Genomic DNA, 72,089 nt, shown 5'->3' on the forward strand with positions numbered 1-72,089 from the left:
TCCTAGACCTATTGTTCTTTTTGTTTCAGTTATAAATGGGACTGTTTTCTTAATATCATTTTCTACAACTTTATTATTATATAACCAATTTTTATATTAATTTTGTATCTTGTAACTTTACTGAATTCATTCATACATTCTAATAGATTTTCGGTGACATTTTCATGGTTTTCTATATGTAGTATCATGTCATCTGCAAATACTAACATTTTAACTTTTTTCTCACCAATTTGGATATCTTTTATTTATTTTTCTTATCTGGTTGCTGTGGCTATGACTTCCAATACTGTGTTGAATAAAAGTGGTAAGAGTGGATTTATCTATTTTGTTCCTGATCTTACAGAAAAAGATCAGGTTTTTTTTGGTTTTCATCATTGAATATGATGTTAGCTGTGGGTTTTTCATATATGGCCTTTATTATATTTGAGGTATGTTCCCTCCAAAAATTATAAACAACGAATTTTGTCAAATGCTTTTTCTGCATATATTGAGATATTTTTTCCTTCTTCTTGTTAATGTGATTCATCACACTGATTTGTGAGTATTTAACTACCTCTCATCCTTCAAAAAAATCCTGCTTGGTCATGGTGAATGATTTTTTTTAATGTATTATTGAATTCTGTTTGCTAATATTTTTTTGAGGATTTTTTGCATCTATGCTTATTAGAGATATTGGTCTATAGTGTTTTTTGTTTATAGTGTCTTTAGGTTTTGGTATCAGAGAAATGCTGGCCTCATAGAATGAATATTCAATTTTCCTTCCTCTTCTATTTTCTAAAATAGTTTAAGAATAATATATATTAACTCTTCTCTAAATGTTTGGTAGAATTCAATAGTAAAATTGTTCCTCAACTTTTGTTTATTGGGAATTTTTAATTACTGATTTAATTTCACTATTAGTAATTACTGGTAATCTGTTCAGATTTTCTATATCACCTTGATTCACTTTGGAAATTGTATATTTCTAGGAATGTATCCATTTTTTGGTAGTCCAATTCATTGGCATATGATTTTTATAATATTGTCTTATAATCCTTCATATTTTGTGGTGTTTGTTATTTCTCATCATTCATTTCTGATTTCATCTATTTGAGTTCTCTTTTTTCCTTGATTTCTCTGGTTTATTTATTTATTAACTTTGTCAAAGAATCAGCTCTTAGTTTTTGTTTTTTCTATTGTCTGTGTTTTTGTTTTTTGTTTTTATGACATCTCTATTTTATTTACTTTTGCTCTAATCTTTTTCTTTCTTTCCTTCTACTAGCTTTGAGCTTTGTTTTTCTTTTTCTAGCTCTTTCAGGTGAAAGATTAGGTTATTTGAGATTTTTCTTATTTTTTGAGGTAGGTCTGTATTGCTACAAATGTCCCCTAGAACTCCACTTTCTGTATCCCAAAGATTTTGAGTGCTGTATTTTTATTTTCGTTTGTCTCCATATATTTTTTTATTTCCTTTTTGATTTCTTGGTTGACCCATTCATTGTTTAGATGCATGTGCTTAGCTTATATGTACATGTATATTTTCTAGATTCTTTCTTATAATTGATTTCTAGTTTTAAAGTATTTTGGTCAGAAAGGATACTTAATGTGGTTTCAGTCTTCTTCGAATCCTGTTTTGTAGCCTAGCATGTAATATATCCTGGAGAATCAGACATTTCCACTTGAATAGAGGATTTTTTTTTTTTACTGTTTTGAGATATATCTGTTAGGTTCATCTGGTCTAACGTGTTGCTCAAATCATCTATTTCCTTGTTTTTTGTCTTTAGTGATATAAGTGAGGTCTTAAAGTCTCCTATTATTATATTGCTGTTATTTTCTTCCTGTGTCTGTTAATAATTGTTTTATGTATTATGTATTTTGGTGCTCCTGTGTTGGATGCATAGATATTTACAATTATTTTGTCTACTTGTTGGCTCATTCCTTTTCATTACATAGTGCCCTTCTTTGTCTCTTTTCACAGTCCTTCTTCTAAAGTCTATTTGGTCTGATAAAAGTATTGGTATCCCAGCTTTCTTCAATTCCATTTGCATGATTTATTTATTTTTCTAGCCCTTCACTTTCAGTTTGCATGTATCTTTAGGTCTGAAGAGTCTATTGTGGTTAACATACAGATGAGTCTTGGTTTTTTATACCTTTAGTCCCTCATGTCTTTTGATTCAATTACTTGGTAACTTACATTTAAAGTGATTATCAATAGGTATGTACTTATTGCCATTTAGTAACTTGTTTTCCAGTTGTTTGTGTAGTTCTCTCTCCCTTTTTTCCTCCTCTTGGTCTCTTTCATTGTGGTTTGACAGCTTTCTTTAGTCTTACGCTTTGTTTCCTCCCCTCCCCGCCTTTTTATGTATCTATTACAGGTTTCTAATTTGTAGTTACCATTAGGTTTATATATCACATGTGCACAGCTGTCTGTATTAAGTTAATGGTTGCTTAAGTTTGAACACATTCTAAAGCACTAAAGTTTTATGCTCCCCTCTCCATATTTTATGTATGGAATGTCATATTTTACATTTGTTTATTTTGTGTATGTCTTAACTGGTTTTTGTAGATATGTGATTTTCCTACTTTTATGTTTTAATCTCCATACTGACTTTATATGTGATTAATCTACCACCTTTATTATATGTTTGTAGTTACCTGTGAAATTTTTTCCTTTCACCCTTTCATAATTTTCTTACTTTTATGGCCTTTCTTTGCACTCAGAGTTCCCTTTAACATTTCTCATAAGGCCAGTTTAGTGGTGATGAACAGTTTTAACTTTTGGTAAAGCCTTTTTTTTTTTTTTTTAAGATTATTTATTTATTTATTTGACAGACAGAGATCACAAGTAGGCAGAGAGGCAGGCGGAGAGAGAGAAAGGGAAGCAGGCTCCCTGCTGAGCAGAGAGCCTGATGCGGGGCTCGATCCCAGGACCCTGGGATCACGACCTGAGCCGAAGGCAGAGGCTTTAACCCACTGAGCCACCCAGGCGCCCCTTGGTAAAACTTTTGATAAAACTCTCCTAATCTGAATGATGACCTTAAGGGATAGAGTATTCTTGGTTGTAGGTTTTTTTGTGGGTTCCCCCCTCCTTTTAGCACTTTGAATTTATCATGCCACTCATTTCTGGCCTGCAAAGTTTCTGCTGAAAAACCAGCTTTAATGGGGTTTCCTGTGTATGTAACTGTTCTCTCTCTCTGCTTTTAAATTTTTCTCTTCTCTTTGAACTATTATCTGTCTTGGTGTAGACCTCCTTGGCTTCATCTTGTTAGGGGCTTTCTCTGATTCCTGGATCTGGATGTCTGTTATCTTCCTTAGATTATGGAAGTTTTCAGCTATTATTTCTTCAAATAAGTTTTCTGCCCCCTTTTCTGTTCTCCTTCTGGGATGGTTGGAATCCAAATATTACTATTCTTGATGTTGCTGAGTTCCCCTAACCTAGTCTCATTGTTTTATTCATTTTTTTCTCTTTCAGCTTTTCAGTTTGGTTGCATTCCATTATTCTCTCTCTTCTAGATTGCTGATCTATTCTGCATCTTTTAATCTGCTGATTTCCTTTAATTTTTTTAGTTATTGAGTCCAGTGAGTTTTTTTGTGACCATTACTTTGAATTCTTTATCAGGCATATTGCTTATCTCTATTTCAATCAGCTAGTTTTTCATTTCATTTATATCTTACTCTTTCATTTGGTATACATTGCTCTGTCTCCTTTTGCCTAAGTGTTTATATTTCTTTATATATATTAGGCAGGTCCCCTATGTCTCCTGGTCCTGAAAGTAGTGGCCATAGGTAGAAGAGGTCCTATGGTACCCTGTGACAGCATGTGCCATGTTCATTAGAACCAGGAATTCCAGGGCTATCTCCTATGTGGGCTGCATGTGCCCTAATATTGTGGCTAAACTCTATTTGCCTTCAGCCCAGTTGGCTACAAGTATGAATTCTTCCTTTACTAATAGATAATTATAGGCAAAGACTCTAATCATCCTAAGTAGAGACACATTTGTATTGGCATTTTATTTGCAAGTATTATGTATAAAAAGGTACAAATTTAAAAATTGTGCAAATGTATCTGAGGTCAAAATTAACGAGCTCTGAAACATCAATCATAAAATAATTCTTTGTTTAAAAAATAATTGCTAAATGAAAGGCACTGTATCTCACAACTCCAATGTTATATCCTTTTTCTTTGTATCATTTTTCTTAAGTTGCTAGTGTTTTTAAAAAAGTAAATCCTATTTCAGATGCAATACATTATTTCCCTAAAACAAATGATAGAATAAGATTGTTTACAACAAAAAAGGAATTCAATGAAAAATGACAAAATAAGCTTGCTGTTTAGGGAAGTGGAACATTATTTTTGCTCTCCTCAGAGACTAAGTTTATAATTTATTTTCTGCATGTAGAAAACAGAAGTAAAATTCACACATACTTCATTACTAGATACCCATACACTGTATGTATAGTTGACAAGAACAAAACAAGAACATCTTTAGAAAAAAAAAAATCCCAGTATGTGGGTATCAGAGTTAAATGTTAACCAAATTCAAATATATTGAAGGGCTTTTAAGTGGCTAAGATAAAAATTCTGAAAAACTTGGATTGCCCATGTATATTTGAACATATTTAGCATAGTTGAAATGCTATTATCACAAGTTACAATTATAATAAACTATTCAAATTACATATATGAAAATAATAACCATTTGCCTATGTGTTAGGATGCCTCATTCTGTTGTATCTTACAGAATTCCAACTCAAACTGTCTTAAGAAAGGAAAAAAAGGAATTCATTGACATACAAATAATTGGGGATTCTGCTTGAAGTAATATGAAATAGTAGAATTCAGGTGATGTCATCAGAATTACCAAATGTGAGTGTCTCTCTCCTTTTTTCTTCTGTGTTAGCTTTATTTTATATAAAAAATTATTTATTTTTTTTTTATGAAAACAGTTTTATTTTTTTACACTTAAAGGCTGATGAATAACCATTACTAATCCTATTAAAGAAAACCCAACATCTCAATCAGAAAGGATAACCATATTTACTCATTAAATAGCATTTAAGTTTTCTACAACACAACTTGAAAATACCCAGCGTGCATGTTTAATCTAGTACAATGGATTCAAGACCAAGTATACATGTTACAAGCATCAAGGCTGGATTACAAATTATCATAGTCATCATCGTCATCATCATCGTCATCATCATCATCTTCTCGTTTTCTTTTCATTGCATTTGATGATTCATTGGCAGTATTTTGTGATGACACCATGTTAGTGGTAATAAGAATGTTTTTGGACCCAATTAATGGTGGATTAATCAGAACATTCTGAACTGTGGATGTTGCAGGAATTGATGCTTTTACAGTTGGGGACTGTGAAGTGGGCATCTGTACTGTAAACCTTTGCCCTGTGAGGGACATTGGAGTCCCTACTTTAGTTGACACAGACATGGTCTGTGGGGTTGGTGTGCCAAGAGTGGGAGTACTTGGTCTGCTAGTAACTGAACCAACACTTAACCGTGGAACTGTTATTCTTCCCGCAGAGGTAGATGCCTTTTTTTGTAAAGACTTATTTTGTTCCCCATGGGGTACTGACTACTACAGGCTTACAGCCTTCCATTTCCACAGCATAAGAAAGAAAGCTTTTCTTTTCCAGGAGTTTCAGAAAATGTCCTTGGATTACTAAAATGTTATTAAATTCCTAAAGCTTAACCAATTAAAATACTCAGTGTTAGCCAAGCCCCAACAAATGGCATTGTTTATGCAAGTATATAATATTCATAGAACCAATATAAGAGCAACTTATCCATATTTGAGAGGGAAATAGTATATTACATGGAAGATAAGCAAACCTTTTGAAGTCACATGGTGTCTCTAAATTTAAGAATCCAATTTATGCAGTATAATCTGAGGAAATAATCAGAATAGAAATATTTTATTCATTAAAAAATAATCAAAACTTTATCATTAGATGAAAGGGCTTTAACGGTATAATCACTATTGTACAGAATCATACATATAAAAGGTTATGGACATCTAAAAACATCCAAAATATTTTTTAATTTCATAAGGAAAATGATCATCTAAAATAAAAATGTTAATATCCTCAAAAATAAAAACCCTTATAATTTCAAAAATTGAAAAACACATAAATAGTTGAAGATAGGAATACTTTAAATTGTGACATATGCTTCCAAAAGATACTATTCTAGTATTAAATGCCATTTTCCTAATTTTGCCAAATGTATGTATGTGTGTGTGTTTTCCTGTGTATCTATATAATCTTGTTACCTTTTTCAGTTCTTTAGTCTTATTTTATAAATATTCCTTTTTGTAAAGTTCTTCTTCTCTTTTCTTTCTTCTTCTCTTTTCCTATTCTTTCTGTTTTATTTTATACTATTGATTCCACCAAGTGATTTCATAGAAATTCTTTTGCATTTTAGAGTATATTCTATTCAAAGGATTTCTCCTTTTTGGTTTACTGAGTGCTTTTTCCAAAACCTTTCCTCATACACACAACACTATTTGATCAAGAGCTCTATTTTTTTTTTTTTTGTTTTTCTTTTCTCCTTACGTATCATCAGTCAAGAAAACAGTATTGCTTGTTACTCATCATCAGTCAAGAGTCAGTGTGACATTTTTCACACTTTTTCACAAGACATTTTTCTTGATCTCAATCTATCGTCATATATGTGGTAATCTTTTTTTAGATCTATACCTGGAATGTACATTGATGTTCCCAACCCATTTAATTCTTTATCTTTGAGAAGATTTCATCAGCTTTGTTTCTACTCAGGTCTCATTTTATTCCTGTCTTATTTTCTACTCTTATAGACAGATGTAGTGTACGACAAACTATTATTACTAGTGCACTCTGATAATAAAGTCTTCATGGGACAGCACTTATCTAAAGTTATGTTCACCTACTTGAATTTTGTAGCATATTCTGAACTACTCAACAGTCTACTATACAATTTCACAATTGTCATTCAAACCAAGAAGGCTTTTTTTTTTTAATTTGAATTCTCTGCCTGTATGCAGCTACCATTGTAATTGAGCTGACAATAAGATTACACATCTTTTCCAAACAGAAGTTGAGGGGTAGTAGGAAATAAGTTGTGTCCCTAGGTCAAAAATTTGTTCTGAACATCATGCATTATTTCCAGGTAATCTCTGTGCATTAACTTGTTTTTGCTGTGAAATAAACCCCCTCAATATCTCAGTGCTTAAAGTTAGGTTTTGCAGCATTGTGATCTGCTGGTCATCTGAGTAGGTCTGTTTCAGGTCTGTTCCAAGTATCTCCCTCTGTCCTTATGCCCAGGGCATGCCCTCCTCTTGGTGACTGGTAGTGCAAGAGGAGCAAATGGAAACAGTATACTTAAAATCTCTGCTTGGAAGTGGTGCACTGTCACATCTGTCCATGATCTATTGGCCAAAGCAAGTTACATGAAGTAAAAATAAATGGGATAGGAAAATTATACTTACTGCCCATCCCAGTTAATGCTATCTATTGTAAAGTCAAAAAGGAAACTCTATCAATTATTTCTATTATAGAAAGGGAGCGAAGATTTGATAATAAATTGGCAACATCTATTACAACCTATTTCATGAAGCAAAGCCAAGGTTCATTTTCTGTTGAAGCATAAAAAAATTTAATTGTTAATAAACTCAATCTGCTTTATAATTTATGTCCATTCCTTCCAGAGTCTCTCATTAAGTTATCTGTCAGTCTGGGCTTTTGTGTTAAAATTTTTGATCTTTTACTGTGTGCCCAGTGATATGTTAATGAGAAATTGAATGAAATTTTGTTGGAGCTTGTTAGACAATCATGAGGTTGAACTGATGAACTGAATAGGTTTTGTTTTGTTTTGTTTTTTTAAACTTGAGTTGAACTAGACCTCTGTTTAAGAAGGGTATTAAAAAAATTTTCAGGTTATGTGTGGAAACCCATAATGTTTAATCCTATTGATAGTATAAAGCCACTTTGTAAACTGAGATAATTCTAGATCCTCTCAGCTTCAGTAGTCTTATGTGCAAAAAAAGAAAATTTGATTTATTGAAGTCAAAACTTGTGTAATGACAAAATACTTTTATGTTTCCCAATCACTTATTTTAATCATGTATTAGTAAATGGACCAAATGAACAAAAAACATTTTCTTCTCTCTAGAATAAATCTTGGAAAATTTTCATAATTTATTAATAATGTTAGTTATTAAAATGCAATTCAGTATGCTTTAAAATTCTTTTTCTTCTTTCTTTTTTAATTATTTTATTTTTTATTAATATATAATGTATTATTAGCCCCAGAGGTACAGGTCTGTGAATTGCCAGGTTTACACACTTCACAGCACTCACCATAGCACATCCCCTCCCCAATGTCCATAACCCCACCACCCTCTCCCTACCCCGCTCCACCCGAGCAACCCTCAGTTTGTTTTGTGAGATTAAGAGTCTCCTATAGTTTGTCTCCCTCCCAATCCCATCTTGTTTCATTTATTCTTTTCCTACTCACCAAGCCCCCCATGTTGCCTCTCAACTTCCTCATATCAGGGAGATCATATGATAATTGTCTTTCTCTGATTGACTTATTTCACTAAGCATAATACCCTTTAGTTCCATCCAGGTCATCGCAAATGACAAGATTTCATTTCTTTTGATGGCTGCATAGTATTCCCCCATATATATATATATATATTTATATATATATATATATATATATATATATATATATATATATATAAAATCTCACATCTTCTTTATCCATTCATCTGTTGATGGACATCTAGGTTCTTTCCATAGTTTGGCTATCGTGGACATTGCTGCTATAAACATTCAGGGGCACATGCCCCTTCGGATCATTACACTTGTATCTTTAGGATAAATAACCAATAGTGCAATTGCTGGGTCCTAGGCTAGCTCTGTTTTCAGCTTTTTGAGGAACCTCCATGCTGTTTTCCTGAATGGTTGCACCAGCTTGAATTCCCACCAACAGTGTAGGCGGGTTCCCCTTTCTCCGCATCCTCGCCAGCACCTGTCATTTCCTGACTTGTTAATTATAGCCATTCTGACTGGTGTGAGGTGGCATCTCATTGTGGTTTTGATTTGTATTTCTCTGATGCCCAGTGATGTGGAGCACTTTTTCATGTGTCATCCATCTGGATGTCTTCTTTGCAGAAATGTCTGTTCATGTCCTCTGCCCATTTCTTGATTGGGTTATTTGTTCTTTGGGTGTTGAGTTTGATAAGTTCTTTATAGATTTAGGATACTAGCCCTTTATCTGATGTGTCATTTGCAAATATCTTCTCCCATTCTGTCAGTTGTCTTTTGGTTTTGTTAACTGTTTCCTTTGCTGTGCAAAAACTTTTGATCTTGATGAGGTCCCAATAGTTCATTTTTGTCATTGCTTCCCTTGCCTTTGGCAATGTTCCTAGGAAGAAGTTGCTGCGACTGAGGTTGAAGAGGCTGTTGCCTGTGTTCTCCTCAAGGATTTTGATACATTCCTTTCTCACATTAAGATTCTTCATCCATTTTGAGTTTATTTCATGTGTGGTGTAAGGAAATGGTCTAGTTTCATTTATCTCCATGTGGCTGTCCAATTTTCCCAATACAATTTGTTGAAGAGACTGCCTTTTTTCCATTAGACATTCTTTTCTCCTTTGTCAAAGATTAGTTGACCATAGAGTTGAGGATCTATTCTTGGGCTCTCTCTTCTGTTCCATTTATCTATGTGTTTGTTTTTGTGCCAGTACCATACTATCTTGATGATGACAGCTTTGTAATAGTGCTTGAAGTCTGGAATTGTGATGCCACTAACTTTGGCTTTCTTTTTCAATATTCCTCTGGCTATTCGAGGTCCTTTCTGGTTCCATATAAATTTTAGGATTATTTGTTCCATTTCTTTGAAAAAAATGGTTGAGATTTTCAGTATGCTTTAAAATTCTAATCTTCTGGGATGCCTGGGTGGCTCAGTTGGTTAAGCCACTGCCTTTGGCTCAGGTCATGATTCTGGGTTCCTGGGATCGAGTCCCACATCGGGCTCCTTGCTTGGTGGGGAGCCTGCTTCTCTCGCTGCCTCTGCCTGCCTCTCTGCCTGCTTGTGTGTTCTCTCTCTCTCTCTCTCTCTCTGGCAAATAAATAAAATATTTAAAAAATAAAAAAAATAAAATTCTAATCTTCTTTCTGATTTATCTCTTCTGACAGGAAGGGGTGAGAGAGGAGTTTCTGGGTTGTGGTCTATGTCTTGATAAAATGTGGCTTATATAGGTGAATGCATTTGACAAGAATAAAAGAAATATACATTTAAATTTGAAACATACTATATGTAAATTTTACTTAAACTATAAATAGTTACTAATTTTTAAGTTAGTAAATTCATTAAAAATAGGAGGAGTTAGGGTGAACATTGGTGAAGAATATTCCTCATCTTTGTCCACTGAGAAAGTATAAAAGTAATGAAATACCTATATGAGCCCAGATTTGGGTTTCTAAAGGTCATTCTCTATAAAAGGGAAAAAACTCTTGGGGGGAAAAAAGCTGAATATAGATACAGGAAAAGTGAGTCTTTCCTGGAACATCTTGTTATGCCATAAACAAAGAAAAATTTAAAAATGGTGGTAACATATAAAAAATATATACATGCCAGCTTGAAGGCACTCAAACTGGACAATTTAGGATATTTTGGATATGAAAAATAAACAGTAATGATAAGGAACTAAAATCCATTCAATAAAATAGGAATCCATGAAGCATAGGAGATAGGAAGGGCTATTTCTTGCAGTACAATGTCAACTAGTAATTATAGAAGATATGATAGAATTGTAAAATCATCAATACGATGCTAAAATGATGGAGAGCCAAGTGCGATAAGAAACATAATGTTTAAATAGCTTCAAAGATCTCCTCACAAGATATTAATTATAAAGGCAAATATACTGATTTCACAATAGATACACTTTGCAGATAACATTTAACCACATAACCAAATTAATACCAACAATGTTATAATAAACTAAACATGATGTGCCTCTTATAGGATATCCCTTCTATGATGTTTCTGCCAAAAATGTAATAGTTGAAACTAATCATGAGTAAACATTAGACAAATCAATACTGAAGGATATTCCACAAGATAGTTGATCTATACTATAATATATACATATTTACCCTATATATGCACATAGAGTATATATTTACATATACATACATAAAGATATAAAGGAAAGAAAAAAAAGTTTTATTGGCACAGTTGGTGAAAATTTTTGGAGTGTGGATTAAATAATGTACAATTGTTAAATATCCTCATTTTGATAATTATGCAATCAATATGTAATTTTTTAAAGGCATACAAACTGAAGGATTAAATGGTAAAAGAGCCATCTCTAATTTAGATACATATGCAAATAGGTACAATATATTCCCTTTTCCATTTTAGGCAAGACCCATGGTTTAAGAAGTTTGAAATAGTAAGCAAGAAGATGATCTATACATTTATACATTTATTTCTTCTTTTCTCTGCAGCCAGCTAAGAATGATTGGATTGAGAAAAGGGATCATATTTAATGGTTGAGTGTGGTAGAGCTTATTGTATAGCCTCCTAACAAATCAAGAAAAATACTTATGTCTACAATTGTTTGTTTCTATCTTTAAAACGTCTCTATTTTCAGCTGGGGCCTTATTCTTCTGTTAAGATGGAACTAGAAATATATAACTTATCATTCTGTGATAGTAGCTTATATTTCTAACATTCAAAATCTGGATAAAAGTTATTATATCCTTACACAGTGTAGGTAAAATAAAGAATCTTTACAAGCTTGAACTCACTATATACACTGACCCTAATCCAAACACCATTACACCCCCCCTATACATGAATGATCAAAATGTTATCCTTGGAACTAAAGGTTTTTTTCATGATCTAAGTTATATAAACATTAAATCACATGAAAATTATTTAAACTCTCTCTAAATATATACTTAGGCTTTGTTCTAAAAATATACAACCCTGGTCTAATATCTCTGAGCCAATTAACTTTGCTGCTAGAAATCTCTATTCAGATGGATATAGAGCCAAATTTGTGCTACTTCACAGACCAGTTATATTTCCCAGATACTCTCATTGTCCTTGGAGAGCCACTAGCAAAAAGTACTGCCAAGTAGGAAGAAAACTAAAGAATTCACTGAAGTGTGGTGTCAGAGAACTCTTGATAAACAGGTAAAACAAAGATTTATAAAGTAACCATGGAAAGAGAATATGTGGATGTAAAAAATAAAAGTGGCTCCTGAGGTAACACTACAAATATATTGCCATCAATTTTTCTGGCGAAGAGGCAGAAAATTGCCTGGTGACATTAAAATGAGTGTAAATTGAAAGCAGCAAACATGTAGGATATCAAAATGACCCCCAAATAAAACTTTACCTCAGTCACAATACTGGTATCTATATAGCTATGGATTAGCAGCACACTTGCCAACCGCATTTTCCTTTGGTAACCAGATAATGTGTGTTACACAGACATCAAATTCCACACAGAATTAGGATATGTGACTTCACAATCAAATGTTTAATGTTATGGAACAGAAAGGTTATGTTTGTCCTATGTACGAAAAATATAAAGTAGTGCTTCTCTGAATAAAATAGTATAAAATACACAGTGGCTGCTATGATGAAAGTATATGCAAGAGTAAACAAATGCTACTAACCAGGTGAAATATTCTACTTTGGGGAGTCTACCATTCAAAATCCAAGACCATAAACAAAACTTTCTGTGTCTTAGTAAATAAACTTATATGTAAAATAAAACAATTTTCAGAGTCATTTCTGTAATTTGTAACAACTGAAATTCTGATTCTAAATACTCAGAGAAAATATCTTTTAGAGCCCATACTCCAGAAAGAAAAATATTTTATTTTAAACTCTTTATATCATGATGAACCACAGCCATTTTTCCTTTAGCCTATTGCAATGAAGAAATGGATTTGTCCAAAACAAAGAATCATATGCAAAGTCCTCAAATAAGACAAGCACCTTGAAAGATGAAGCTTGCCATTCTTAACAACCCCACCTTTCCTCATTATTTCTAGAGCAGTAGCAGAGGAAAAGACTCAGCATAGCCTCTCTAATGAAATACCACACCTATGGAAGGGGGGGATATTTATTTTTTCCTTGCTCAGTCTTTTGAGAAGCTCTATAAGCAGTTATACACCAAGAACAAGGCAAAAAACTAGAAGTCAGTGGTTCCTGAATACCATTCTTGATTAAAAAGAACGTAGTTTCCTTGGAGAAAAGACTGATTTTAGAACTGAGGAAGGGAAGGTACTGTTATGCTAGGAAGAAAAATGCTCTCAGAATTACAGTATGTGTGACAAGGAAACAGGAATCATCATCTTGAGGGGCTTCACAATGCTCAATCTAGGACCATCAATGTAAATAATAAGAACAATGGATTTTAACTCATTCAAGAAACAATATTCCGTAAGTCTGTAGTGATTTACACATAAACATTGGTGTATTTTTTATTGAAGCTGAATGCCAAATTTAAAAAAGGAGAGAAAACAAATCTGATGTTAGAAAATCATCAGCAGATACTAAAACAGGAGGGTGAAAATTAAATCAATAGAATAATTGCATAAAATCAAAGTATATATCTCCCTACATATTACTTAAGAACAAAGGAGAAAAGTGGAATTTTATAATGGAGAACCATCCACAGGCAAATACCATCACCACCTTAACCACATAATAGAAGTTAGCATTATCACTAATTGGGATACATTGGTATCATGTTTTTCCTGATATAATGCCATTGGATTTCACTTCACCTTTCTTTTGTCATATCCCTGCCCCCTAAGTGCATAATCTAAGTCTAATCATGAAGAAGCATCAGAAAAATTCCAATTGAGGGACATTCTACAAAATAATTACTCTCCACTCTTCACATCACCAAATCTCCCCCCCCCGCAAAAAAAGGTTAAAGCCTGTGGAACTCTTTCAGAATAATGTCAACTAAATGAGACTGAATGCCTAAATGCAATGTGTGTTCTTAGATTAGATCCTGAACTTGAAAATATAACAGCTATGAAAAACATTACTGAGACCACTGATAAAGTCTGAATATGGATTTTGGATTAAGTAACAGGATTATATTACTAGCAATTTTTATTTTGGTAGTTGTCTTATGGTTTTTGAGAATATTTGTTCCTAAGAAATCAGAAATAAAATATTTAGGGTTAAAGAGGCCATGTTCTCTCCAACTTAGTGTCAAATGATTCAGAAAAATGAATATTCACATGGGGGGAAAAAGTAGAAAAGCAGAGGGCAAAATATAAACATTTGGTGAATTTGAGTAGGGTAAACAGAACCTGTACTATCCTTGCAACTTTTTCTAAGTTGTCACAAATGGTAAGATATCTTTCTTTTTTAAGGCTGAACAGTATTCCATTGCATACGTGTATATATACCACATCTTTATCCATTCATCCCTCAGTGGACACTTAGGTTGTTTCTATAGCTTGCTATTTAAATGTTGCAATGAACATGGGAAAAACTTTCTGAGTTAGTATTTTTGTTTCCTTTAGATGATTGAATAGAAGTGGAATTGCTAGATCATATGGTAGTTCTAAATTTTTGAGGAACCTCCATACTGTTTTCCAATGTGACTGGACAATTTACATTCCTGCCAACAGTGCACAAGCATTTTTTTCTCCTCACCATCTCCAACTCTTTTCATCTCTTGTCTTTTTGAATAGATATTTCTAATTGCTATCAAGTGATATCTCCTTGTGGTTTTGATATGCACTACCCTGATGGTTAGTGATGTTGCACATTTTTCCATGTATCTGTTGGTCATCGGCTTGTCTTTGGAAAAACTGTATTTATATCTTCTGACCATTTTTAAATCAGATTGTTGGCTTCTGTCTTGCTACTGATTGGTATGAGTTACTTATAAATTTTTTGTATTAACCTTTCTTCAGACCTATGGTTTGCAAATATGTTCTCCCATTTGGTAGGTTGCCTTTTCATTTTGTTGATGCTTTGATATCATCCCACTTGTTTATTTTTGCTTTTATTGTCATTGTTTTTGGAGTCACAGCCAGAAAATCATCACCAAGATCAATGCCAAGGAGCTTAACACCTATGTTTTCTTCTGGGTTTTATGGCTGCAGGTATTATCTTCAAATTTTGTGTCCATTTTGAATTAGTTTTTGTATACGGTGTAAGACAGTAGTATAATTTTATTCTTTTGTATGTGGCTGTCTAGTTTTCCCAACACCATTTATTGAAAAGACTGCCCTTTTCCCATTGCATATTCTTTGCTCCTTAGTCATAAATTAAGTGGCTGTATATATATGGGTTTATTTCTGGGCTTCTGTTTCTGTTCTATTGATCTATGTGTTTGTTTTTATGTCAATATCATACTGTGTTGATTACTATAATTTTGTAGTATATCTTGAAACTTGGGAATGTGATACTATGGTTATTCTTTCATAAGATTGCTTTGCTACTCAATCTTTTGTGGTTCCATACAAATTTTAGGATTGCTTGTTAAAGTTCTGTGAAAAATACCATTGGAATTTTGATAGGGTTTTCATTGAGTGGGTAGATTACTTTTAATATGGACATTTTAACAGTATGAATTCTTCCAATTCATGAGTATGGAATAACTTAACATTTATTTGTATCTTCTCCAATTTCTTTCATCAATGTCTTATAGTTTTCAGTTTCTTTGGCTTATCCTTATGGCTTTTAATATTGAGATACATTCCCTCTATATCTACCTTATTGAGAGTTATCATCATAAATGGATGCTAAATTTTGTCAAATGCTTTTTAGCATCTATTAAGATCATAATTTTCATTCGTTGTTAATGTGGTGTATCACATTGATTAGCAGATATCAAACCTGGAATAATCCCACTTTATCATGGTGTATGATCCTTTTGATGTATTGTTGAATTAAGTTTGGTAATATTTTGTTGAGGATTTTTGTGTCTATGTTCATTAGAGATATTTGCCTATAGCTTTCTTTTTTCATAATGTCTTTGTCTGGTTTTGATTGTTTTGTAGTATTACATATGCTCTATCCTAAAGAATGTTCTACATTTGCTTGAGAAAAATGTACATTCTGTTACCTCTGAATACAACATTCTATATATGACTGTTAAGTCTATCTGACCTGATATATCATTTAAGGCCAATATTTCCTTATTGATTTTCTATTTGAATATTCTATCCATTGATTAAATGAGGGTACTGAACCCCTCTTGCTATTATTACATTGTGGTGTATTTCTCTCTTCAGATCTGTTTGTATTTACTTTATATATTTAGGCACTCCTGTGTTGGGTGCATAAATTCACAAATATTATATTATTATATTCTCTTGAACCCTTATTATATAATGTTCTTCTATGTCTCTTATTACAGTCTTTGTCTTAAAGTCTATTTTGTCTGATATTAGTATGGTGACTCCAGCTCTCTTTTGGTTTTCATTTACATAGAAAATAATTTTCTATCCTTCAGTTTCATTCTGTGTGTATCTTTACATCTGAAATCAGCCTCTTTTAGGCAGGTTATAAATGGGTTGTGTTTTAAATCCATTCAGCTACTCTTTGCCTTTTGACTGGAGAACATAATACATTTAAAGTGATTACTGGTAGGTACAGACTTAATGCCATTTTCTTATTGTTTTCTGGCTCTTGTGTAGTTTCTTTGTTCCTTTCATCCCTGCTCTCTTCCTTTGTGATGATGATTTTCTGTAGTGGTATGCTTAGACTCCTTTGACTTTGGGGAGGGTATATGATATGGTGAGTGCTGTGAAGTGTGTAAGCCTGACGATTCACAAACCTGTACCCCTGGGGCAAATAATACATATGTGTTAATCCAAATAATTAAAAAAAACAACTTTTGTGTATCTACTATAAATTTTTGCTTTGTGTGCACCATGAGGCTTACATAAACAACTTAGAACAGCCTGTGTTTTGTTTCTAACAAGTTAAGATTGATTATATGCTAATGTTTACATTTTTGATGACATAATTTACATATTTTATCTTGTATATCCCTTAACTTTGTAGTTATTATTTTTACTTTTTGACTCATATTAGCTTTATAAGTGATTAATGTACCATGTTTACATTAGATTATTCTGAATTTCACCATATATTTTTTCTTTACCAGTGAGAGTTATATTTTCATATGTTTTCCTGTTACTAAGTGTTGTCCCTTTATTTCAGCTCAAAGAAGTCCCTTTAACATTTCTAACAATGCCAGTCTAGTGGTAAAGAACAATTTGAGCTTTTGTTTCCTAGACAACTATTTCTCTCTCCTTCAATTCTTTTTTTTTTTTTTTTTAAGATTTTATTTATTTGACAGAGATCATAAGTAGGCAGAGAGGCAGGCAGAGAGAGAGAGGAAGGGAAGCAGGCTCCCCGCTGAGCGGAGAGCCCGATGCGGGGCTCAATCCCAGGACCCTGAGACCATGACCGGAGCTGAAAGCAGAGGCTTCAACCCACTGAGCCACCCAGGCGCCCCCTCCTTCAATTCTGATGGAGAGTTTTGCTGATTAGAATATTTTGTTGGGCAGAAGTTTTGTTTTTCAGCCATTTCGATACATTTTGTCGCTCTTTTGGCTTGCAGACTTTCTGCTGAATGATCTGATAGTCTTATGGAGGTTCCCTTCTTTATAAAAGTTACAAGACAAAAAACTTATTAAGCTTCTTTGTTTTTAAGTATAATGGGTGTCTTTGGGTTCATTTCAGCCATTTTTTTCCAGCCATTATTTCTACAAGTAAATTTTCTCCCTGATTTCTTTTTTCTCCACCTTTGACCCCTATAATGTAAATGGGAGTTTGCTTGATGTTGTCTAATAAATTCCTTATGCTATCTTCACTTCTTCATTCCTTTTTCTTTTTGCTGCTCTTAATTGGGTGAATTCCACTGCACTGTCTTTGAATTCACTGATTTTTTTCTTCTTCATTCAGTCTGCTGTTGAACTGTACTGTATTTTTAGTTCAGTTGTATTCTTCAACTCTGTGACTATTTCATACTTTAAAATCTTCTCTTTAAGTTTTCACTTATTCTTCCATTATTTTCCTGAGACCACTGTTTTGAACACTTATCTTCATTAAGTTCTTTCTCTGAGGTTTTATCATCCTTTTTCATCTGAAACATATTCCTCTGTTTCTTCACCTTTTTTTTTTTTTTGGACTGTGTTAATTTCTATGCATTAGAAAAAAAAAAAAGCCACATCTCCCAATCTTGAAAGAATGGCCTCATGTAGGAGATGAACCTTATTGCTCTTGGTTGTCTCTCAAAGCTTTGTGATTGTCAACCAGCCTACTATATTTTTATTGCCTTTCTGTAGTTGAAAGTGTCCCAAGGGGGAGGATCTCAGTCGGCACCTAGATTATCTTTCTGTATTTTCAAACCACTTATCATAAATAGATATTTCATTTTTTCAAACATACTCATTCTTTTAAAAATAGTCTCCCAGTGCACCAAATAATCATCTTTTGCTACAATTCTAAAGATGTTCACATGTATTGTCTGCCAAGTTAATCTCAGAATGCAAATATTTGCTTATGTAGAATTAACTTATTGACTAAAATTAGGTCTCTTACAAATGACTGCATAGCACTTAGCCTCTTTAAATAATATAATTTTGTTTATAGCTCACAATTAGAATGAAAAAGAATATGAGTTAGGTCATACTAGTTGGCATTAAACAGATCTAATGTTGTATAATAAGAAGACAGACATTAAACTAACATGAAATAGCAAGATTTTAAAAAACTTTTTGTATTTTTAAAATTTTAATTCCAGTACAGTCAACATACAGTGTCATTAATTTCAGGTGTAAAATACAATGATTCAACAATTCCATACATCACCCAGTGTGTCTCATGATAAGTGCACTCCTGAATCCCCATTGGCTATTTCATCATCCTCCCACCTACCTCCCCACTGGCAACCACCAGTTTGTTCTCAATAGTTAAAAGTCAAAACAGCAAGCTTTTTTTTTTTTTTTTTAACTTGAAATGAGAAGGTTACATTCCAGTAGATAATTTATAAAATACCTCACTGCCCAGTTAGCAATCTTTCTGCTCAAGATATATGCATTATATTCAATGGATTATTCTTAAGGATCTTTATTATCAGACTACTTAATCTATCTACTGGTTTAGTTACTATCTTTAGTGTTAAAAAATTAGTGTGAGCTACTGAATTTCATTTCTAATATGAAATTGTCAAGTCAGCAGGAGTAAATTTATGTCAGCTAGGATGTGTCTTTAAGCTTCCTCGTATAACAGGAATAAAGACCTCAAGAGTTAGAATTATCTTCTCTTTTACATACCTTAAATAGCTGTTAGAATGGAATTCCCTCTGACTCACTGACATGTTGCTTACAGAAATCAGGGTTAATATCTTTAGCTGCTCTAAGACTAAATTACCCATGTGTGTCTCTTGTTTCAGACACCTCACATAGAAAGATATGCTATCAGCAATAAGTTAGTTAATTCACTTACAAAACACTCAAAGAAAAACTGTAGTTTCTGTACTTTAAGAAATACTACTTTTTGGATCAGACCTACCACTCAATAATACTGATAATAGGTAATATTTGAATGCCTAATATGTCAGACATTATTGTGTCTCACTATTTATCACCTATTTAATTCTTACACATTAAAAAAAATGAAAAAGAAATCAAGGCACAAGGAAATCCTAGCACCTTGCTCAAGGTCACAGAGATTGAAACCTGGGCACATTCACTTCAGATGTAGGACTAAAAATGGGATACCTATTAGAAAATATATAAAGATAGAAGTTAGGCATACAATATAATATGATGATCCCTTTCTTTTTTTTGTTAGTTTTATCAACTTTGTAAAAGGGACTAGAATTAATAGGTATAAAAAGTCAGTTGGGCCCACATTATGATAAACAATTATGGGTTTTGGAAGATAAGAGGGACCTTGGATGGCTTTCTAGCAGAGGAGTAGCAAAACCAAAGTGGTGCCTTATGGAGAAAGAAGATTAATGGTTCATGTTAATTTTACATCGCTGTTAAACTATAATCTTGGCACTATTTTAGAAATGGGAGCACTAAGCTTGCCTTTGAGAACTGACATTACTCCATGGTTTCACTCCAGATTTCTAGTGAGTAAATGGATCACTTACTGGCATCTGTTAGGTGTTTTTTTTTTTTTTTTTATTTGACAGACAGAGATCACAAGTAGGCAGAGAGGCAGGCAGAGAGAGGAGGAAGCAGGCTCCCTGCTGAGCAGAGAGCCTGATGCGGGGCTCCATCCCAGGATCCTAGGATCATGACCTGAGCCGAAGGCAGAGGCTTTAACCCACTGAGCCACCCAGGCGCCCTCTGTTAGGTGTTTTATGGGCAATCTGGGACTGTATAATTATTTGGATGGATTTCTTGGTAACAAAGAATGTAAATCCAAACTAAAATTAATATTTTATTTTAATTTTAAGACAATATTTTAATATTTAATTAAAAATATCTTAGAACTCTCATCATTTTCCATTTCTATTGTCACCAACCTAATTCAGGTTCCCTATAACCTCATGCACCAGAACAGTATGCATCAGCCTTCCAAATGGCCTCTAAACTTTAATATACTAAATTCTACGTTATGTGATTTACCTCAGTGACTCTTAATAAAGAATCAACGTAATTTCAGACTTCTTAATCTGGTGTTTAAGACTTTCCAAAATACACACCTGAAACTAATATAACACCATATATTAACTAAATGGAATTAAAATAAAAACTTAAAAAAAAAACAAAACTTTCCCATTGCTGGGTTATTTAGCAAGTGATTATTGTGCTTCCTTTCTCTGTGGAGACAGAGCCTGGCATGGAGAAGAGGGATTAAAAATTGGGAGAAGACATGGATTTAATTCTGTCACTTAACTTATGAAACCAGTTTGCCATTTTGTTAAAAGAGGCTTTTCCTCTCGAAAGCTATTAGAAGGATTAAAATAAATTAAAATGTAGTGAAACAAATGCAGTATTCCAATAAACAGTACTGTATTCCCAGTCCTACACTAGGCACTGTGGCTGCAAGGACAAATATTCTAGAGACAAGGATTTAAAAAAAAATACATGTGGGTCAATGTTGTATTTGAGGGGGTATAGTAAGTATGGCAATTTCCCTCCTTTTAAACTTAAAACCAATTCAGATATAGAAAGAGGACAGAATTTCCATTTTGTTTCTAACTGTGAGAGAAGATAGCTTAAAGGGCTATCCAAAGGACTTTTCTATAACATCCTCTGCATCTAAAGAAATAAACATCAGGATGTCTATCTCAGCTGAGGCATATTTTGGTTCTAAAAAGTATATACACTTGTCCAAGAAAACTGCCTTCCATTATTCTACAATGGATTGTCCAATCTTAGTATCATATATAACCTGGGTCTTTAGGCAGATTTATTTCACTGTGTTGTGTTTAAATTCCTCACAGAATCTAGTAAAAACAGAAATAGTGGTAGATATTTCACTACTGGCTTAAGTAGTGACCTAATTAACTTTGCTCTGTCCTGGTCTTTTTTTCCTCCAGGAGAGTTAATTCTCAGATATCACTTGCCTCTTTCCCATTTACTTTCAGAGAACCATCTTTAAGTACCTAAGTTTAAGTTCCATTTTTTTAATCTTTATCCTTCAATATGGACATTAATTAAAAAAATTTATCCTTGATGGTCTTCTCCAACATCTATTGAGATTTTCCTGACATGCATAAGAAAATTTGGACAATATCAAGTACATCCATTGTATATCTCTTTCAGAGGTACATGCAATTGCCCCAAAGTGTGATTTTGTACTGCCATACAAATTTTATTTTCTAAATCTAAATCTTTTCCTCATTTATAAAAATCTAACATTTTTATAAAGTTCCTTTATAAAAGTCTCCAGCTACCATGGAGGAAATTATGTTTGATATTTGCTTTACATCCTCTATAATTATGTGGTAACTATATGATCTTTTTCCCAGAGAGGGACCCTTCTAAAAGTAAAACATGGCTATAGTTACAGTCATATGGAAACAACATAAATAAAGCAAGATAGTCCAGGCAAACTGGGATTTATGATTACCCTACCTAAAATTGACCATAAGTCTCTACTGTTCAATCTAGTTTTTGTATAGACAGATTGAGTCAATATATAGTAGAGAAGCAAGGCATAGCAGTCTTTTTCTTAATATATACTTTAATTATTAATTCTTAAGGTGTACTATACTGATTTTGGTTTATTAGAGGACCTCCTAGAAGTTCCACCCATACGGGTGTTTACCAACTACCTAAATATGGGACCCAGACTCAGCATTTTTTCAGATGGTATTCACCTGAAATCTCTCCTAACTGCCCGGAGATTTAATAATTGTGGATCTACAAGAGAATGGATATGATATAATTCAACTTCTGTCAGTTTGTCTATTGCTCAAAACTATGATAATTCTTAATTCAGACTCGTAACACTCATTAGGCTAAGATGATCTCACAAATGTACTTATTCCACAATCAAATTTAAAGTGATTGCTTTGAAGTGGATAGTCCCAGAATTCACTACCTCTCAGATTTTTCAATCTTAAAAGGAAGGATGCCTTAAACAGTGGAAAACAAAACCCCAGTATCAATAATGAAGTCCCATCTGTCCTATTTGTTCCCCATCCTCTGACCAAGCAAAGTTCCAGAACCATAGGACTATGCTCTCTCTCTCTCTCTCTTTTTTTTTTAAGATTTATTTTAGGAAGAGAGGGGGAGGGAGAGTGTGGGGGAGGGGCAGAAGAAGGAGAGAGAAACTCAAGCAGACTCCCCACTGAGTATGGAACCCAATATGGGTCCCAGTCTCAGGACCCTGAGATCATGAACTCAGCCAAAATCAACAGTCAGGCACTCAATCTACCAAGCCATCCAGCTGCTCCATACTCTGCTCTCTCTTGAATCAGGTTTATCTGTTATATAATTAGTCTTAATTTCTGATTTCTCCTGAGAGTGGAGTAATTTGCATTTATAACAGATAATTCCGTTGGCAATGTTCATAGCTTTGTACTATGAATAACCCCAGTGATTTCCTCCACCTAAATGGTGTTCTAACCCATCCAATCATTCATGACTACCTTCAGTTTCTCAAGGCCCCTGTTTTCCATCAAATTTATTCTACATTTTTTCTGCCCTTGGAAAGAGTGTTTACTTTTGGGGTTTCTATTATTCATATTCTTGCTCCCTATCTAGAAACTTAAACATGCTAGTATTAGCATTCCAGGGTACATCTCCAAATGTAACTATATAGAACTGGCAAAAGTAAAGGATTTAAAACATAAGAGTTATGCATTAGCTGAGAGTATTCATTTTGAGCAAAGTTAGAAGATTGATAACTCAGATTTGGTTTAAGTTATCTTGGTTAACTACTGAACCGTTAGCAAGCAAAACACATAATATATAAAATGTGAACACAGCTCCCCAGTGTTTCCCTTGTCTTTAGAGATGTGTGCTTAAAATTCGGAGATAAGCACCATCTGCTCTGAGTAAACACATCAGAAATACAAAGAACAACAAAGGCCACTACCATTTATATCATTAAACTGGGTTATAGGCCACTTCAGTGCTTAAGGGTTCTTTTATCATGTTAAAATTTTTGTTTTATTTCTTACGCATTTGTCACACAGCGGTCTGGCCATGAACTACCACTTATTGTTCAAAAAGATCTTACTTCTCCTGAGTAGAGTTATTCCATCTAGAGGAAATTCCCTTGTTCCAATATCCAGCCTGTGATTTGTTTCTACTAATTGTGGCCTTCCCTATTTCCCTTTAGTTTTATATCATACCCCTTTAACTTCTCTTAGATTCCTAATCCATATATTTCTTAAGTACCTTCCCCAGGACACAAGCAACATCTGCATTTTAATAACGGAATCAACTTGAAATTTACTCAATAATTATTTCAGTATTTAAGCTGTCCAAATTACATGCAATTTTATTCTATAGTTGTCCCAATCTTTAAACAGTGGTTTCCCAATTGGCTTTTTTGTTAATCTTCTATGTGCAACTGGAAGGATAAATGATACGTTTTTTTATCTTGGTTCTCTAGGTTATTAATTCCAGGCTTCCCATGAGATCTCCTTTTTCTGATTGTGTTGGATCTCTTCGAGTTACCATTAACTTTTCTAGCCTAGTAATCATTAAAACATATGTCTTTCTAGTGTTCTTTTAAAAAGAAATTATATCTGGGTATGTGTTTTTAAAACATGTAACTTTTGTTATTTTTTTAAATAGAATTCATTGGCATTAATATGAAGTTTCCTATGAAGTTCATCTATTTTTCCTTTATTCTTCAATTCTTCTAAAATGTATTCTTTATTGTTTTCAAAACAAGATTTTTTTTTTAGCTACCCTTATAACCATTCTCTTTCATTAAAAGGAATGGTCTTAAACTAGGAAAGTGACTGCAAATATAGCAGGGTTTTATGATTGTCACAGTGACTGAAGGAATATTTGCTGGTTTGTTGTAGAATGTCAAATAGTGTCATAAATAGAATCATCCTCTACCTTGAAACACTGTCCTGGCTAAAGTACCAGTATCAAGAACCCATCCATGGACAAAAAAACGAAAAATAATCAACTTTATCTTTTTGAGATATAATTGACATATTAATTATATTAATTTTGGGTATACAACATAATGATTTGATATTGTTTATATTGCAAATGATTACAGTAAGTCCAGTTAACAACCATCACTAATGTAGGTTTTTTTCTTGTGATGAGAACTTTTAGGATCTATTCTCCTAGCAACTTTCAAAGAGGCAAAAGTTAATATTAACTACACAGCATACTATATGTTACATCCCCATGACATTTATTTTATAATTGGAAGTTTATACCCTTTGACTTCTACATCCTCCAATCCTATAATTCTGTTTTCTGTACAACTTTTTGTTTTTGTTGTTAGATTCTGCATATGAGTGAAGATCTTTCTTTTGAATTATTTCACTTAGTCTATTGCCCTCAAGGTCCATCCTTGTGGTCACAATTAGCAAGATTTCCTTCTTTTTCATAGCTAAATATAGTCCATTTTGTGTATGGGTGTGTGTATATGTATGTATATGTACATATATGTGTGTATATGTATATAGCATGTTTTCCTTAGCCATTCATCCATCACTGGATATTTAGATGGCTTCCATATCTTGGTAGTTGTAAATAATACTGCAATGAACATAGATATGCATATATATTTTTGAGTTAGTATTTATGTGAAGACAATGAAAACACTAAGAAGTGGAATTGCTGGATCATCTGGTTATTCTATTTTTTACTTTTCTGTAGAACCTCATACTCTTTCCATTGTGGCTGTAACAATTTACATCCCCACCAGCAGTGTATAAGTGTTTCTTTTTCTCCACATCCTTGCCAATACTTGTTATTTCCTGTCTTTTTGATACTCACCATTCAGACTGGTGATATCTCACTGAGGTTTTGGTTTACATTTCCCTAATGATTGGTGATATTGAAGATATTTTCATGTACTTGTTAGATATCTTTGTCTTCTTTGGGAAAATGTTCAGACACTTTGTCTATTTTTTTAAAACCAGACTGTTAGACTTTTGCTATTGAATTGTATGAGTTCTGAGTTTGCTTTTCATATTAATATTTTAGATATATCATTTGCCAACATTTTCTCCCATTCCATAGGTGGGGATGGATGTTTTCCTTTGCTCTGCAGAAGCTTTTTAAATTGATGTAGTCTCATTTGTTTATTTTCCCTTTTGCTATCTTTGGTTCTAAAATGTCAAGTCCAAAAATTCATGACTAAGACCCACGTAAAAAGTCTTACTGCCTGTATTTTCTTTTAGTTTTGTGGATTCAAGTATTGTCTGAAGTCTTTATCTATTTGAATTGGTTTTTGTGTACAGTGTAAGATTATTGTTTAATTTCATTCTTTTGCATGTGGCTGTTTGATTACAAGTACAACATCTAGGATCAGATGTCTTCACTGGGGAATTCTTCTAAACATCCAGAGAAAAATACCAATCCTTCTCACACTCCTCAAAAAGTGGAGGAGGAGGGAACACTTCTAAGCTCATTTTGTGAGGCAAGCATTAGCCTGATACCAAAAGTTGGCAGAATTTGTAGCATCAGTAATCTGTCCCCCAATCTTGACAATAATCCACTATCAAGAATATGTTTTATATAACAATTTTGGAAATCTGTCAAAAGCTTGCAAATTCTCAATGGAGACATGGTAAATTTTTTATAGCTATAGATATAATTAAAAAGAAGCTTGCAAAAAGTCTAAAAAGATTACAGCAGAAATAAAAGAGAATAGAAAAATGGAAAAAAATCACTGAAACCAAAAGTTGCTTCTTAAAAATGATCAACAAAATTGACAACCCTATAGATAGATGTAATAAAGACTTAAATTATTAAAATCATAATACAGGATGTCCGTTATCGCCACTGCTATTCCACATAGTACTAGAAGTCATAGCCTTAGCAATCAGACAACAAAAAGAAATTAAAGGCATCCAATCGGCAAAGAAGTCATCAAACTCTCACTCTCTGTAGATGATATGATAATTTATGTGGAAAACCCAAAAGACTCCACTCCAAATCTGCTAGAACTTGTACAGGAATTCAGTAAAGTGTCAGGATATAAAATCAATGTGCAGAAATCCGTTGCGTCTCTATACACCGACAACAAGACAGGAGAAAGAGAAGGAGTCAATCTCATTTACATATGCACCCAAAACCATAAGATACCTAGGAATAAACCTTACCAAAGAGGCAAAGAACCTGTACTCAGAAAACTATAAAGGAGTCATGAAAGAAACTGAGGAAGACACAAAGAAATGGAAAAATGTTCCATGCTCATGGATTGGAAGAACAAATATTGTGAAAATGTCTATGCTACCTAAAGCAATCTACATGTTTAATGCAATCCCTATCAAAATACCATCAATTTTTTCAAAGAAATGGAATAAATAATCCTAAAATGAATATGGAACCAGAAAAGACCTCGAACAGCCAGAGGAATGTTGAAAAAGAAAGGCAAAGTTGGTGGCATCACAATTCTAGACTTCAAGTTCTATTACAAAGCTGTCATCATCAAGACCGTATGGTACTGGCACTAAAACAGACACATAGATCAATGGAACAGAATAGAGCCCAGAAATAGACCATCAACTCTATGGTCAACTAATCTTTGACAAACCAGGAAAGAATGTCAGGTGGGAAAAAGACAGTCTCTTCAATAAATGGTGTTGGGAAAATTGGACAGCCACGTGAAGAAAAATGAAACTGGACCATTTCCTTATACCACACACAAAAATAGATGCAAAATGGATGAAAGACCTCAATGTGAGAAAGGAATCCATTAAAATCACAATACATAAATAAAAGGGAATATGAGATTATTATGAATATTATATGCCAACAAAACACAGATTCTGTTAAGATGAAATCATAAATATAATATCTGAATAGACATATAATTAGTAAGGATATTGAATCAGTAATCAAAAATCTCCCAACAAAGAAAAACCCTGGACTTGATGGCTTCACTTGTGAATTCTACCAAATATTTAAAAAACTAATTCCAATCCTTCCCAAACTTTTCCAACAAGCAAAAGAGAACACTTTCTAACTCATTCTATGAGACCAAAATTAACCTGATGTGAAAGCCAGGCAAAGATACAGGAAAAAAACACACTACAAACCAATATCTTTTATAATCATAGATGCAAAAATATTCAACAAAAATACTAACAAGCAGAGTTCTGCAGCATATTAAAAGGATTAAACACCATGATAGAATGGGATTTATTCCTAGAATATATTTCAACATATGGAAATTGACCATATAATATGCCATACCAACAGAATAAAGGGAAAAAATTATCCCGATTGCAGTAGAAAAAGTGAAAATCCAACAACTTTCATGACAAAAATACCTAATAAACTAGGAATAGAAGGAAACTGTCTCAATATAATAAAAATCATATATAAAACTCATGTTGAACACATACTTAGAGGAAACACTTTACTTTTTTTTTTTTTATTTATTTAATTGGCAGCAAGGCAGGCAGAGAGAGAGGAAGGGAAGCAGGCTCCCTGCTGAGCAGAGAGCCTGATGCAGGGCCCCATCCCAGGACCCCGGGATCATGACCTGAGCTGAATGCAGAGGCTTCAACCCACTGAGTCACCCAGGTGCCCCGGAAACACTTTCCTTTTAAGTTCAGGAATGAAGCGAAAATGCCCACTTTCACCACTTAAATTCAATATAGTACTGGAAGTTCTAGATAGGGCAATTAGACAAGAAAAAAAAAAGACATTCAAACTGGAAAGGAAGAGGTAAATTTATCTCCACAGTTTATATGATCTTATATATGTAGAAAGTCCTAAAAAGCTAAACAAAAAAAAGTCAGAATAAATTAATTTTGAAAACTAGCAGGATACAAAGTCAAAATGCAAAAATCAGTTACATTTCTAGATAAGAACGATGAACAATCTGAAAAGGAAATTCTGAAAACAGTGTCATCAAAAAGAATAAAATATTTAGGAATAAACTTAAGTCAAAGACTTAGACAATGATATTTAAAAAACATTGCTGAAAGAAAAAAAAATAGAAATCAAAATATACCCCGTGTTATTGGATTATCAGCAATATTTTTAACCAAAATCCCAATGACCTTTTTTGCAGATGTAGAAAAATACATCTTCAAATTTGTAAGAAATCTTAAGAGAATCCAAATTGCCAAAATACTTTTGATGAAGAACAGAATGTGAATAGTCAGACTTCCTGATTTCAAACCCTACTACAATTCTACAGTAATCAAAACACTTTGGTATTGGCATAAAGACAGGTATATAGGGCTCTGGAATAGAAGAGAGGCCAGAAATGAACCCTCATATATATGGTTGAATAATTTTTTACAAGGGTACCCAAACCACTCAGTCTTTTCAACAAATGGTGCTAGGAAAAACTGGATATTGAGGCAAAGCATAAAGTTGGACCCTTACCTAATACAGAAACATTAACTCAAAATCGTTTGAGAACATACATTTAAGACTAAAAACTATTCAACTTTTAGAAGAAAACAAGGACAACAGCTTTACAACATTGGATTTGGCGATTAATTCTTGAATATAACACAAATTGGACTTCATGAAAAAATTTTAAATGTGCATATGTAGGATGTGTAGAGATCTACTCAACAACAAAACCACTTGAAAAATAGGCAAAGGACTTAAACAGACATATCTCTAAAGCAGATATACAAATTGACAAATGAGCCTATAAGATGCTTAACATCACTAATCATTAGAGAAATGCAAATCTAAAGCACATTTTTAAAAATTTTTATCTGTATGAGATGATAGATGTTAACTAAGCCCATTGTAATTGTTTCACAACATTATAAATCAAACCATTATGCTGTATGCCTTCAACTTACACATTAATGTATATCAATTATTTCTCAATACAATGAAGAAAACATTTTAAAACAATGTACAATGAATTACCACCTTACACCTACAATCACATCACAAAAAACAGTAAGTGTTGAAAAGTTGGAACCACTGTTGATGGAAATGAAAAATAGTACAGCTACTATGGAAAACACTATGGTAGCTCCTCAAAAAAATTAGTAATAGAATTATCATATACTCTATTAATCCCACTTCTGGGTCAAAAGAATTGAAAGTAGTGTCTTAAAGAATTATATAGAAGCAACCCAAGTTTCCATTGACAGATGAATGGATAAGCAAAATTTGGTGTATACTTACAATAGAATATTATGTAGCCTTAAAAGGAAATTTTGCAATATGCTATAATATGAATGAAACTTGAGGATGCTATGCTAAGTGAAATAATTCAATCACAAAAAGACCAACACTCCATTATTCCACTTATAAGAGGTATTTAAAGACAAAGCACGATGGTACTTGTCAGAGTCTGGAGGGAGAGGATAATGGAGAGTTATTGCTTAATGGGTATAGTGTTTCTGTTTTACAAGATGGATGGTGGTAATCTTTGCACAATGAAAATATATTTAACACCTCCAAACTATGCATTTTTTAAATGGTTAAGATGGTAGGGGCACCTGGGTGGCTCAGTGGGTTAAAGCCTCTGCCTTTGGCTCAGGTCATGATCCCAGAGTCCTGGGATCAAGCCCCGAATTGGGCTCTCTGCTCAGCAGGGAGTCTGCTTCCTCTCTCTCTGCCTGCTTCTCTGCCTACTTGTGATCTCTTTCTGTCAAATAAATAAATAAAATCTTAAAAAAAATGGTTAAGATGGTAAATTTTATGTTCGGTGCATTTTACCACAAAACAACAACAAAAAAGCATGTCCGTGTGCCAGAGGGTGGCATACCCGAATTCTACAGGGACAGAAGCTCTTGTGTTCAGCATCTATCCTATGTATTTCTTTATCTGGCTGTATATTCATTCGTGAAAACCACCCTTTTGTAACAAACTCTCAATCTAGTAAGTAGAAAAAAATCATAAGCGCAAAACAATATATCCAAACATACCCATTTTTGTAAATTTACTGTCTGTAGTTCTAAACAAAGCATTTATCTCCAGGGGTTATTTGGTCTCCAAATTTTATCACTTGTATTTCACAAATGTTATAGTGAATGCATCAAATGTTAGAGATAACAAATACCCCTTTTCAGAACAAACTGAAAGAGAAATATTATAAAAATCAATGCATTTTCTTTATGATAAATTTGTTAAAGAACACAAATAACATGAGCCTGCTATGGGTTAACTGGCTCTTTGTGCAACTGTCATCAATCTTAAAATAGCCACAGGAAATTTTGGCTCTGTTGAGCAGACACATATCCAAGAGAGACTCAGAAGTGATGAGTAAAATAGAGGACTAAGAGAAAATCCTGCTCCAGAAGGCTACTAAAGATTGATAAGTGAGTGAAATGCAAAACCATGTAATGGGAAAAGAATAAGGAGGTAAAATAAAAATAATTACAAAGTTGTGATTCTTGGGCAGTAAGCAGCTGGGGGAAAGGAAAAACAATGGAACTGGAAAGGATGTGAGAAACACTGTTAAGAAGCAAATTATAGCTTGAAGTGGGATTTGAATAAGATGAGAATGAGGAATAAGTTATGCCTTAGTTGCCTTTATGTATCTTTGCACCTAGCATTCTGTTTTGATCATCCTGGATTATGCAATGAATACTTGTTCAATCTCTCTTCAAACAGCTCCACCTCTAATTTACCTATTTTGGTTAATAATTATTTATTCCAAAACAATCATTAACCCAAACGGTAAAATTGGATGTGGGGCTATTTAAAAGGGAGATTCAACAAGTACTGTTCACATACCCAGGATGCCCATAACAGAATGCTAAGTGTGAGGACACATTAAAAATGATTAAGGCAGAATTTTTCTTTTCATGGAGATCATATCAAATCAAAAGTATATGTTTATCATATAAAAAAATCTTTAAGGTGGAATAAAAACAATTGACATAACCAGAGACTAATTCAAAGAATGTGCTGAACACAATTTATAAATGTTTTATAGCTTAAGGATATATAAATGAATTAGATACAGGGGTTATTATCAACAGGATTTCAATTCACTCAGAAAAGAGAGAACAAATATTTAGGCTGATGACCACCTCATGTGTAGCAATAGCCTTTTCCTTTACAAAGTACATACTCTGTCTCTGTTATATCATAATAGAAAATACCGGAAGTTTGTTCCCATTTAATGGACAAAGGAAGAGGCATAGAAGTTAAGTAACTATCCAAGATAGGAAGTAATGGAATGAAGATTTGGAGCCAGATCTCTCTGATCTCAACCTATGTTCTCTGCTATGTCACATCCCTCTTTACTCAGAATGTGAATCTATACATTGACAAGAAGAGATGTCATTCAGTTGACTATATCAGGAAGGAATCATGAATTAAGAAAGTGTGAATCACCACAGCCATATTTATACTTTTTGCTGTTCTATTAAAAATATTTAAACAAATTATATACTAAATGTTAAAAAAAAAATCTGGGAGATTGCCTATTTGTGGTTTCTTAAACTTTTCCATCAAAAAATTGAGATATCAAAGGAGAGTAAAAAGGTAAACCCAGGACCTAAAGTACTAAACTTTTTCAAATTGATGTTTGATCTTAAAAATGCATGTAGACTTCCATTTTATTTCATGTCTATATTCTATTAGCATACAATTTTATTTTCAACAAGTAAGCAGATACCTCCGGCAAGATATATTGTGCTTCACCTTAGGTGTCTCAGGCCTTGCATGTTCCTTCCTAATGTAAGTTACATTCTCCATAGTTTGAGGAAAACCCAGTTGGGGTAGCAGTCAGGATCCTTGCAAAGTTAAAGCTTTTGGAATTTGATTACAATTCAAATGTGCTTAGCAGATAGGATACAAGAGTCCGTTGTCATCTGAGTTTGACCTATATTGTAATTTTAATTGAGAAGCAAACTAAGTTTTCTCTGAAAATTATCCATGCCATTTAGATAACATTAATTTGAATGAAACATTTATCTGCAATATTTTTATTTCTTTCTGCATGATGCTGAAAGTTCCACATACTCATATCATCTTTTATACCCCTAATAAAAAAAAAATTCTCAACTAAAAGTTTATTTGGTTTCTGAGTTTTGAGGAAGATATCTAGTTGTGTTTATTGTTTCTAAAATTTTTTGCAAGTCAAAAACTTTTTTTTTTTCTTATTTTAAATAAAGAGAATGAGAGCAAGTTTAGGGCATTTCTGTGAAGTTAGCTAGGCAATTCAAAGTCATGAGTCAGGGCATGAAAGAATTACTACCTAGGAAGGCCTCCCTCTACCAAATCAAGCCTAAATATAATTGTAATAAATCATATATGTAGCCCTACAGACTTGAAATATTTTATTTCATATTGAATGAGATTGGAGTTATTCTGCTTTTCATTACTTCAACTTCATTTTTGTCTTTTCCTCTTCAGTTGCACAAGTTAGTCTTTTCCAAATCTCTTAGACAAAAACATATCCTTCCCCAAATATGAGAGGGAAGATATGTTCATATTTTTCTGCCACTGACTTGACCCATAAGATATAACAAAATCTGAATGCATTATCTTTAAGCGTAAATATGCACATATAACTATGCAAACAAACTACTATCCCACACATTTGTATTGATAAATTTGTACAAAATTCCATTCTAAAAGAGCAGACAATCTAGTAGAAAACCAATACACTTTTTAGCTTCAAACAATATGTTCAAGAAAACAAGATCTGTAAATGTAATCCACTGACATATTAATTTATCAGTTGGACAACTAAAATCATAACAGATAAAGACCTCTAAGGCTAGAGGGACATAACATAAGGTAGAGAAAAATTTCTAGAGAAAGTGATATGTGAACTTCAAAGCTATAGTTAAGAAGAGGAAAAAGAGTGCTCCAACCTACAGGAAGAATATATACAAATAGTGACTATGAAGGACCAGATGATAATCAGTGAGACTGGATGAGATAAAGTAGAGGAATACTGGTACAAGATGAAGTTAGAGCAGGAAGTAGAGGTTGGATGATGAAAGGTCCTGAGGGCCATGCTAAGTTTCAGCCATTATCTTAAGAGCAATATGTATCATAAAAGGGTATTAAGCAAAGGAGGAACATGATCAGAATATACTTTGGCAGATCACCTTCCAATGTTGTATGGAGAATGGACTGAAGGAAAGTTTAGAAAAGTTTGGGGAGACCAGTTTGTAGGCTATTGAGAATCCCATGATATCATTAAGTACAACAGAGACTATTGTGTTTCATGAATATGAAAAAAAATGATCAGAGAAATATTTAGGAAGTGCAATTGACAGGATGTGGTGATGCTTTATATATGGAAGGGAAGGAAGAAAGCTATGTCCAAGATGACTGCTAAATTCGTATGAAACTAAATGAATTATGGTGCTATTAATAGAGAGCAGGAAAGCTGAGAAAAAAAAACATAATTGAAGGAGAATATCATGATTTTTTGTTTGTTTGTTTGCTTGACTCCTAAATTTGAGGTGCTTTTGAGATTGCTAAGGAGGTATATTAAAGAAGGGACCTGGCTAAGTGCATGTTATCTCTGAATAGGTACTAATAATAGAAGTCCTAAAAGTGAAAGAAAACAGAAGAGATTTGAATACAAGAGATACTATCACTAAGCTTAACCAATTCCAACATTTAATAGCCCACTGGGATGAGCTTGACAAAGATACAGTGAAGTAAGAAGGAATCAATGACATTGTTGTGATAAATTCAAATGGTGAGAATGTGTCAATGTAAGAAATTAGAAAATAGAGATGTATGTTACTGAAAAGCAGACTAAGAAGAACACTAAAAGCATTCTTTGGATTTAGAGACAGGAAGATGATTGCTGATCTTATACCAAATGAAATGCCTGATGCCAAATTAGAGTTTGAGGAGTAAGAGATAGTAAATGAATGCAGCAATTAGAAATCCTTTTGAGAAAATTGTATTAGAATTTCATTTTTTCACATTTTGGTGAAATGATGCCAAAATTCACAGTAATACCAAAAGCATGAGTGTTAATATAAATTCAGATTTCTAATTTACCATCCTACTACCACTTTGCTTTGAAATCCGCAGTTTTGTCCTTAAAGATTAACAACTAACATCATAGACTAGAAAGAATATAAGCCATGGATTTAAATCTCAAATCTATCACTGACTAGCTTTAAACCTTGAGTGAGCTTTTTAACCTCTCTAAGCCCTTATGACCTCAATATAAAACATCAGTAATAAAATCTGTCTCCTAGAACTGCTTAGGAATTAGGTTACACATAAAATGCCTAGCACACAAAAATGCTTATTAAATGACAGCCATTTAAAATACTAAAAATAGACATCCTTTGTCTTCTTTTTCTCCCACTGTCAATACTTATGTTTGGGTTTTCACCAACCTTTTCATGGTTTCCTTCAATTGACCTCTTCATCTACCTCACAGTGGCCAGGATGAACTTTCTAAAAGGCAATTATTATAATTGTTTTGCTTTCTGCCCGTAAAATATTTCAGTACTTACCCTTAGCTTCTAGAATAAAGTTCAGATGTTTCTGATTATTATCCTAGATCCATCAAGTCTTGATGCTTGCCCTAAAATCCTAGCTCTATTCCCATGAATGAACACGTCCACAAAAACACACAAACTTTATTCCTCAAACTATCACACAGAATAGTTCCTACTGTTCAGGGAGTTCTTCCTATTTCTTCATCAAAACTAAACGTAAGCTTTACTGTAAAGATTTTCTTGAACCTGATTGGTGAGGATTTTCTCTGTGCTCCAACATTTCCTGTGCATTTTTTCTTATGTAGGGAGTTACAGCCCAGGTACTAGAGCTAAACTAACTAGTTTCAAATATTAACTCTGATATTAATTAGTTGTGTGCCTTTAAGCTAGTCATTTTGTTTCTGTGACTCATTCTTCCCCCTCTGTAAAGTGAAGATCACATTTAAAAGGTTCCCTATTTTGAATTGTTATAAGGAATATGTTAATCCATATAAAATCTTTCATGATAACCCACTCTACTATATTCTAAACTCCTTGGAACAATATGCCTTCTCTTATTTGTTTTCATAATATCAATGTTACAATTTCTTCAATGCTTATTGCTACTCAATTAACACTGAATAATGAAATAAATGGATGGACCAAAGAATAAATTTCACCATACTGCATCTGAGATTTGAAAGCACCACTATGATACCAGAAGTAGTTTGGCCACTGAGGAAAACATCTTCCTCGTATTAAAAAATTAATGTAAAGCATCTTCCTGGGCTGCTATGTGCTTACATCCTATTATTTACCATTTGCTGAAGAAATGAACTTTGTTGTAAATACCAGCAAAGAGCAGTCCATGAAGAAATATAAATCATATTTTATGGGGATTTGAATATATCTTAATCAAAAATTTACTTTAAATAGGGAAAATCATAAAACACTGACTAGTCATATAAATTAGAATTATGTTTTCAATAAAAAGTCCTGTTTTCATTTTTGAAAGAGGTTCTATTAAATTTTCTAGCTGTGTTTGCATGAAATACTTGGGTACTAATTAAACATACTATGAATATCCCAAAATATATAATTAGTGACATACTGTGGTCACTAAAAATATCAGTGGGCTTACTGAATAAATAGAATAAAAAAATACATTGCTGTCCTTGTTTTATGTAATCTCAATTAGGCTCAGCAACTCAGAGCATATTTTCTAATTGTCTCCAATAATCTAATTCTTGGCAATCTTATGATTGAAGAGCTTAGAAGATTTTGCTATTCCAAAACAAAAAACTGATGAGTGACCATGAGCTAACTTTTTGACTCAGTTTCAAATAGCTAGGCACAGAATTATCAGGGCAACACACTGTAACTTACCTATGAGAAATGGACTAAATACTCCCAATTCCTATATTATCAACTTTTGTAATTCTAGATAATTTTGCAAAGGAAAATGCAGAATTAAAGTTTTTAACTTGAGAAAACAGAAACACAATTCACAAGGCCAGAATAGTAACATGAACATTTTTAAATAGTCATCATTATTGGTATAGAATCTAGGGATATATATGTATATATATATATATATATATATATAGGCTTTTAAAGACTCCTTTCCCAAATATTTCTTCTATACAAAATCTACCTATCACCTGGTTGACATGGACCCTTACTTCAAAATAGAATGGCCTGATATTTTCCCTTTTCCTTTGAGCTCTTAAAATTTCTGATCAACTTAATTCCCTATCACTTGTTTTATGTATTATTGATTGTCCTATATTCATTCACCTTTAAGATCTGACATTAAACATTACTGCACTAGTACTGACCTTATTTTTTTCAAATTTGACTCACTCTGCTCCATTGAACTATGCCTGCTGTGGCCCCTCACTCCAGCCTGATGAATAAAGATTAGACAATTTTTTAAAAACAAGGAGTAGAAAGTCTTGATTATGAGTACATTTCTAGATATAAAGTATGTCTATTAAATTACTCTTCTCCTAGTATTTGAACATACTGATTTAAGCCTTAATACTGACATGTTCTAAAAAATAACTTTGAAAACTTGAGAATTAGTCTAATAGATCTGATCTAAGACTATGTAAATAAGACAAACGTATTCCATATATTCATTTATGCAGAACTTGAGCAAAGAAAATATTAAGACTGAAAAAATAGATTAAAAAAGTTTCAAAAAGAGCATTCAAATCAATGTTTTAGCTGTAAGGAGAAGAGCAAGCTAGACCTATATCCTCTTATGGGTACATTTCCAATTATTTTATATTGTTACCACCAAATGTTTCTTATTCCTGAATAGAAAAAAATAATCACATAAGTCATATCACAATTTCCTTAATGTAAAATAAGAGTTTTGTACCAAGCAGAAACAAACAGTTTAAAGTAAAATCATGAATCTCAACAATATAAATAATTCTGCTATACAATATAAAACTATCCATACTTTATCATAAGTAATATGTATAATATGAGAAAACCTACCCTGATTCCATTTTTCAAAATATCAATCTCTTAAATTTTATTTTTTTCCCAAGAAAATCCTACAGTATTATATAATATTTTAAACTTTACTCGAGCATTGACTGAATTTGGAAAATATGCTTAATATGCTATAGATACAAAACTGGGCTTGTGGTCAAAAGATAAAGAGTTGATAGGAAACAGTATAGGGAATGTTATATTTCAGCCATCTTTTGTAATTAGTACTAATAGAATTAGTATGAGCTAATTACATGACTCTTTATATTAAGCATTTCATTATCTATAACTCAAAATCACTTATTTTTATAGTATCATCCAAACCTAATGGCTGGGGGTGCCTGGGTGGCTCAGTGGGTTAAGCTGCTGCCTTTGGCTTGGGTCGTGATCTCAGGGTCCTGGGATCGAGTCCAGCGTCGGGCTCTCTGCTCAGCAGGGAGCCTGCTTCCCTCTCTCTCTCTCTGCCTGCCTCTCTGTCTACTTGTGATCTCTGTCAAATAAATAAATAAAATCTTTAAAAAAAAAAAAACAACCTAATGGCTGGCCAAAGTAATCTTGAAAAAGAACAACAAAGCTAGAGGTATCAATCCCAGAGTTCAAGATAAACTACAAAGCTATAGTAATAAAAACAGTATGGTACTGGCAAAAAATAGATTACTGAAACATGATTGTAACAGAGGAGACAAAAATATACAATGGGAAAAAGATAGTCCTTTCAAAAAATGGTAGTGGGAAAAGTGGACAGCTACATGCAAAAGAAAAGAACTGTACCACTTTCTCATACCAAACACAAAAATTAACTGAAAATGGATTAAAAACCTAAATGTGAGTCCTGAAACCATAAAAGTTATAAAAGAAAAGAGAGGCAGTAACATTTTTGTGGATGTATCTCCTGAGGCAAGGAAAATAAAAGCAAAAATAAAGTATTGGGACTACTCTAAAAAGCTTTTGCATAGCAAAGGAAACCATCAACACAAAAAGACAATCTACTGAATGGGAGAACATATTTACAAATGATATATTCAATAAAATGTTAATATCCAAAATATAGAATTAACTTATTCAACTCAATACCAAGAAAAATATCCAATTAAAAATGGCAGAGGATCTGAATGGACATTTTTCCAAAGAAGGCATACAAATGTCCAACAGATGCATGAAAAGATGTTCAATGTCACTTATCATTAGAGAAATGTAAATCTAAACCACGATGAGATATCCCCTCACACCTATCAGAATAGTTAGAGTCAAAAAGATAAGAAATAACAAGTGTGGGTGAGAATGTGGCATTAAGAACCCTTTTGCACTGTTGATGAGAATGGAAATTGGCAAAGCCACCATGGAAAACAGTGTGGAAGTTCCCCAAATACAATTTAGTAATTCCACTATTGGGTATTTATCCAAAGAAAACTAAAAGAGTAATGCAAAAAGATGTATGTGCCTCTATGTTTATTGAGCATTCTTTACAATAACCAAGATCTGAAAACAACCCATATATCCATTGATAGATGAATGACTAAGAAAAGGTGGTGTATACACACAGACACACACACAATGGAATATAATTCAGCCATAAAAAAGATAAGATCTTGCCATTTATGAAAAATAAATGGATGCAGAAGGTATTATGCTAAGTGAAATAAATCAAAGACCAACAATGATTTCACTTAAATGCAAAATCTAAAACACAAAATGAACAAAAAGCAGAAACAGACCCATCAAAACTGTTGCCAGAAGGAAGGAGCATGGAGGGTGGACTAAATGGGTGAAAGAGAATGGGAGACACAGGTTCACAGTTATGGAATGAATAAGTCATGGGGATAAGAAGTACAGCATAGGGAATATAATCAATGCTATTGTAATGGCATTGAAAGATGACAGATGGTAGCTATAATTGTAAGCACAGCCTAACATACAGGCTTGCTGAATCACTATGTACTACACCTGAAATTAACATAACATTATGTTTCAACTATGCTTCAGTAAAAAATTTTTAAAGAGTATAAAAGATTAATATGAAATTATTTAGCCTAAACCTGGCAGCAACATGGTATTTCATAAATATGACTCTTTATGCAGACATAGGGCAAATTATAATTTATTGAACTCCATGTTTCAATTTCTTTCAGTAGTTATGAAGTATATAGTGAAAACAGTACACAAAATCAAATATAAACATATAAATAGATGTGAAATATAACTTTGTAACTGCAATTAGTGTTCTTGAGATCCCAATTTTGTAGATGTCAAAAATGCTCAACTCTACCAATATACAGTAAATAACTTCTTTTTTTTAAAATAAGTCTCTTAGAATTCCACCTCCCACACATACCATCACCAGACACACACAAATATACACAGACATGGTTCTTCTTAATTTCTCTGAGTTATCTAAATCCAGGATGGAGTTATATATCATCCCCACATTAGAAGGAAGACCTCTGGTCCTCATGCCACTTTCTGACTATTCTGATTTACATCAAAGTGTAGATCATCTCCATCTGGCCCTCACTATTTCCATTCCCTTTACTGACCAAGTTCATGTCCCCATACCTAGTTTTAATTATCAGAAGTAAACAGTCTGCATCTTCTTTGTCCCAACTATAATTTCTTTTATAGTACCCTAATGTGCCCAACAATTCAGAAACTTTGGTGGGGAGTGGGTACTCAGGAACACTGATTATCTTCCCACACTACTCTGGCAGTTCATGACTTTGTATGCTTGACCTCGTACTCTTTAACTAAGACTCTCCTGGATGCCATTTTGGATAATGAGTTTTCCCATCAGACTTGACACTTTTTATATCACCTGTGCAAAGCCAAGCACTACTCTTTTCTCCGCAGATCTAGGGCTTTACTTCACCTTCTCCAGTCTTTGTGCTTCATCCAAAGAAACAGGGGATGGGCACTACCCAAAGAACCACTGTTTCTAAGGTCTAATCACATTCCCTTGTGATCTTTCTTCCCATAGGCTAATCAGTCTCAACCTCAGTTTCCCACTCTAAAATACCAGCTTGAGTCTCAACTTCTAAGAGGCTCTGGCTATTCCTATTGGAACTTCCAGCAGTGAAAGCAAAATTAACATACTTTTCTGTCTCAAGCATGAGTTTCTTGAGAGTGAATGTTTGTAAGTGTGCAGATATTCAGGGTGGGGTGATTTATTTGACTCCTTGTTTTGTTGTTTCTTTTGTTTTCCTCTTACCTTGTCTGTCCTGAGGATACCGTTTGTAGAAACGCTTCCCTGTGGCTTCAGAGGCTGCGTCCCTTCGAAAAGCCTGGAAAAATATGGTTCCAAGGTCAGAACGTCGCCCAGTGCACTTGCCACCGCTGAAGAAGTTTAGCATAGACAAGAGCGTGGGTCTTTAATGGCCCACTCTCACGTGCTTTTTGCCTCTGGGGCTCTACCCACATGGTTACCTAGGCAAGCCCTTCTCATTAAGTCTGTATGGTAAACTATCAAATCCAGAGGATCCTAAGCTCATGCCTCTGCCCTGAAGTGTTTCTAATCAAATATAGCCTCTCCCTCCTTAGAAATTAGTAGGGCATCATACCTGTACCAGTGTCAACAACTGGGGCAATCCTTTTTTATTGATTGGACTTGTTTTGCGGGGTGGGGATGGTATATGTCTTCCTCTCTCAGTAATATTGTAAGTTCCTTCCATGTCTTTATTGCGACAGAGTCTTGTTTCACTAGTAAAGGAAGTGTCCTACGTTAGTCATACTTATAATCCTATTTTAAATATACGAACTATATACATAGAGCTGACCGAGCTGCGGCATCATCTTACTTCCCAAAGTGATCAAATCGTTGAGCTTTTTCCAGAGCCCGTTAAAATATATACCTATATTTCAGTGTTAGAATACAGAATTCTGTATGCGTTTTCTAGGGCCGCTATGCCTAAGTACCACCAAATGGATGGCTCAGAAGAACAGAAGTTTATTCTCTCACAGTCTGGAAAGAATGCCAAAGACAAGGAGTCAGCTGGGCCATTCTTTCTCTGATATATGGAATGGAGAACTCCTTCCTCTCCTAGCTTCTGGTGAAGGCCATCTATCCTTAGACTTGCTGGGCTGGCAACGGCTTGACTCCAATCTCTGCCTCTATTGTCACATGGCCTTCTCCTGGTCTGTTTTGTCTTCACTTGGGCCGTTGGCTCCTTTCTGTGTGTGTGTGTGTGTGTGTGTGTGTGTGTGTGTGTGTGTGTGCATGTCCAAATTCCTCTCTTCCTTTAAGGACAACAGTCATTTGGAATCAGACCCTACCCTGCTGACCTCATCTTAACTTGGCCATATCTGCAAATACCCTATTTCCAAGTAAGGCCGCATTGTACAGGTAAGATGCGTTTGGATGTCAATATATATTTTGTGTGTGGGGGAGTGGTGATGTGGGACACAATTGAATTGTAAGAATAATAAATAATGCTTGGTGCACAGTAACTATTCAAAATATTTTTGAAAAATGGAGATAAAAGTTGGTCTACATATGATGTATTTTTGTTACTTAACAATACCTAGTTTATACAAACTTAGCGACAACATGTAGCAGTGTTATCCTTGCTTTTAATCAAATGATCCATTTGAACTTAAATAAGTCTCTCTCTATATTACTGCCTAGCTCTTTTTCTCCCTGAAACAGTCCTTCGTTTTTATTTCAAAGCTTTTGATATGAAGCTAACTGGTATTGTGACTTTCCTGATAAAGGTCCCAGTCAAATCCATTTAATCAGTAATAAAATTGGGCCCATTAATCTATTTCATTACAAATCACAGAGAAAAATCAAACCCTAAAGAAATAAAAAATGATGTTGTACAATACATTTACTTGCCTCTCTTAACCTAAGCCCTTGGTCAGCTATTCAATTTCACTGCAAATGAATTTAAGATAATTCCTATTTATCAACCATACAGTATGTCTAGATAGTTGTTGAAGCATCTCTATGAAATATGCCACTATATCGACATAAAAATATTAAAAATTTAGCTGTGAACACTGAAACAGCACTGTACCACATAAATGGTATGTGTGGTTACTGATATAAAAATTCAAGGGTGAGTCATTAATATTGCAAACCCAATGATACATGATTTGTTATCTCAATCAAAATTGCTTTCAACAAGAGTGAATGATTAGAATATTACCAAATTCCCACTACAAAATACTAAACTCCCAAAATATTATATTTTACCCAATTGTATCACTTATATTTGGTATTACTTTTAAGATGCCATTCAAAATGTTTTTTACTTACTGCAAGATATCCATAATGGCATTTACAACATAGCAATGCATGAGAAAGCACACAAAGATAATGTTTGATATAAATAATTTTGAAAGCATTTTCATCTGTAAGTATAATATAAACCTTGGAAAAAATCCACAAATAAAGTACCTTGGATTTTCACATTAATGCTGTAACTCAGTGAAAAAATATATTAGCAAAGAGTGAAAAAAGAGGAATTACACATAAACACAGTTTTATAACAACTCTTTTTTTTCATACTATAATACAAAAATAAGTGACCGTTAAGATTTCTAAACATTTCATTTCACAAAGTATGTATTGTTCATAAGCATTATAAAATTTGAAGCCTTAGTGATAAAAACTACTGAAATCTTTTGTTCTGTGAAGAAGGGACTTGCTTTCACCCCTTGCCTGTGCCCTATCTCCAGGTCCAGTACCTGCTGGCACACTTGCATTTGGGCCTAGTGGGTATAAATTATCACTTTCATCAGAATGCCTCTTTGGAATATTTACCTTACGAAATAAAACCATCACCTAAAAATCAACCAGTACATTTTTTTTTGTTTGTTTGTTTCCTTTCCTAAGTAATACTATGTTCTAATGATGACTTGGGTGTTTATTACATGTGAACATCATACGGCTTATTCTGTTTGAGTCTAAGTTACCTCAGATGTAAAAGTAATCACTTGTGCAGTAGTACTGAAATATTATAAAGCACCCTACAAAAGGCTAGCATATAGTACATAATGCACAAACAACAGTCCCCTTCTTAGCTACATCTAGTGCAAACAGCATTTCATAGAAAATTGCCCATTTGCACTGAATGACTCTACTGAAAATGAATAACATTCATTCTCTTGTCAGCCCAAGTGGTTCTTGAACACAACCCTTACTCATCTCTAGTTTTCCTTTCCCCTTTTCCTTGCCCAAAATGACTTTCCCATATTTGGTCAACCCCCATATGTCTTCAACAGGAACAAAGGAGCTGACTACTGCCACTTCCCCTTCCTGCCCACCAGCTGAGATACCCAGAGGCCTGTGGAAACCAGCTCAGTACTCTTAACCCAGCTGGCTAACGTCTGCGAACTTGCCCGCCTTCAAACCCAGTGTGGGCCGAGGACGAGTTTTGGGTGGCTGCAGGTTACCTCCAAAATGGACCTTGCTGCTACCGCTTACCCTGCACTCCTACTCGCCTGCAAATTCATCCTCTCCAGCCACGCCAAAGCATCTACAGGTCCCCTCCCCAAACAGACGTGCACAACTGGTTAGCACTAGCAGTCCTTGCTTCCTCCTGCGGAATGGCCCCGACCAATACTCCTTGGCCAGAGCCCCTCCGAAACAGTGCCTGACAGTGTTCAAGCAACCGTCACAGGGTCCAGTCCAGCAATCTAAAGTGACTCCTGACCTACGGAATCCAGAAGATAACTACACATATGAAATAACCCTAACTGTTGCCTGGGGCTAGAAGCAGATATCTGCTCTGATAGCCGGCCCCTCCCACCAATGAAAGCTTTTCAGGGAACAACATGAGAGAGAGAACTGCCCTACAGTGTGGTGCTACTGTATCTTTGGCCTACGCCTGCACTGGCTCACCTCGAGCCCAAGGGAGACCCAGACTGGCCCACTAACAGCGGCGGGACTGAACCCTGCCCACAACCAACAGAACCACTGCATAGGACTTGCCTGAGGGCAAAGGCAGCTCAGCCACAAGAGTATTACTCTCAAAACACAGGTTCGAGACAGCCTTCAAGTGACATGCAGACAGCCTTCCTGAGCAGGCAACACGCCATTGCAGAGCATCACAGGACCTCCTTTCTATACGCTCAACACGTTCAAGAACAGGAGATCTAGTTGACTGGCTTAAAGCATGGAAACAGAGAGAGTTAGAGAAAATGAACAGACAGAGGAATGTATCCCAAAAGAAAGAACAGGACAACATCGCATCAAGAGAGCTAAACCAAGCAGAGATAAGCAATATGCCTGCTAGAGTAATTAAAGCAATGGCCAAAAACGCACTATCCTTGAGAAAGGAGTGGAGGACATAAGACCCTCACCCAAGAGGTAGAAAACAAGAACCAAAGCTGAAGAACTTAATACCTGGAATTAAAAATACATTAGAGGTTTAAGTCTCTTACGGTTTCTCTCCTTCTCGAACCACTTCCCATTCTGTTTTCCCTCCCATTCCCTATGCTCCCTGCCCTGTTCTACATAGGACTGAAATCATATGATGCTTGTCTTTCTCTGATTGGCTTATTTCACTTAACAAAATACCCTCCACTTCCATCCATGTTGACGGAAATGGTAAGTATTCGTCCTTTCTGAGGGCTAAGCAGTATTCCACTGTGTGTGTGTGTGTGTGCGTGTGTGTGTGTGTGTGTATGCCTGTGTGCGCGGACACTACATCCTCTTTACCCGTGCATCCATCAGCGGTTACCTTGTCTCTTTGCACAGTTTGGCTACTGGGGACATGGCTGCTATGAACCTTGGAGGGCAGGTATCAATTTGCATCGCTACATTTGTATCTTCAGGGCAAATACCTAGGGTCATAGGGTAGCTTTCTTTTGTTGCTGGAGAGGCGGGGGCAGGGGAATGAGTCATTGGGTGATAGCCATTAAGGAGGGCATGGGATGTGATGAGGGATCAGGGAAAGAGCACTCCCACTGACACCAGTGATGTGCTCTAAGTTGGCTACTTGGATTTAAATTACAACAATGCATACTTGAGGCAGGTGTTTTTAAGTATGACTGGTCAAGGTTGGAAAAACAAAACCAAAAAAATACTGCTGTTAATAACTAAAAGTCTTTATTGCTACATTACATATATTTGTAAACTATAATACAATATTATAGAGAGAATAAATTAAAATAGTTCCCCTATCAAAGACTACTGTAAATAGCCTTGGCAATATAAGAACTTGAGAAATCTAAGGCATCAGAGTAAAAGATAATTCGCTTCTAAGGAAAGTATGTCTTTCGGTACTACTGAAAGCAAGTCCAAACTTCCGTGAAGACAAAGAAAGTCCCAGAGTGCTGAGGGGGTTCCAGGACATGCAATCGTATTTCGACGTGGCGGAGTCAAGCGTGAAGGGGCCGTGGGCTGCGTCTAGTAAGTGAAGATGGAAGAACTCAGTCCGGGGAGGACAAACCTTGCATCCACTGGCCACCGTGACTCGCAGATAGACATGGAAAGTGAGGAACAAAGCCTGGCACGGGGGAGGCCGGAGCAGAGGGGAGGCAACAGCACCGCTTTAAGCCCCAGGCCCACTCCCAGGCAAAGGAGCAGCAGGGCTTGGCTCTTGGGTCTCCAAGCTGGTTTGGAAAAGCTCCTTGTGGTTTAGCAAAAGTCATCATGTCTTCTAGGGCCTTCAGGTCTTTTAGCACCTCCATCATCTGCTCTTCTTGCTGGGATCTTTTGGCACTCTCTTCCTCCAGGTCTCGACACAGAGAATTGAGTTCCTTCATCAGCATCACGTTGGTCATCTTCCCCTTTCTGTAAGAGTCTGCAAGGCTGGGTATATCGAATGACTCTTTCTCTAGTTTGGCCTCTTCTGCCGATGATTCGAGTGCTGCATGCTCCTTCTCAGCTACAAAAACCTTGTCAATGAGGTGGCATTTCTCCTCGATCCCTGCAGCCAGTGCCTCTGCCAGCTGCTTCTCACGTTTTTCATAGGAGTGCCTTCTAACGATCTGAACAAGTCGGAATAGAAAGAGGAGGCCCACCAGGAAGCCAATGACAGGTGGACACAGCAGTGTCTCCCACTGGAGGTTGTGGAACATCAGTCCAGGACTCCAGTCACTTGGCAGCAGCTTCGCCATCATCTCGTCCAACTTCCCAAGGATCAGCTCAAAGCCAAGCTCCAGAGAGCCTGGCAGCTCCTCCATGGTACTGCTCGACCATAGGACAAGTGATGGTTACCGTGGATCCGGTAGTCACAACACATCCTCAACATTCCGCCTGGAAGCCAACCAGCAACCGGCATTCCCTTATAGTCAGGTATATGGCAGGGTGTGGGGGAGGGGGGCGGGGGGAGGTTTGCATGCTCGTCTCCGTGACTGTCTAATTTTCCTTCCCCCCACCCCGTCTTTCTTAGTTCTCTCTGGGTAAACCGAAAGGACAGTGAAATGGGCCAAAAACACATTACATGGAACACATAGGAGACGAGAGCAAGCAGAAGGATCAGTGATCCGAAAGACAGAATGACGGAAAACAATCAAGCTGAAGAGTAGTGAGAAAAATTTAGGATAAGAATGAAATACGATTGGAGAATTCAGTGACACCATCAAGTGTAGTAACTTTGGCATTACAGGGATGCCAGAAGCAAGAGAGAGAGGGAAGGAGATGGAAACGTTACTTGCACGAGTCATAGGTGAAATGTTCCTGAATCTGGGGAAGGAAACCAAAGTCCAGAGCCAGGAGGCCCAAAGAGCCCCCAACAAAATCTTCCCAAGCTAGTCCACCACAAAATGCCTAGAAATCCAAATGGCACAAAGGGGGTGACAAGAAATAATTTTAAAAGCAGCAAGAGAAAAGAAGACAGTTACATACAAGGGTTTTGGCAGACTTTTCAGCAGAAACTTTGCGGTCCAGAATTGAGTGGGATGATATAGGCAATGTACACAAGGAAAAACAAACTAAACCAAAACTACAGACACAAACAAAACCCAGCCAAGAACACTCTCTTCACCAAGGCTGTCACTCAGAATAGAAGGAGAGATAGCATTTCCCAAATGAAAGTGAAAGGAATTCAGGATCACTAAACCGTCTGTACCATAAGCATGAAAGGAGACTCTTTGAGTGGAAAGGAAAGAGCATATGTAGGAGCAAGAAAAGGAGGAAGCACAAAAGCGGTAAAATGAGATGTATCTCTAAAAATCGCTCGAGGGATGTATGCCATTAAAAGATGTAAAGTATCACACACTATCCCTAAAACGTGGATGAGACAAGTGTGAAGAATCGATTCACACTTAAGCAACCATCAACTTCACCATCGACTGCTAGAGGCATAGGATGCGCTATATAAACTGAACGGTAACTACAAATCAAAAACTGGTAACAGATCTGCAAAAAACACACAGGAAGGAAGCTCAGTATAGCCGAAAGAAATCAAGCAAACCATGAGAGAAAGAGCAACAGAAGAAATAATGAAGAACTGGGCCGAAACCTAAAAACAAATAAGAAAGCGGAAATAAATACACACAAACCCATATATATATATATATATATATATATATATATATATATATACACAGAGAGAGAGAGAGAGAGAGATCGATCAACTATTACTTTATATGTAAATGGCCCAAACACTAAAATCAAGAGACATAGGGTGACAGAATGGATAAAAGTAGACCCATCTATATACCGCACACAAAAGACCTATTTCAGACCTACAGGCAGATGGAAATTTAAAGGGAAGGTTTGGAAAAAACTTTGGCCATGAAAACAGAAGTGAAAAGAAAGCCAGGGTAAAAGTACTTACAGCAGACACAAAATCGACTTTCAAACAAAGTCTGAAACAAGAGACAAAGAAGGACACTACCTAAGCCTAAAGCACACAATCAACAAGAACATATAAAAGTTGCCAATATTTCTACACGCAACATGGGAGCCCCCCAATACATAAAGCAGCTATTAAAAACAAGGAACTTTTGTTTCCTTTGCCTTTGGAGACATATCTTGAAAGAGGTTGCTGTGGCTGATATCGAAGAGATTACTGCCTATGTTCCCCTCTAGGATTCTGATGGATTCTTGTCTCACGTTGAGGTCTTTTATCCATTTTGAGTTTATTTTGGTGTACGGTGTAAGAGAATGGGCGAGTTTCATTCTTCTACATATAGCTGTCCAGTTTTCCCAGCACCATTTATTGAAGAGACTGTCTTTTTTCCACTGTATATTTTTTCCTGTTTTGTCGAAGATTATTTGACCGTAGAGTTGAGGGTCCATATCTGGGCTCTCTACTCTGTTCCACTGGTCTAAGTGTCTGTTTTAATGCCAGTACCATGCTGTCTTGGTGATCACAGCTTTGTAGTAAAGCTTGAAATCAGGTAATGTGATGCCCCCAGTTTTATTTTTGTTTTTCAACATTTCCTTAGCGATTCGGGGTCTCCTCTGGTGCCATACAAATTTCTGGATTATTTGCTCCAGCTCTTTGAAAAATACCGGTGGAATAAACTTTTGGGACTTCATCAAAATCAAAAGCTTCTGCGCAGCAAAGGAAACAGTCAAGAAAACAAAGAGGCAACCCACGGAATGGGAGAAGATATTTGCAAATGACCGTACAGACAAAAGGTTGATATCCAGGATCTATAAAGAACTCCTCAAACTCAACACACACAAAACAGACAATCATATCAAAAAATGGGCAGAAGGTATGAACAGGCACTTCTCCGATGAAGACATACAAATGGCTCTTAGACACATGAAAAAATGTTCATCATCCCTAGCCATCAGGGACATTCAAGTTAAAACCACATTGAGATACCACCAGATACGAACTGGTATCTGGCCAGTTAGAATGGCCAAAATTAGCAAGACAGGAAACAACATGTGTTGGAGGGCATATAGACAAAGGGGAACCCTCTTAGTCTGTTGGTGGGAATGCAAGTTGGTGCAGCCACTTTGGAGAACAGTGTGGAGATTCCTCAAGAAACTAAAAATAGACCTTCCCTCTGACCCTGCCATTGCACTACTGGGTATTTACCCCAACGATACAGATGTAGTGAAAAGAAGGGCCATCTGTACCCCAATGTTTATAGCACCAAGGGCCACGGTCGCCAAACTGTGGAAAGAACCAAGATGCCCTTCAACGGACGAATGGATAAGGAAGATGTGGTCCATATACACTATGGAGTATTATGCCTCCCTCAGAAAGGATGAATACCCACCTTTTGTAGCAACATGGATGGATCTGGAAGAGATGATGCTGAGTGAAAAAAGTCAAGCAGAGAGAGTCAATTATCATATGGTTTCACTTATTTGTGGAGCCTAACAAATAGCATGGAGGACAAGGGGAGTTAGAGAGGAGAAGGGAATTGGGGGAAATTGGAAGGAGAGGTGAACCATGAGAGACTATGGACTCTGAAAAACAATCGGAGGGGTTTGAAGCAGCGGGGGGTGGGAGGTTGGGGGAACCAGGTGGTGGGTATCGGAGAGGGCACCGATTGCATGGAGCCCTGGGTGTGGTGCAAAAACAAGGAATACTGTTATGTAAAATCAATAAAATTATATTATTAAAAAAACAAAACAACAAAAAAACGAGGAACTTTTCCAGTGAAATAAATGAGGGCAGGGGACTCACACCCCAGTTACATCCATGGATAGATCACCTAGACAGAAAATCCATGAGGATACTGTGGCTTTCGATGACATATTGGACTAGACGTCTCTAATAGATATATTCCAACATTTGGCCTGAAACAGGAAGATACACATTCTTTTCCAGTACCGATAGAACCTTCTCCAAAACAGATCACATTGGCGGCCACAAACAAGTCTCAGTAAATTCAAGGAAACTGAAGTCCTTTCATGCATCTTTTCTAACAAAAACTTTATGAAACTAGCCATCAACCACAGGAAAAAACATGGAGCGTACACCATTACAGGGAGCTTAAGTAACATTGAATGACTGAATGGGTCAATCAATAACTCAAAGGGGACACGAGAATATACATGGAGACAAATGAAAATGTAAGAACACAATGGTCCAAAATCCTTGGGATGCAGCCCAAGCTGCACTAAAAGGAAACTGGAGAGCAACGAAGGCCTACCTCACGAAGCAAGGAAAACCTCAAATGAACACCGAAATCTTCCACCGAATGGAGCCAGAACAACAACAAAAACCAACACCTGTAGGAGGAAGGAAATAAGAGACTACAACAGAAATAAAGAAAATAGAGACTAAAACCACAGCAATACAACAACAAATCTGTGAAACTAGGAGGGGATTCCTTGAAAAGATCCTAACAATTGATAAGCCTATAGCCAGACTTAAAAAAAAGGGGGGGGGGTGGCAGAGGGGATTCAGACTCAGAAATGAAACAGAGGAAACAGTAACTGAGACTAGAGAAAAAGAAAGTCCGATGAAAGAGTATCATACCAATTATATGCTATGAAACCTGAGAACCGAGAAGAAAAGGACACATTTGTAGAAACATGAACCTCCTAACAATGAATCAGCAAGAGAGAAAGATTTTGAGCAAACTACCAGCAACGATATATAATCAGGAATCAGAAGACTCCCAACAAAACTCCAGAACCAGAGGTCTTCAAAGGTAAAGTCTAACAAACATTTAAGGAGTTGATATCAATTCTTCTTCATCTCTTCCAGAAAATAGAAAAGAATGGAAAAAGTTCAAATTCATTCTATCAGCTTAGAATGACTCTGGTACCACATCGAGATAAACAAAATGGAAAAACAAAAACAAAGCCAAAAGCAAATGGAGAGCTAGCACTAGCAGTCCTTGCTTCCTCCTGCGGAATGGCCCCTACCAATACTCCTTGGCCAGAGACCCTCCGAAACAGTGCCTGACAGTGTTCAAGCAACGTCACAGGGTCCAGTCCAGCAATCTAAAGTGACTCCTGACCTACGGAATCAAGAAGATAACTACACATATGAAATAACCCTAACTGTTGCCTGGGGCTAGAAGCAGATATCTGCTCTGACAGCGGACCCCTCCCACCAATGAAAGCTTTTCAGGGAACAACAGGAGAGAACTGCCCTACAGTGTGGTGCTAGTGTATCTTTCACCTACACCTGGACTGGCTCACCTAGAGCCCAAGGGAGACCCAGACTGGCCCACTAACAGCGGCGGGACTGAACCCTGCCCACAACCAACAGAACCACTGCATAGGACTTGCCTGAGGGCAAAGGCAGCTCAGCCACAAGAGTATTGCTCTCAAAACACAGGTTTGAGACAGCCTTCAAGTGACATGCAGACAGCCTTCCTGAGCAGGAAGTTAAGTCAAAAGTTAAGCACAAAGAGAGAATCTTATAATCAGCAGGAGAAAAACAACTTGTTAAGAACAAGGGAACCCCCATAAGACTATGAATAGATTTTTTTTTTTTTTTTCAGATATTTGCAGGCCTGAAGAGAGTGGTGCAATATACTCAGAGTGTGGAAAAGAAGGGCGGGGAAAAAAAATCCATACAAGAACATTCTACTGGGAAGATTTGTCAGTCACAACAAAGAAGCAAAACAAGCAAATACGCAAAACATAAGGAGTTCATCATTAGACCAGCCTTACAAGAAATGATCAAAGGACTTCTGCAATCTGAAATAAAAAAACACTTATTAGTAGCAGAAAAACATAAAAGTATAAATCTCACTGATAAAGTTAAATAGTTATTTTTGAAGAGTCTAATGATGGCCTGAGTTAGGTTAATCACCTATAAATCAATATGAACGTTAAAAGACAAAGATAGTAAAAATAACTATAATGTTATTAATGGATACACATGAAAAAAATGTATATTGATATAAAACCTAAGTGGGAAAATAAAAATCTATCTTTAGAATGTATTTATTTTTTTAAAGATTTATTTATCTGACAGAGAGAGACACAAGGAGAGAAGGAATACAAGCAGGGGGAGTGGGAGGGAGAGAAGCAGGCTTCCCACCGAGCAGGGAGCCTGATTGGGGTGGGGGGTTCCATCCTGGGACTCTGGGATCATGGCCTGAGCCATAGGGAGATGTTTAACAACTGAGCCACCCAGGTGCCTCTTTAGAATGCATTTAAATATAAATTGTTATCAGCTTAAAATACACTGTTATAACTCTAAGATAGTCTGTGTAGTTCTCATGGTAACCACAAAATAAAAACTTATAGTAAATACACAAAATGCAAAAATTTAAGTTTACCAACTAAGAAAATCAACAAATTATAAGGGAAGAGGGCAAGAGAAAAAACGGAAGAAGAAATTACAAAGCCACTGGAAAATAAAAAATATAATGGCAGTAAGTCTGTATTTATCATTCCCAATCAAAACAAAAACAAAACATAGTGGCTGAATGCATTAAAAAACACCAGTTATTTGCTGCCTACATGAGGTTCACTTCAGACATAAACAAACAGACTGAAAGTGAAAAGACTGAAAAAGGTGTTCATTGCAAATGGAAACCAAAAAAAAGCTGGGGTAATTATGCTTACATCAGACAAATTAGACTTAAAGACGAGTGCTATAATAAAACAAATAAGGTAATTGTATAATTACCTCATTTTTATTTTATATTTTATTTTTATTTCATATTTTATTTCATATTTTATTTTTATAATTTCCTTGTCAATCCAAAAGAGGATATAATATTTGTAAATATTTATGCCTCCAACACAGAAGATACTACTTTGTAAAGCAAATGTTATAGTCAATGGAGAAAGAGATATTAGTACAAAAATAGCTGGGGACTTCAATATTTCTACTTATTCAATGGTTAAATCATCCAGACAGGAAAACAACATGGAAACATTGGACTTTGATCACATAATTAGACTAGACAAACTTAGACATTTGCAGAGCATTCCACCAAAAACCATTTTGTTTTTGTTTTGAAACATATTTTGACTTGCCATTTGATTTATTTAACCCACTGCTTGTGTAGTAGTGTTAATATTTACTTATTAAATATTTAACATTTAGATTGTATGTTTTCCAGCTTTGTTTTATTGTTTATCTTTTGTTTTGTACCCTTATAGCTGGGGATTATACTTATTATGATTTCAGTCTTAAATTTATAATATTTGTTGTTTCCTTTTATGTGACTTAACCAGGAAATTCTTCTATATGTATTTGAAGAAAATGTGTATTCTATTTTTCTTGGATGGAATGTTTTATATGCATCTTTTAGAACCAAGTATTCTTCAAGCAAAAAATGTTCTTGTTGAAAAAATAACTTTGAGGGTACTTTTTAAAAATAAAATAAAACATAAAAAATAGAAAAAAAATAAAAAATAAAACAGAGGGGAGGTGTGTGTGGGGGGAAGTGTGAAGGAGGGGAGAGGATTAAGAGTGTAATTATCATGAAAGGAATCTTTATATATGATTGATTGTGATATTAATTGGTGTAGCCATTATGAAAAAAAGCATGGAATTTCCTCAAAAAATTAAAACTATCTCAGTAACCAGCCAACCCACTCCTAGGAAATGAAAAAACTGTTTCAGAAATATCTCCATTCTCAGGGCACCTGGGTGGCTCAGTGGGTTAAGCCGCTGCCTTCGGCTCAAGTCATGATCTCAGGTCCCTGGGATCGAGTCCCTCATCGGGCTCTCTGCTCAGCAGGGAGCCTGCTTCCCTCTCTCTCTCTCTCTGCCTGCCTCTCCATCTACTTGTGAGCTGTCTCTGTCAAATAAATAAAATCTTAAAAAAAAAAAAATCTCTATTCTCATGTCCACTGTAGTATTAATCACAATAGCCAAGATATGGAAATAACCTCAATGCCCCTCAACAGATAAGTGGATAAAGAAGGTAGGGCATTTATACAATGAAATATCATTCAGTCATAAAAAAGCAAACCTTGCCACTTGCAATAATATGAGTAAGCCTAGAGGACATTATGTGAAGTGAAATAAGCCACACTGGGGGGAAAAACAACAACAACATTGTATGATATCACTTATATGTTAAATCTAAAAAAAACAAAAACAAAAACAAAAGGAAGAAAGGAAGAAGGAAAAAGCCAAGAAACATAGAATAGAATGGTGGTGGGAGGAAAAAATGGGAGATATTGTTCAATGGTACAAACTTTCAATTATAAGAAGAGTAAGTTCTAGGATCTAATGTTCAGCATGGTGACTACAGTTAATAGTATAATATACTTGAAAATTGCTGTGAATAGATCTTAAGTGTTCACATCACAGAAAAAAGTAAACTATATGAGATGATGGATGTGTTCATTACTTTGATCTTGATAATTATTTCATAATGTATATCTGTATCAAATCATCACATTGCATGCTTTAAATATATAATTGTATTTGTCAATTATTCCTCAATAAATTTAGAGAAAAAAGTTGAACATGTCAAAAACCATTGTGAGAAATCAGAAAGAATTTATAATCTTAAAGAAGACTATTAACAGTGAAGTTACAATAGTTTGGAATATTATACACTAATAACAAAGTCAGTATGCCAGAACTAAAGAAGGAAGAAAAGGATTATTAGAAAACCTCTAGTGTAAGGAAGCAATTCATTTTGTTAGCCCAGAAAGTTCAGTGGGTAAATAATACCAGGGCAAATAATGATCAAAAGCAAAGACAGAGAGCTAAGAAACAATGAATATGCTAGGCCTCATTGAAATATCTTGAACTCCACATGTAAAAAAAATATTCCTTACATATTCATAAAACAATAAACATGACCAGAAACTCCACTACAAAAAACCCACACAAAACTCCATAAATCTCAAAATATGTTGTCCAGATACTATTATCTGATTAAAGAAAAGGAACACTAAACCTTTTCAATATAAAAATCAGAAAACCAAGATATCCTACCAGATTAAAATTAATAAATTCTTCCTTAAACAGTGTTCTAGTAAAGAAGCAAGTCAGATCAAAATGTTTTATAATCTAGAAAATGTTTAAATATATTCTACAATGAAACTTATAGAATACAGCTAAAGCTATATTAAAAAATAACTCACAGCTATAAATTTTATATCAATAAAAAGAAATAAAACAAACTGCTTGATTCAAAATGTTCAAAAAGCAAAAATTAAACCAAAGGAAAAATTTGGGAATAATTATTAATGATAAAAGCAGAAATTATTTATAAATCTTAAAAAAAGCATAAAAACTAAAAGCTAGTTTTCAAAATAACCATATTGTGAACAAACTACTACCATTCTAGTCATGAACAAAAGAATATAGAATATATACAACTTTAAAACATGGAATAAAAACCAAAAAGTGAGAAAGTTAGAAAAACCACAAAAATCCTTTCTTTATTAAAAACACAGATTTAGGGGCACCTGGATGGCTCAGTGTGTTAAGCCTCTGCGTTTGGCTCAGTCATGATCTCAGGGTCCTGGAATGGAGCCCCGCATCAAGCTCTCCGCTCAGCAGGGAGCCTGCTTCCGCCTCTCTCTCTGCCTGCTTCTCTGCCTAATTGTGATCTCTTTCTCTCTATCAAATAAATAAAATCTTTAATAAAATTAAAAAAAAAAAAACCCACAGATTTAATACCTGGATCAAGGGGTGCCTCGGTGCCTAATCAGTTAAGTCTTTGGATTAGGTCATGATCCTTGGGTCCTGGGATCCAGCCCTGCACTGGGTTCCCTGCTCAGTGAATGTCTGCTTCTCTCTCTCCCTCTGCCCCGCCACTCTGCGTGTGCTCTCTTTCTTTTTCTCTCAAAAAAATAAATAAAATCTTTTTCTTTTTCTTTTTTTTTTAAAGATTTTATTTATTTATTTGAGAGAGAGAGACAGTGAGAGAGAGCATGAGCAAGGAGAAGGCCAGAGGGAGAAGCAGACTCCCCATGGAGCTGGGAGCCTGATGCGGGACACGATTCCAGGACTCCGGGATCATGACCTGAGCCGAAGGCAGTCGTCCAACCAACTGAGCCACCCAGGCATCCCAAAAAAACAAATAAAATCTTAAAAAAAAATAAAAATAAAAAATAAAACTTGGATCAAATGAAAAAAATTTCTAGAAAAATGGAAACTATATTTGCAATAAAACCCTAAACATGGCAATTCCTACACAATAAATAATGTTGATAAAATGAAATCTCACCTCAAAAGTGGTAGCCCCAATGGTTTTACATGAGAAATAAAATCCTTAACTAGTAAATCACTTCCAAGCTATGTAAACTCACCTAGACCTTAGATTTTTGAAAAATAATAATAATTTTTTCAAAGCTAGCATAACACAGGTACCCAAACCTGTCAAGCACTGCATAAAGCTACTACAGATCCAAATCATTTATAAATTACTGAGACATCAATTATAAAATATTTGCAAACAGAATTTGACAATAATTGCAGAAATAATCTATCATTTTCAAGAGATTTTTATTCCAGATATAAGGACTATTCTGTTCAAAATTAAATATGCTATTAATATAACTTAACATATCAATAAGCTTAAGGAGAAACGTCATAATGTCCATAGATATTAATCCAATATAAAAATACTCAACATATAGGAATTTATAGATACTTTTTTAACATGACAAAATATATATATCTCATCTCAAAAAGCTTAATGGAAAACCACTAAAAATTTTCCCTAGCAGAATATGGGACAAGATAAAAGGTGTCCTCTATCACATTAGTATTTTAAATGATACTTAAGTTACTAGCTAAAATTGTTTGATACAAAAAAGAAACTAGACATATAAAATTTGGACATAAGGCTGCCTTATTATTTCCAGATGATACGATTACATATCTGTAAAACACAAGAGAATCAGCAAAAATTATTGTACAAGAAAATAATAGAATCCAGGATAAAATATTAATATGCATACATGATTGGGTTTCAAAAAAATAGTTTGAACCATTTTGAAGGATTATTTTGTTGGTCAAAATCCATAAAGAATCAGCAATTCAATTTACCAGCACCGACAGCAACCAGCAAAAAGGATATAAAATTAGAATAGAAAAAAAAACCTATTTATAAGAGGGGGAAAAAAGTATCTACAAACAAGCTTAACAGGAAATGAACAAGGTTTTTGAGAGAGACTTTAAAACACTCATTAAACAAGAAGATTAAAAATTTATAATGTGATGTCAATTAAAAAATGATTTTTTGAACTAAACATGTTATTCTAGAGATCATATGGAAAACAGACTGACATAAATGGCCAAGAAGCATTTTTAAAGAAAGGACAATGAGGTAAATAGCCCTTACTATTAAAATATACTATAAAGCTTCCAAAATTGATTCAAGATAGTGTATTAATAGACCAGTAGAGTGGAACATCACAAAGATATAGATATAGATATATAGATATAGATATAGATATAATATACACATACACATACACATACAAATGTAATACTTTAATTTATGAAAATGTTTGGGTATCAAACTAGGAAGAGAAAAAATAGCCCATTCTATACAAGATTTTGGGAAAACTGGGCAATCGTCAATATAAAAATATATTTGGACCTGTATGTCATATCATACATTAGAAAAAATCCAAAATGAATCAGATATTGAAATGTCAAATTTTAACAGTGGCATGCAGTGCAGCTGGGAAATGAATGACCCTAATTTTCTCTTGCAAAACCAGAATGACCTTCTAATTACAGAATCTAATTTCCCAATTCTTGATCCACTGGACATATTTGAATATTTTGCAGCTGTTCATTTCCATTTGAAACTCTTCCATCTTTGCCTCCAGTGATCAGGGTTCAATGCAAACTTAGACCAGACAGATAGTTACTTGCTCAAGATGCCAATACATAAAGAACTCTAAAATGTCATTGAATATGTGAAGAAAAATGAATTTCTAAGACTAATCTTAGGCATAGGATTAAGTAAACTGCAGGAGTCTGAGAGAAACTCTGCTCTGACTCACCCTGCAGTGACAATGTTTTATGGAGGTGGGTTTTCTTAACTCTAAGTCTTCTGTTTTACTGAAGTTTATGCAAACTGAGGCATTGTCTTTTTCCAACATTCTAACATACCCCCATGCAAATGTTTAGCCACTTCTTTGAATAAATGAGGAACAGACACTTATAGTGAGGTTAGAATGGACACCGAGCTATTGGCTTGTCTAAGGAGCTCCATGTTTCTGTAAGTGTAGACACTAAATCTTTTGATATGTCTTTAAAATCTTCTCTGGTGTCCTTCATGTTTGCTAAATACTATTGTCTTCCCCAGTTGGGTCCTTCCCTTCAGAGATCATCTCCTTTCATAATTCAAAAATTTAAAAAAGTATATGAATGACTCCAAAACCTATAAAATTATATTTCTACTCTAGAAAACTTTTGGCCCCAAACCATTATTACCAATTTTCTATTAAATAGTTGTCTCAAGCCAGAGACAACTACTTGAAGACAGCCTAATATACTAGTTAAGAGCATTAGAGCTAGACTACCTGGGTTCAAATCCAAAGTCAGTTAATTACTAGATATGCAAACTTGCCCAATTTGTTCAGTTTCATTATTGTTCAGTTTCCCTATTGAAATTATGGCAGTACCTACTTCATATGATTTTTAGATAATTAATAAATATTTGTAAACCATACAGAATATGTTATAGTATGGGTAAGAGTAAAATAAGTGTTAAATGAATATATATATAAAAAATAAGGAAAATTTACAGTACAGATATTTCCAACAGGAATTCTAAGTTAGAGGTCATGTCATCCAGAGCTTTCATGGTCTATCAGCATTTTCCAGGAGAATAAGGCAGTTGACAGTAAAAGAAACAATATCATTCTTTCAAGTCAAATAAAACAAAGAGACTCTTGTCCCTTTACTCTGTATCTCTTCCCAGAGCAGATAGAAAACGTAAAAGCATCAGACAGAATTTAGGGATATGTCCCAGAGAGACATCCTATGACCTTCCATTTGACTCCTGGTGATAGTGAGGAAATGAGAGAGCAGATCACACTTCTTTTCAAGTTCCTAGGCCCCAAACGAGGTTTGTCTCATGATGTGGAGAGGATATGAGATTGGAGTTGCAAACTAGACTTTTTTAATAAAGTAGAGAGATGTTATGGAATATGCCCAAGACATCATTAAGAGACCTGCGATCCAACAGGGAAGGAAAACTGACATTACACATTTGGGGGCACTGATTAGAGAAAATAAATCCTTTTGAAGAGTGTATTCCATAAAGCTCAGACTCTCCAATGAACCCGTTATTACTAAATACAGCTATAAAGAAGTTCTGACATATGAGGGGAATTCCAGAGCTCTCAAATGGCTCTGCTCAGAAAAACTTCAGAAAAAATATAAAACATTTTCATTGAGTGAAAAAGAAAAATCAGTAAGATTTGTTAGAAACCAGCAGCCACTCAAAATACCTTATACTGATTTTATTGCCTTAATGAAAAAAGTCTAATACTAAGAATCACTTTTTGCCCAATACAATTTCATTAAACTCAGGAATTTTCATAGACAGATAGGTCTTTCTTTCTAAACATACATGAGATGCAAAATTTGGAAAACAAAGTCATATTTTCAAAATAAAATTATATCCTTGTTTTACATGAAATTAGAGTACATAAAAAGGGTAGAAATAAAAGTGATAAACTAGGTAGGCAACAAAGTGGACAATCACCTACACAGTGCTGCCCAAAGAATACCAAAACCCCTCTCAAATGCAGAATTATATTTGCCCATTCCATTTATTGAGTAATTGATTTTCTCATCCTTCCATATAGCTATTAAAACCACACTGGAATTACAATAAAAAGCTAGAGTGGGGGGTATTATTTCATTTTTTCATTTCAAAAAGATAAAAAAATTAAATCAGCTTCTTAATGTATAAAACACTTAGAATTCTAAAAACACCTAGCAATCATTATATTTGTATAATCTTTGGGTTATTATTAGTAATCCCTGAGCTATGACAAGTTTACACATTCTCATCAAAACCCACTAGGTTAAAAATTTTGACAACTGAGATTTTATGCCTGACAAGAGTTGTGTTAAAGAATTAGAAACCCTCAATTTTAGATTAACAAAAGGGTAAAGAACACAAAGACAGGTGAGGACACATGAGGATAGTAATAAGTAGATCACAAATGATTAATTGCAAAGAGTACGTATTTGGGGGAATCACAGCCAAAAGGAAGACTCAAATCCTTCTCCACTTAAAATATTTTACCAATGTAGTTTTTTTGCTTTAAGACAACTTTCATAAAAACACCAATAGAAGATGCAGAAACAACATGAAAAAAATGGATGATGCAAGGAGAATGCCATGTTATCTTAGAAACAGAGATTGGACAGCAGCAAGTTAGGAAACACCAAAGTTTGCAGGCTACCTCTCAAAGCTAAGAAAAGGTAAAGGTTCCTTCCCTGGACCCTTCAGAAAAAGCATGTCCTCACTGACACCTTGATTTTGGACTTCTAGCCTGCAGAACTGTGATAGAACAACTTCTGTTGTTTCAACCACCAAGTTTATGGTACTTTATTAAGATAACCCAAGGAGCCTAATAACAGATCACGGTTATAGGAACCCACCAATCATATGAAAATCTCTAAATATGATGGAGATGAGGGATCTTTACTTTGTGTTAGCTTCTTTATTGCCTTTCTCACGTCCCCATGCAATTCTAAATCTGAATCAATACATACCATAGGAACGTGTACTGGAAACAATATTCTCAAAATCAGCTTTAGCTGTTCCTTCAGGCATTTCAGGCATTCTCTATATTTTCAGAATCTCTAAATATGTCAGGTCAGCATCTCAATTGTTCCAAATTCCTTCCCTTCTTTTTCCTCCTTCTTCCTGTTCTCTTTGTATTATCTCTTTTTCATTATTACCTCTTCTTCTTCATTTTGTCAAATTTTAGTTTGAAATACTGCCCAGAAAACTCTTCAATTTCCTTTCACAGTTGCTTACTTTCCCAGCAAGTATACCAAGTTAGCAGAGCCCCAGACTCCATTCCTTATTCTGTTCCACAGAAAACTTTCACACCAGTGTGCCTAGGTCCATCTGGAAAGAAGTCAACAAAAGACGATGACCATTATCCATTCTTACAGCTATGTGATGCTCAAACTGTGGTCCCTAGATTGGCAAAATCAGCAATACTTGAGGACTAATTAGGATTACAAATTTCCTTACCATGCCCTAAGACCTACTAAAGGAGAGACTCTGGGGTTCAAACCCTGCCATTTTTGTTTTAATACGCTTTCAGGTGATTTGGATGCAATCTAAAGTTTAAGGATTACTGCTATGTATGATGCTCAATGAAGTTAACTCTCTCATGTAAGAAAGCTAGTTAGTAGCTAAGGCAGAGGGGTGAGCTAGAAGCAGATCCACACAGTTAATTAAGAGAGAAACCATGAAAAAAGTAGAGCTGTGTACTGTAGGTTCTTTCCTGGTGTTTAATTAGCTCAAAAGTAGAAAAATATATTGGACTTATATCAGAATAAGTTAAGGGATCATTATCAACTACTTATGATAAAAAGATATGAATTTTAATTTATGGTTTAGTCACTTATTTATTCAGCATTTATTGAAACTTCGTAGACAATGAAAATACTACAGTCAACAAGACAGAGACCATGCTTGATAGAGTTAAATTCTAACAGAAGTAAGGGAGGAAGAAATCTCCAACCTCTTTGGGTCTCCGTCTGAGCCTAAGAATTAAACTATTGTAAGAGAGTGAAACAGAAGAAAAGGTACACAAGTTTTAGTAAATTTTTGACATATACATACGCACCTTCATGGAGAATAAACTTGAAGAAGTGACTCAAGCAGAAACCTTTTATATCTTAGACAAATAATAAGTTGGTGAAGAAGGGACAAGACAAAGGAGCTGGGTTAGAGGCAGTAAATTGAAGTTAAATAGGCAGGTAAGGGTTAACTTCACGCAGTTGGTTTGTATAGATTTTTCAACCTTGATTCCCTTTCTCTGATGATAAGAATGTCTTCCTTCCTTGTGGTTTTATCTCCTGCTTTCAGGAAGAAAAAGGCAAGTTGTAGGGCCTTCTTGTACCTACATTTTCTAAAGAGACTAGCTCAAAATAATACATCAATATGTCATATGTTAGGGTGACATGCTCTGGATGCCTTTACAGAGAAGACAGACAATAAAAACTAAATATTGTGTAATTCTAGGTAGTGGTAAGAGCTATTAAGAAAAGAAAGTCTGTGTAACGAGTTAAGTAATGACTGGGGTTGTAGAATGAGATGAGCAGCAAAAGGGAATATTAATTAATTAAAATATTTATTTATTAACTTATTTATTGGGGGGGTGGATGGAGAGAATGAGTGGGAGGAGGGGCAGAGGGAGAAGCAGACTCCTTGAGGAGCAAGGAGCCCAATGTGGGACTCGATCCCAGGACCCTGGGACCGTGGCCATAGCCAAAGGTAGTCCCTTAACTGACTGAGCCACCAAGGCACCCAGGAAAGGGTAATATTTAAACAGGAAAATGAATGAAATTTAGGAAGAAGTCTTCAGTTTGAAGATAATGTTCTAGCAAAGAGAACATATAAATGCTATAAATGCAAATTCCCTGGGGCGGACCTAGCTTGAACATTTCATAGAACAGCAAGAAGGCCAGAGTGGCTGCAGCAGAGTTAGGAGGAAAAAAAAAAAAAAAGTAGGAGATAAAATAGAAACAATGGCCACATTACATTATGTAGGGCCTTGAGGACATCTCCAGAAGGTCAGATTTCATTCTAAATTCTATATGCACTCACTGGAAGTTTTTTCAGTGTGCGGATTGACATGATTTGCTCAGCTGCTATGTGAAGAGGTTAAAAAAAAGGTAAGACCATTTAGGAGTCTGGGGTAGAAGTCAAAACAAGAGTAGGTGGTAATTTGGATGAGAGTGACAGTAGAAGAGATAAAAAGGAATGTCTGATTGCTGATGTATTTTAAAGGTACAACTAACAGAATTAATGGATGGAATGGATATGAAGTATGATAGAATAAGGATACAAGGACGACTTGTAGGTTTAGAGGCTGAAAAACCAAATACTTTATAATGCCTTTTATTGAAATGGGGATCAGTGTGGCAACAGTAGGCTTGGAAGGGGACACTGAAGTCAATTTTGGCATGTTAATCTTTTTATCCAAGTATGAGAAGAGAGTTGGATATATCATGATGGGATGGAGGGGAAAGGCAAGCCTGGTGAGAAAAATCAGGACAGCACAGTCCATAGGAGTGAGAGCAGGAATGTGTCTGCAGGTAAGGAGGCAAATAAAGAACTTTCTCAGTGTGATGGGAAATGTCCATCTAAAAACTAAATGGCAGGATTTGGGGTAAACATCCATTAAAACATGTGTTGAGAGTTTAAAACAGACTCTGTTCACAGATGTGTTTCTGGCTAATTTGGTAAATAGGACCGCAAAGTTTCATTCCATGACCACCTCTCAGTGAACTACAAAAATTCACAGATTTTCTACCAATTAATCAGGGTTGATTACATTTAAATACAAACACAAAATAAAGAAGGAAAACAATCTCAAAGGAAAAATAGAAGTCAAATTTTAGATGTGTTTTTCTTATGTAGAAAAGGGCTAAAAGAATATTTATAGCAAATACACTAGTATTCATAACAAAGAGCCATATAAAACAGCAGATTCACAACCAAATTTTAATGATTCATTTCATGTATTACACCTTGTCAAGAGAGTTTGATAAATGTGTTCTATTGCCCATTAATTTGGTATGCAGAAACAAATAAAATGATTTGATATATTTTCTTAAAATGTTTCTATATATTTTCTTAGCCAAGTTATTTTAATAACCTGTAACTCTGAATATCTCTTCTATTATATCCTAAAGCAACAGAATCTATTTTTGTAAACTTGTTAATATGTACATATTGAACAACTCCAATATTTGTATTCCAGAAATAAATTAATGAATACTTCTCCTAAATGTTATTTGAAGATTATAATTTTAAATAAGTGATTTCTGCATCTTAGGAAAACTTTACTATAAGCATAAAGAAAAAGTGAAATTATAGTTAAATAAGAAAACAAAAAGTAACAGTATAATAGTGAGTAGTCCAATTAATATCATGACTTTTACCAATAGGACTATAATATATAATCAGTTTTTTTATATAAATCAGTTTTTTTTTAAATGTAAAGGAAACAATTACTTTGTAAACAATACGTTTTGGTTACAAATTCACACTAGTAATTTTATAGCAAATGTATAACATGTGTACCACCATGAAGACAGGGCATGCTGTAATCAGACTGCTTTGAGAATTTACTATAACAAATGATAAGATACTGGATTTAATCATGCCATGTCTGAGATTTGGCAATCTAACAACTGTAGCCCAGCTGCCAGCCTCGCCACAATGGTAGAAACTTACCAGTCCTTTGTAATACACACATTACAGCTATTCTTTTGATTATTTTCAAGAGCAAGAGAGAGAGAGAGAAAGAATGAAGGACACACATTGTCTACGTGTGGAGAGGTGGCATGACTCATTTGTGATTGGAGGTTTTTCTTATATATCTTACCACCCAATGATAACCATATGAGTTATCACTACCAGGAATTCAGGAACTGAGTATCTGGATAGTTTTCATGATGATACTAATAAATTATTCTAATGAATTCTGATGACAATGTACTAATACAATAATCTTGAAGATTTCAAATTATGGTGTGCTAGAATATCGAGTAGCTTGTTCCAGCCTTAGCTAGCTGCCTTTCCAAATTCTAAAGTGATATACTGTAGTGTAAATATTATGATAAATAATTTGAATTTGTTGCCAAATCATATCCCCTGAAGTACGACAACTGAATGTATCAAATATCTATAGAAGAGTTAATTCTTCTGTGGTCAGATTTTGAAATGCCCCTATTCTCAATCTCACTAAAATCCAAAACTAGAGGTTGCATCATATTTTCTTTTTGACAACTAACTTCTAGAATGATGATGCCATTAACAGAAAAACCAGAATATTGCAAAGGAGAACTGATCGGAAACAAATATTAAGATTCTCTTCTGAGACTTTAGAACTTGAAATGACATATTTTGCAGATAAAGATTGTGGTGATAATTTATTATTATTTTATTGGTGTACCTGAAATAGAGTTCATAATGTTAGCTGCTGTAATAATGTATCTGAAAATGTCAGAAGCAACATATAATAAGTGTGTTCCTTGCTCCAAAGTATTCCTGTTGGCAAACACTTTAGGTGATTATTCAAGGAGCAGGTTCTTTACGTCTTCCTGCTCAGACTTCATCCAGTATCTCCATTCCTTTACTGAAAAAGATTAGCAGTGTTGAGTACTATGTAAAGAAGACTTTTGAAAGCTTAACCTTGAAGTGACATTCATTAATCAACTTGTTCACCTTCCTTGTAAAACTGTAAGGAGACTTGAAAATACTATCTGCTAGTGTGCCTTAGAGTAAAAGGTAAACATACAGATTCTGTCACAGTTTGCTTCATTGAGAGATGAGAAATGTGATGTAAACCTGGACAGCAGCATAGAAATAACCACAAAAACTTGATGATGTGGTTATATATGAAAAAGCCAGTTTAAAATTGTATCTTAAAATGCTGTGGTGCCTATGGAGAAATAGTAGATGTAATTTTTTCCCAAGTATATCAATATTAAATTAATCTTTGTAAATATGAATCCTACTCATTAAGTATTTTTCCCAAGAGGATCAATGAGATCAACACATTGAACTGGTTGAAGGAGTCAGGTTCTTTAGTTTTATCCATCATATAATTCAACTTCTAAGAAAACATACAGTGTTTTGTTTTTGTTATAGATATTTTAGAAAGTATATTTATTTCTAGTTTGGGCCTCTATGGAGATATAGCCCCATGTTATATCTGCACAAAAAGACTGTTAATTTTAAATCCTACTTTCCACAATATTAAATATATCTCTTATACTTTCTTCATAGACAGTATAGACATAGTGTTTTCATTTTGTTGGATTAAATCAAAATAATGCAAATTAAAAAACTAGCCATATCTTTCAGCAAGGTGCACAAATGGAAACCGTAAATAGATATATTCGGTATTTCAAGTTAAATATCACATAAAAGCAGCTGCTTACATATAATGTACAATACTCTACACATTTCATGATACATACTAACTGGGATTTATAGTTGAGATTTATACATTTAAATGTGCCTCAAAGTCTTATTTTTAAATCATTTTTTCAGCAATTGAGCATTTTTTAAATTGGCACATCCTAATATCCTCAATGCTCATTTCAGTTATAGACCGGTTACTCTGACAGTTGTTTCTAAGAGAAATGTTTATTTCAATATTAGCAGAGAAACATCTGCTATAGGAAGGAGAGAGATTGGGCATTTTATTTCCCTAAATCTCACGTAGGCCATTGGCTCATCACCAAAACTATGTGCCATCCATCTTGGACAAAAGTATTTATATTATTAGGAATGGCAACAATTTCCTCAACATTTCTTGGAATTCCAATTGTGTTCTGCTGAGATACATGAAAATATTTTTGCAATTCTATAATCTTTTTATTTGCCTATATCAATATAACCCAAAACTAATAAAGCTGAGATAGACTTACAACTCAGTTAAAAATTATTATAAATATAGTAATGGAAAAAATACCTACAATTTAAAAGGCAATCAACCTTTTAACTTATCCATCTAAAAATAACTTCAGATAGAAGATATTTTTCTCATTAAATATTAAAGGTTAGAAATACATCTGGTGTTTTCTTTAGTTTGGTGGTTGTCCAAAGAAGTTTTATCTTAACCTGATTTTTATCTTTTTTAAAGAGTTTTAAGGAAAATCACATTGCCTAATCCATTTCATATGTCTTCCTTTCACTACTTTTTAGGAGAAAATAAAACTGTGTGAGCTCTTATTTAGTAAATGTCTTATAAGTAATGGGCATTTCTTTTTAATAAATAAAACCTAATGTTCCAATGTAAAAACTCTTAAATATGACTGTTAAATCTCTAATGAACTGTGACATAATATTAAAAAGGAGAAGTCTAAATTTATCATTGCTTCCAGCAGAATATCTGAATATAACAGAAATAATAGCTATATTGATTTGAGTCCACGTGCTTTTGTCCAAGCCAAATAAAAATTAATAACATCATTTTGCAAAGTAAAAAGTAATTTTTCAAACAAATATAATGATCATATCTCTATCTCTTTAAACAATGTCTTTTTTTGTCTGTTTTTTTTCCCCTCAGAATTAGGACTAGTTCTCAAGAAACTAAGAGGATAAAACTTGTATGAAACTTTAATAGATTAACAATTGGTTCAAGGACTTCCAATGGTTCACAGAAGTGGCCATGGCTACTTTTGCACAGGTGAAGTGATAATTAGAATTTGTTCTCAAGTCTATTTTCTTAAACTCAAATCCCAAAGCAACAGCTTTCTAACTGTCTGAAATGGGCAAATGACTTAACCTCTCTGTTCTTCACCTTTCTTATCTGTAAAATAATACATAATTCATAGGACTGCAAGTATTAATTGTATAAAGTTCTTAGAATAGTACCTGACTCATAGAAGGCTATTATTGTTATTACATTGTTATGAAGTAAGAGAAAACAAGACTATAGGAAAGCACAAAAGAAATATATAACATGGTGTCATCCTTCTATTTTATACCAATGAAATTAAACTATAGAACACTTATTTATTTACCAATTCAATATTTTAAGTGATATTCAGAATCAAGCTCTTTATGGAGGACTATGATTCTAGTAAGGCAAAAGTGGCCTATCCCTTAGAGAATTCCACAATTAGAGAGTATTATACAACTGTATGCAGATAAGAATTACAACTGCCTTGAAGCAACAACTAAGTGATATAAAGCTTTATAATTTAAAATAATCATAATAACTGTTAATTTAATAAGTTACTTTACATTTGATATCTCTATCTTGATAACAAACCATAGGGTATATATTTAACTCATAAAGATTTTGAGATTATACAGAATTTAATAATTTCTGTGAGTTCACATAACTGGTAGACTAACAGGGTCAGAATTCACATTTCTACCTCTATTCATTTTACTATTACAAAGCAGAGCTCCCTTTTTTGGAAATCCCTGGGTTCTGTACTTTGTATATTTAAAAAAAAAAAAAAATTCTTGGGTGCTTTCTCTCTTCTCAGGGAAATAGTCGTGATTTTTACCTCAAATCAAGAAGAGATTCTTCAACCAAGCCATTGGCTCTCAAACCTGCCACACCCTTAAAATATATTGTTAACTCAGTTCTACCACCAGAAATTCTAATTTAGTCTGAAATATTGCCTTGATATTAGAGTTTTTTAAGGTTTCCCATGTGCATTTAATGTATTGTGAAGGTTTAGAATGAATAAATTAAGATATAAGTGACTGCTTGGGTAGTGCTTAAACCAAGGATTAGAAAGTTGTTCCGGTCCAAGATGGCAATACGGGAAGACCCTAAACTCACCTCTTTCACCAACACACCAGATCTATACCTATGTATAGAGCAATTGTTCTTGAAGAAGAATGAAGACTGATAGAATAGCTACACAACAAAAGACAGAGAGGACACACAGAGAATGAGAAAAGAGACAGACACAGTAATGAAAGGAATCCCCACCACTAATGCTGTGAACTGCCATGGGGAAAGATGGTACTCAAAGACCATGAGCAGATTTGTCTGCCCTGGGGCACAGGAAAAACAGAAAAACAAACCAACCAACCTTGGTTTAAAAGAACAACTAATGGGGCTCCTAGATGGCTCAGTTGGTTAAGTGTCTGCCTTTGGCTCAGGTCATAATCCCAGGGTCCTAGGACTGAGTCTATGTCAGGCTCCCTGCTCAGCAGGAAGTCTGCTTCTCCCTTGCCCTCTGCCCCAGCCCCATGCTCTCTCCCTCTCTCTCAAATAAATAAAATCATTAAAAAAAAAAAAAAAACACTTAGCATCTAAAAGATCCAGTCCTAGAATGCCACAAATGTCAAGGGAGTTGCCCTGAGCACCACAGCTGGCCATCCATCTCAGTGAGTCCTGGACCGTTAGCCCGTATCAGCCCTGGACACCCTGGGTCACAGGAGGAAAAAAAAAAAAAAAGCCAGTTTAAAAGAATAACTATAATATAGGGGATCTAGCCCTAGAACCCTGCCAAATGATGGGGTAGCTATTTGAATGCTTTCTGGGTCAGATGGGCTGGCAAGGACCATGGTTTGCATTTTCCCTCCACCTTGATAGCATGTATAGGAGCAGAGTCCAGATACCCTAACTGAGCTAATACCTCAGTGAGCACCAAGCCCTTAGTCCATACTACCAGCCTTCTCACCAAGATAGCCCCACGGCAGTGAACACTGGGACACCTCTGATTAATGCTCACTACAACTCTAACCATTACACCAGGGTGACTATGTGCAAAGCACCCAAGAACACTCTATCCCCATACCATTTTAGCTCCAGATGGCTTGTTAGGGCACCCCCAGTGTGGAGTGTTCCAAAACCTCCTAGTGTATACCTGCTTTAGCTCCAACTTTAGCTTTAGCTCCAGAGGCCCTAGCAAGGTGCCTCTGTGAGGACTACTACAGGAACTCCTGGCCTGTAATGCTTCAGCTTTAGTGACCCAGACAGTGCATCCCTCTACATTGAGCACCTTGATATGTTCTGGCCTGCACCAGCTTCAGCTACCCTGCCAGCGTGCTGCCTGTGTAGAGAGCCCAGGGACTAACCCAGAGCATGCCCACTTCAGCTAGTTGTACTGCCAAGGTGCCCCCTACACAAAGCACACTGGGACTCCCTGGACTGCATTCTGCCTTGGCTCCAGTCACCCCACCAAGGCATCTTCTGTGTGGACAGCCCCAGGATACACTTGGACCTATTTAAACTTCAGGCTTCCTGCCAGGGTGCCCTTCACATGGAGAGCCCCAGGTGCGCCCTGGTCCATACTCACTTTAGTTCAAGCCATCCCACCAGGGCAGCCCATTACAGAGTGCCTTAGAATCTTCACACATCAGCCATACCTCTAGCCAGCTAGCCAAAGTCACCAGGCACATACTGTCTACAAAGGGGATGATGATTTCTTCAAATTTAGGGGAAGTATCTGTTCCACCTAATTCACAGAAACAAACACAAAATCAAGCAAAATGGGGGCAGAGGAATATGCTCCACATGAAAAAAAAAAAAATCTCAAAGAACTAAATGAAATGGAGATAAGCAATATGCCAGATAAAGAGTTTTAAAGTAATGATTATAAAGATACTCACTGGACTAGAGAAAAGAGTGGAAGAACTCAGTGAGAATTTCAATGAAGAGGCAAAAAAATAAAATAAAATAAAGTAAAATTTAAAAAAAGAGCCAATCAGAGTGGAAGATAATAATAATTGAAGTGAAAAATACATTAGAGTGGACCAACAACAGATTATCAGATACAGAATAATGGCTCAGTGATTTGGAAACAGGGTAACAGCACCCAAGCTGAAAAGTATAAAGGAAAAACCATCAAATAAACAACTATTCACATTATAGGGACCCCAGAAAGAGAAGAGAGAAATGGGCAGAAAACTTATTTGAAGAATTAATAGCTTAAAACTTTCCTAACCTGAGGAAGAAAACAGACATCCAGTTTCAGGAAGCATAGAGAATTCCAAATAAGACAAATCCAAGAAGAGCCACGCATGACACAAAATAATTAAAGTAAAAAGAGAAAATTAAAAAAAAATTAAAGAGAAAATTTTAAAAGCAGCAAGAGGTGGCAAGGGAAACCCCATAACACTTTCATATGATTTTTTAGGGCAAACTTTGCAGGCCACAAAAGAGTGGCGTGATATAATCAAAGAGCTGAAAGGAAAACAAAAACAAAACCAAACATCAAAACAAAAAAACTACAATCAAGAATACCTAGCAAGATTATCAGTCACAATAGGAGAAATAAAAAGTTGCCCAGACAGAGGCACATGGGTGGCTCAGTTAGAGCCCTACATTGGGCTCCCTGCTCATTGGGGACTCTGCTTCTTCCTCTCCCCTATCTCTCCCCGTACAGTCATGCTCTCTTTCTCAAATAAATAAATAAAATCTTAAAAAAAAGTTACCCAGACAAACAAAAATTAAAGGAGTTTATCACTAGTAAACCTGCCTTACCAGAAATGTAAATGGGACTTCTTTAAGTGGGGAAAAAAAAAAGGGCCATAATTAGAAGTAATAAAATTATGAATACAAAGATGCAAAATATAACAACATACACATAAAACATGGAAGAGGAATTAAAAAAAATTCTTATAAAATGTGTTTGACTTAAGTGACCATATACAGACTTAATATAGACTGCTTTATACTTAGGTATACTTAGGATGCTATTTACAGACATCATTGTAACAACTAACCCAAAACCTATAATAAATACACTAAAGATAAAGAGAAAGAAGGGCAAGCATACAGAAAGACATCAATTATAGAGAGGAGGCTGGAAAGATGGTAGAGTAGGAGGACCCTAAGCTCACCTCGACCCATGCATGCAACTAGATAACACTCACATTGGTGTAAACAATCCAGAAAGTGACCCAAAGATCGGAAAAACAAACTCCACGACTAAATGTGGAGAAAAGACCACATCAAAGTGGGTAGGAAGGATGGGATATGGTCGGGAGCTAAACAGATATGCAGGACTATCCATGGGAAGGAGGGTGCTGCAGGGTCACAGATGGAGAGAAATAGACTCTCACACCAAGGAGCCTACACAGGGAAGACTAATCCCCATAGCATTTGGCTTTGAAAACC

The 72,089-nt window shown here is 35.0% G+C and overlaps 1 protein-coding gene across 1 annotated transcript; it reads right to left on the bottom strand.

Moving 5' to 3' along the window:
• Nucleotides 1-4,991: 4,991 nt before the first annotated feature.
• LOC111142333 (transcription initiation factor TFIID subunit 11-like) lies at nucleotides 4,992-45,266 on the bottom strand. The gene is made up of 4 exons (XM_022495368.1): nucleotides 45,193-45,266; nucleotides 43,952-44,163; nucleotides 40,719-40,843; nucleotides 4,992-5,542 (listed from the first exon to the last, which is right to left on the bottom strand). Exons 1-4 carry the CDS (start codon nucleotides 45,264-45,266, stop codon nucleotides 5,135-5,137), a joined length of 819 nt encoding a protein of 272 aa, XP_022351076.1. The 3' UTR covers nucleotides 4,992-5,134.
• Between the last annotated feature and the right edge of the window lie 26,823 nt (nucleotides 45,267-72,089).

This window comes from Enhydra lutris, unplaced genomic scaffold (assembly GCF_002288905.1).
Source record: "Enhydra lutris kenyoni isolate GAN:26980312 unplaced genomic scaffold, ASM228890v2 scaffoldscaffold7, whole genome shotgun sequence".
NCBI classification, from domain to species: Eukaryota; Metazoa; Chordata; class Mammalia; order Carnivora; family Mustelidae; genus Enhydra; species Enhydra lutris.

What these genes read in the sequence shown, in the direction of transcription:
- LOC111142333 (XM_022495368.1), bottom strand. Translation starts at nt 45,266, where the DNA reads ATGCAAATTGATACCTGCCCTCCAAGGTTCATAGCAGCCATGTCCCCA. An exon ending in AAACTGTGCAAAGAGACAAG is followed by an intron (nt 44,164 to 45,192) that starts GTAACCGCTGAT and finishes TGGATTCCGTAG; the next exon opens with GTCAGGAGTCACTTTAGATT. An exon ending in GTATCCTCAGGACAGACAAG is followed by an intron (nt 5,543 to 40,718) that starts GTAAGAGGAAAA and finishes GAACAAAATAAG; the next exon opens with TCTTTACAAAAAAAGGCATC.